Source organism: Odontesthes bonariensis, chromosome 8, assembly GCF_027942865.1.
Source record: "Odontesthes bonariensis isolate fOdoBon6 chromosome 8, fOdoBon6.hap1, whole genome shotgun sequence".
Taxonomy (NCBI): domain Eukaryota; kingdom Metazoa; phylum Chordata; class Actinopteri; order Atheriniformes; family Atherinopsidae; genus Odontesthes; species Odontesthes bonariensis.
This window is the reverse complement of record NC_134513.1, coordinates 31867817-31939905: the sequence shown is the minus strand read 5'-3', so window position 1 is coordinate 31939905 and position 72089 is coordinate 31867817.

The following is a 72089-nucleotide window of genomic DNA, read 5'->3' as shown; positions in this document are numbered from 1 at the left end:
CTCTTTAGATGACCTTGTTTGAGAAAGAAAAACAGGAATAGCCTTCTTTTGCGGAATTAAGACGAAATTCGGATTTTTGCTTATAAACACCAATTCCTTCAGTCAAAACAAGTTCAAACTCCTTTGTCCTTCATATATATCAATTCTAAGTAGGTTCCATGCATAAATCTCTTTAAATGACCTTGTTTGAGAAAGAAAAACAGGAATAGCCTTACTTTTGCGAGTTAAAGCCAAATTGGTATTTTTGCTATAAAATTAATGCCTTCAGTCAAAACAAGTTCAAACTCCTTTGTCCTTACTATATACATCAATTCTAAGTAGGTTCCAGGCATAAACCTCTTTAAATGACCTTGTTTGAGAAAGAAAAACAGGAATAGCCTTCTTTTGCGGAATTAAGACGAAATTCGGATTTATGCTTATTAACACCAATTCCTTCAGTAAAAACGAGTTCAAACTCCTATGTCCTTCATATATATCCATTCTCAGTAGGTTCCATGCATAAACCTCTTTAAATGACCTTGTTTGAGAAAGAAAAACAGGAATAGCCTTACTTTTGCGAGTTAAAGCCAAATTGGTATTTTTGCTATAAAATGAATTCCTTCGGTCAAAACAAGTTCAAACTAATTTGTCCTTCATATATATCAATTCTCAGTAGGTTCCAGGCATAAACCTCTTGAAATGACCTTGTTTGAGAAAGAAAAACAGGAATAGCCTTACTTTTGCGAGTTAAAGCCAAATTGGTATTTTTGCTATAAAATGAATTCCTTCAGTCAAAACAAGTTCAAACTAATTTGTCCTTCATATATATCAATTCTCAGTAGGTTCCAGGCATAAACCTCTTTAAATGACCTTGTTTGAGAAAGAAAAACAGGAATAGCCTTACTTTTGCGAGTTAAAGCCAAATTGGTATTTTTGCTATAAAATTAATTCCTTGAGTCAAAACAAGTTCAAACTAATTTGTCCTTCATATATATCAATTCTCAGTAGGTTCCAGGCATAAACCTCTTGAAATGACCTTGTTTGAGAAAGAAAAACAGGAATAGCCTTACTTTTGCGAGTTAAAGCCAAATTGGTATTTTTGCTATAAAATGAATTCCTTCAGTCAAAACAAGTTCAAACTAATTTGTCCTTCATATATATCAATTCTCAGTAGGTTCCAGGCATAAACCTCTTTAAATGACCTTGTTTGAGAAAGAAAAACAGGAATAGCCTTCTTTTTTGGAATTAAGACGAAATTCGGATTTTTGCTTATAAACACCAATTCCTTCAGTCAAAACGAGTTCAAACTCCTATGTCCTTCATATATATCCATTCTCAGTAGGTTCCATGCATAAACCTCTTTAAATGACCTTGTTTGAGAAAGAAAAACAGGAATAGCCTTACTTTTGCGAGTTAAAGCCAAATTGGTATTTTTGCTATAAAATGAATTCCTTCAGTCAAAACAAGTTCAAACTAATTTGTCCCTCATATATATCAATTCTCAGTAGGTTCCAAGCATAAACCTCTTTAAATGACCTTGTTTGAGAAAGAAAAACTGGAATAGCCTTACTTTTGCGAGTTAAAGCCAAATTGGTATTTTTGCTATAAAATGAATTCCTTCAGTCAAAACAAGTTCAAACTCCTTTGTCCTTAATATATAAATCAATTCTAAGTAGGTTCCATGCATAAACCTCTTGAAATGACCTTGTTTGAGAAAGAAAAACAAGAATAGCCTTACTTTTGCGAGTTAAAGCCAAATTGGTATTTTTGCTATAAAATGAATTCCTTCAGTCAAAACAAGTTCAAACTACTTTGTCCTTCATATATATCAATTCTCAGTAGGTTCCAGGCATAAACCTCTTTAAATGACCTTGTTTGAGAAAGAAAAACAGGAATAGCCTTCTTTTGCGGAATTAAGACGAAATTTGGATTTAAGCTTATTAACACCAATTCCTTCAGTCAAAACGAGTTCAAACTCCTATGTCCTTCATATATATCCATTCTCAGTAGGTTCCATGCATAAACCTCTTTAAATGACCTTGTTTGAGAAAGAAAAACAGGAATAGCCTTACTTTTGCGAGTTAAAGCCAAATTGGTATTTTTGCTATAAAATGAATTCTTTCAGTCAAAACAAGTTCAAACTAATTTGTCCTTCATATATATCCATTCTCAGTAGGTTCCATGCATAAACCTCTTTAAATGACCTTGTTTGAGAAAGAAAAACAGGAATAGCCTTACTTTTGCGAGTTAAAGCCAAATTGGTATTTTTGCTATAAAATGAATTCCTTCAGTCAAAACAAGTTCAAACTCCTTTGTCCTTCATATATAAATCAATTCTAAGTAGGTTCCATGCATAAACCTCTTGAAATGACCTTGTTTGAGAAAGAAAAACAGGAATAGCCTTACTTTTGCGAGTTAAAGCCAAATTGGTATTTTTGCTATAAAATGAATTCCTTCAGTCAAAACAAGTTCAAACTAATTTGTCCTTTATATATATCAATTCTCAGTAGGTTCCAGGCATAAACCTCTTTAAATGACCTTGTGTGAGAAAGAAAAACAGGAATAGCCTTCTTTTGCGGAATTAAGACGAAATTCGGATTTTTGCTTATAAACACCAATTCCTTCAGTCAAAACAAGTTCAAACTCCTTTGTCCTTCATATATATCAATTCTCAGTAGGTTCCAGGCATAAACCTCTTTAAATGACCTTGTTTGAGAAAGAAAAACAGGAATAGCCTTCTTTTGCGGAACTAAGACGAAATTCGGATTTTTGCTTATAAACACCAATTCCTTCAGTCAAAACAAGTTCAAACTCCTTTGTCCTTCATATATATCAATTCTAAGTAGGTTCCATGCATAAACCTCTTTAAATGACCTTGTTTGAGAAAGAAAAACAGGAATAGCCTTACTTTTGCGAGTTAAAGCCAAATTGGCATTTTTGCTATAAAATGAATTCCTTCAGTCAAAACAAGTTCAAACTAATTTGTCCCTCATATATATCAATTCTCAGTAGGTTCCAAGCATAAACCTCTTTAAATGACCTTGTTTGAGAAAGAAAAACTGGAATAGCCTTACTTTTGCGAGTTAAAGCCAAATTGGTATTTTTGCTATAAAATGAATGCCTTCAGTCAAAACAAGTTCAAACTCCTTTGTCCTTTATATATAAATCAATTCTAAGTAGGTTCCATGCATAAACCTCTTGAAATGACCTTGTTTGAGAAAGAAAAACAAGAATAGCCTTACTTTTGCGAGTTAAAGCCAAATTGGTATTTTTGCTATAAAATGAATTCCTTCAGTCAAAACAAGTTCAAACTAATTTGTCCTTCATATATATCAATTCTCAGTAGGTTCCAGGCATAAACCTCTTTAAATGACCTTGTTTGAGAAAGAAAAACAGGAATAGCCTTCTTTTTTGGAATTAAGACGAAATTCGGATTTTTGCTTATGAACACCAATTCCTTCAGTCAAAACAAGTTCAAACTAATTTGTCCTTCATATATATCAATTCTCAGTAGGTTCCAGGCATAAACCTCTTTAAATGACCTTGTTTGAGAAAGAAAAACAGGAATAGCCTTACTTTTGAGAGTTAAAGCCAAATTGGTATTTTTGCTATAAAATGAATTCCTTAAGTCAAAACAAGTTCAAACTAATTTGTCCTTCATATATATCAATTCTAAGTAGGTTCCAGGCATAAACCTCTTTAAATGACCTTGTTTGAGAAAGAAAAACAGGAATAGCCTTACTTTTGCGAGTTAAAGCCAAATTGGTATTTTTGCTATAAAATGTATTCCTTCAGTCAAAACAAGTTCAAACTCCTTTGTCCTTAATATATAAATCAATTCTAAGTAGGTTCCATGCATAAACCTCTTGAAATGACGTTGTTTGAGAAAGAAAAACGGGAATAGCCTTACTTTTGCGAGTTAAAGCCAAATTGGTATTTTTGCTATAAAATGAATTCCTTCAGTCAAAACAAGTTCAAACTAATTTGTCCTTCATATATATCAATTCTCAGTAGGTTCCAGGCATAAACCTCTTTAAATGACCTTGTTTGAGAAAGAAAAACAGGAATAGCCTTCTTTTTTGGAATTAAGACGAAATTCGGATTTTTGCTTATAAACACCAATTCCTTCAGTCAAAACGAGTTCAAACTCCTATGTCCTTCATATATATCCATTCTCAGTAGGTTCCATGCATAAACCTCTTTAAATGACCTTGTTTGAGAAAGAAAAACAGGAATAGCCTTACTTTTGCGACTTAAAGCCAAATTGGTATTTTTGCTATAAAATGAATTCCTTCAGTCAAAACAAGTTCAAACTAATTTGTCCCTCATATATATCAATTCTCAGTAGGTTCCAGGCATAAACCTCTTTAAATGACCTTGTTTGAGAAAGAAAAACAGGAATAGCCTTACTTTTGCGAGTTAAAGCCAAATTGGTATTTTTGCTATAAAATGTATTCCTTCAGTCAAAACAAGTTCAAACTCCTTTGTCCTTCATATATATCAATTCTAAGTAGGTTCCATGCATAAACCTCTTGAAATGACCTTGTTTGAGAAAGAAAAACAGGAATAGCCTTACTTTTGCGAGTTAAAGCCAAATTGGTATTTTTGCTATAAAATGAATTCCTTCAGTCAAAACAAGTTCAAACTAATTTGTCCTTCATATATATCAATTCTCAGTAGGTTCCAGGCATAAACCTCTTTAAATGACCTTGTTTGAGAAAGAAAAACAGGAATAGCCTTCTTTTTTGGAATTAAGACGAAATTCGGATTTTTGCTTATAAACACCAATTCCTTCAGTCAAAACGAGTTCAAACTCCTATGTCCTTCATATATATCCATTCTCAGTAGGTTCCATGCATAAACCTCTTTAAATGACCTTGTTTGAGAAAGAAAAACAGGAATAGCCTTACTTTTGCGAGTTAAAGCCAAATTGGTATTTTTGCTATAAAATGAATTCCTTCAGTCAAAACAAGTTCAAACTAATTTGTCCCTCATATATATCAATTCTCAGTAGGTTCCAAGCATAAACCTCTTTAAATGACCTTGTTTGAGAAAGAAAAACTGGAATAGCCTTACTTTTGCGAGTTAAAGCCAAATTGGTATTTTTGCTATAAAATGAATTCCTTCAGTCAAAACAAGTTCAAACTCCTTTGTCCTTAATATATAAATCAATTCTAAGTAGGTTCCATGCATAAACCTCTTTAAATGACCTTGTTTGAGAAAGAAAAACAGGAATAGCCTTACTTTTGCGAGTTAAAGCCAAATTGGTATTTTTGCTATAAAATGAATTCCTTCAGTCAAAACAAGTTCAAACTAATTTGTCCTTCATATATATCAATTCTCAGTAGGTTCCAGGCATAAACCTCTTTAAATGACCTTGTTTGAGAAAGAAAAACAGGAATAGCCTTCTTATGCGGAATTAAGACGAAATTCGGATTTATGCTTATTAACACCAATTCCTTCAGTCAAAACGAGTTCAAACTCCTATGTCCTTCATATATATCCATTCTCAGTAGTTTCCATGCATAAACCTCTTTAAATGACCTTGTTTGAGAAAGAAAAACAGGAATAGCCTTACTTTTGCGAGTTAAAGCCAAATTGGTATTTTTGCTATAAAATGAATTCCTTCAGTCAAAACAAGTTCAAACTAATTTGTCCCTCATATATATCAATTCTCAGTAGGTTCCATGCATGAACCTCTTTAAATGACCTTGTTTGAGAAAGAAAAACTGGAATAGCCTTACTTTTGCGAGTTAAAGACAAATTGGTATTTTTGCTATAAAATTAATGCCTTCAGTCAAAACAAGTTCAAACTCCTTTGTCCTTACTATATACATCAATTCTAAGTAGGTTCCATGCATAAACCTCTTGAAATGACCTTGTTTGAGAAAGAAAAACAGGAATAGCCTTCTTTTGCGGAATTTAGACGAAATTCGGATTTTTGCTTATAAACACCAATTCCTTCAGTCAAAACAAGTTCAAACTCCTTTGTCCTTAATATATAAATCAATTCTAAGTAGGTTCCATGCATAAACCTCTTGAAATGACCTTGTTTGAGAAAGAAAAACGGGAACAGCCTTACTTTTGCGAGTTAAAGCCAAATTGGTATTTTTGCTATAAAATGAATTCATTCAGTCAAAACAAGTTCAAACTAATTTGTCCTTCATATATATCAATTCTCAGTAGGTTCCATGCATAAACCTCTTGAAATGACCTTGTTTGAGAAAGAAAAACGGGAACAGCCTTACTTTTGCGAGTTAAAGCCAAATTGGTATTTTTGCTATAAAATGAATTCCTTCAGTCAAAACAAGTTCAAACTAATTTGTCCTTCATATATATCAATTCTCAGTAGGTTCCAGGCATAAACCTCTTTTAATGACCTTGTTTGAGAAAGAAAAACAGGAATAGCCTTCTTTTGCGGAATTAAGACGAAATTCGGATTTATGCTTATAAACACCAATTCCTTCAGTCAAAACAAGTTCAAACTCCTTTGTCCTTCATATATATCAATTCTAAGTAGGTTCCATGCATAAACCTCTTTAAATGACCTTGTTTGAGAAAGAAAAACAGGAATAGCCTTACTTTTGCGAGTTAAAGCCAAATTGGTATTTTTGCTATAAAATGAATTCCTTCAGTCAAAACAAGTTCAAACTAATTTGTCCTTCATATATATCAATTCTCAGTAGGTTCCAGGCATAAACCTCTTTAGATGACCTTGTTTGAGAAAGAAAAACAGGAATAGCCTTCTTTTGCGGAATTAAGACGAAATTCGGATTTTTGCTTATAAACACCAATTCCTTCAGTCAAAACAAGTTCAAACTCCTTTGTCCTTCATATATATCAATTCTAAGTAGGTTCCATGCATAAATCTCTTTAAATGACCTTGTTTGAGAAAGAAAAACAGGAATAGCCTTACTTTTGCGAGTTAAAGCCAAATTGGTATTTTTGCTATAAAATTAATGCCTTCAGTCAAAACAAGTTCAAACTCCTTTGTCCTTACTATATACATCAATTCTAAGTAGGTTCCATGCATAAACCTCTTGAAATGACCTTGTTTGAGAAAGAAAAACAGGAATAGCCTTCTTTTGCGGAATTTAGACGAAATTCGGATTTTTGCTTATAAACACCAATTCCTTCAGTCAAAACAAGTTCAAACTCCTTTGTCCTTAATATATAAATCAATTCTAAGTAGGTTCCATGCATAAACCTCTTGAAATGACCTTGTTTGAGAAAGAAAAACGGGAACAGCCTTACTTTTGCGAGTTAAAGCCAAATTGGTATTTTTGCTATAAAATGAATTCATTCAGTCAAAACAAGTTCAAACTAATTTGTCCTTCATATATATCAATTCTCAGTAGGTTCCATGCATAAACCTCTTGAAATGACCTTGTTTGAGAAAGAAAAACGGGAACAGCCTTACTTTTGCGAGTTAAAGCCAAATTGGTATTTTTGCTATAAAATGAATTCCTTCAGTCAAAACAAGTTCAAACTAATTTGTCCTTCATATATATCAATTCTCAGTAGGTTCCAGGCATAAACCTCTTTTAATGACCTTGTTTGAGAAAGAAAAACAGGAATAGCCTTCTTTTGCGGAATTAAGACGAAATTCGGATTTATGCTTATAAACACCAATTCCTTCAGTCAAAACAAGTTCAAACTCCTTTGTCCTTCATATATATCAATTCTAAGTAGGTTCCATGCATAAACCTCTTTAAATGACCTTGTTTGAGAAAGAAAAACAGGAATAGCCTTACTTTTGCGAGTTAAAGCCAAATTGGTATTTTTGCTATAAAATGAATTCCTTCAGTCAAAACAAGTTCAAACTAATTTGTCCTTCATATATATCAATTCTCAGTAGGTTCCAGGCATAAACCTCTTTAGATGACCTTGTTTGAGAAAGAAAAACAGGAATAGCCTTCTTTTGCGGAATTAAGACGAAATTCGGATTTTTGCTTATAAACACCAATTCCTTCAGTCAAAACAAGTTCAAACTCCTTTGTCCTTCATATATATCAATTCTAAGTAGGTTCCATGCATAAATCTCTTTAAATGACCTTGTTTGAGAAAGAAAAACAGGAATAGCCTTACTTTTGCGAGTTAAAGCCAAATTGGTATTTTTGCTATAAAATTAATGCCTTCAGTCAAAACAAGTTCAAACTCCTTTGTCCTTACTATATACATCAATTCTAAGTAGGTTCCAGGCATAAACCTCTTTAAATGACCTTGTTTGAGAAAGAAAAACAGGAATAGCCTTCTTTTGCGGAATTAAGACGAAATTCGGATTTATGCTTATTAACACCAATTCCTTCAGTAAAAACGAGTTCAAACTCCTATGTCCTTCATATATATCCATTCTCAGTAGGTTCCATGCATAAATCTCTTTAAATGACCTTGTTTGAGAAAGAAAAACAGGAATAGCCTTACTTTTGCGAGTTAAAGCCAAATTGGTATTTTTGCTATAAAATGAATTCCTTCAGTCAAAACAAGTTCAAACTAATTTGTCCCTCATATATATCAATTCTCAGTAGGTTCCAAGCATAAACCTCTTTAAATGACCTTGTTTGAGAAAGAAAAACTGGAATAGCCTTACTTTTGCGAGTTAAAGCCAAATTGGTATTTTTGCTATAAAATTAATGCCTTCAGTCAAAACAAGTTCAAACTCCTTTGTCCTTACTATATACATCAATTCTAAGTAGGTTCTAGGCATAAACCTCTTTAAATGACCTTGTTTGAGAAAGAAAAACATGAATAGCCTTCTTATGCGGAATTAAGACGAAATTCGGATTTATGCTTATTAACACCAATTCCTTCAGTCAAAACGAGTTCAAACTCCTATGTCCTTCATATATATCCATTCTCAGTAGGTTCCATGCATAAACCTCTTTAAATGACCTTGTTTGAGAAAGAAAAACAGGAATAGCCTTACTTTTGCGAGTTAAAGCCAAATTGGTATTTTTGCTATAAAATGAATTCCTTCAGTCAAAACAAGTTCAAACTAATTTGTCCTTCATATATATCAATTCTCAGTAGGTTCCAGGCATAAACCTCTTTAAATGACCTTGTTTGAGAAAGAAAAACAGGAATAGCCTTCTTTTGCGGAATTAAGACGAAATTCGGATTTTTGCTTATAAACACCAATTCCTTCAGTCAAAACAAGTTCAAACTCCTTTGTCCTTCATATATATCAATTCTAAGTAGGTTCCATGCATAAACCTCTTTAAATGACCTTGTTTGAGAAAGAAAAACTGGAATAGCCTTACTTTTGCGAGTTAAAGCCAAATTGGTATTTTTGCTATAAAATGAATGCCTTCAGTCAAAACAAGTTCAAACTCCTTTGTCCTTAATATATAAATCAATTCTAAGTAGGTACCATGCATAAACCTCTTGAAATGACCTTGTTTGAGAAAGAAAAACAGGAATAGCCTTACTTTTGCGAGTTAAAGCCAAATTGGTATTTTTGCTATAAAATGAATTCCTTCAGTCAAAACAAGTTCAAACTAATTTGTCCTTCATATATATCAATTCTCAGTAGGTTCCAGGCATAAACCTCTTTAAATGACCTTGTTTGAGAAAGAAAAACAGGAATAGCCTTCTTTTTTGGAATTAAGACGAAATTCGGATTTTTGCTTATAAACACCAATTCCTTCAGTCAAAACGAGTTCAAACTCCTATGTCCTTCATATATATCCATTCTCAGTAGGTTCCATGCATAAACCTCTTTAAATGACCTTGTTTGAGAAAGAAAAACAGGAATAGCCTTACTTTTGCGAGTTAAAGCCAAATTGGTATTTTTGCTATAAAATGAATTCCTTCAGTCAAAACAAGTTCAAACTAATTTGTCCCTCATATATATCAATTCTCAGTAGGTTCCAAGCATAAACCTCTTTAAATGACCTTGTTTGAGAAAGAAAAACTGGAATAGCCTTACTTTTGCGAGTTAAAGCCAAATTGGTATTTTTGCTATAAAATGAATTCCTTCAGTCAAAACAAGTTCAAACTCCTTTGTCCTTAATATATAAATCAATTCTAAGTAGGTTCCATGCATAAACCTCTTGAAATGACCTTGTTTGAGAAAGAAAAACAAGAATAGCCTTACTTTTGCGAGTTAAAGCCAAATTGGTATTTTTGCTATAAAATGAATTCCTTCAGTCAAAACAAGTTCAAACTAATTTGTCCTTCATATATATCAATTCTCAGTAGGTTCCAGGCATAAACCTCTTTAAATGACCTTGTGTGAGAAAGAAAAACAAGAATAGCCTTCTTTTGCGGAATTAAGACGAAATTCGGATTTTTGCTTATAAACACCAATTCCTTCAGTCAAAACGAGTTCAAACTCCTATGTCCTTCATATATATCCATTCTCAGTAGGTTCCATGCATAAACCTCTTTAAATGACCTTGTTTGAGAAAGAAAAACAGGAATAACCTTACTTTTGCGAGTTAAAGCCAAATTGGTATTTTTGCTATAAAATGTATTCCTTCAGTCAAAACAAGTTCAAACTCCTTTGTCCTTAATATATAAATCAATTCTAAGTAGGTTCCATGCATAAACCTCTTGAAATGACCTTGTTTGAGAAAGAAAAACAGGAATAGCCTTCTTTTGCGGAATTAAGACGAAATTCGGATTTATGCTTATAAACACCAATTCCTTCAGTCAAAACAAGTTCAAACTCATTTGTCCTTCATATATATCAATTCTAAGTAGGTTCCATGCATAAACCTCTTTAAATGACCTTGTTTGAGAAAGAAAAACAGGAATAGCCTTACTTTTGCGAGTTAAAGCCAAATTGGTATTTTTGCTATAAAATGAATTCCTTCAGTCAAAACAAGTTCAAACTAATTTGTCCTTCATATATATCAATTCTCAGTAGGTTCCATGCATAAACCTCTTGAAATGACCTTGTTTGAGAAAGAAAAACGGGAACAGCCTTACTTTTGCGAGTTAAAGCCAAATTGGTATTTTTGCTATAAAATGAATTCCTTCAGTCAAAACAAGTTCAAACTAATTTGTCCTTCATATATATCAATTCTCAGTAGGTTCCAGGCATAAACCTCTTTTAATGACCTTGTTTGAGAAAGAAAAACAGGAATAGCCTTCTTTTGCGGAATTAAGACGAAATTCGGATTTATGCTTATAAACACCAATTCCTTCAGTCAAAACAAGTTCAAACTCCTTTGTCCTTCATATATATCAATTCTAAGTAGGTTCCATGCATAAACCTCTTTAAATGACCTTGTTTGAGAAAGAAAAACAGGAATAGCCTTACTTTTGCGAGTTAAAGCCAAATTGGTATTTTTGCTATAAAATGAATTCCTTCGGTCAAAACAAGTTCAAACTAATTTGTCCTTCATATATATCAATTCTCAGTAGGTTCCAGGCATAAACCTCTTTAGATGACCTTGTTTGAGAAAGAAAAACAGGAATAGCCTTACTTTTGCGAGTTAAAGCCAAATTGGTATTTTTGCTATAAAATGAATTCCTTCAGTCAAAACAAGTTCAAACTAATTTGTCCTTCATATATATCAATTCTCAGTAGGTTCCAGGCATAAACCTCTTTAAATGACCTTGTTTGAGAAAGAAAAACAGGAATAGCCTTACTTTTGCGAGTTAAAGCCAAATTGGTATTTTTGCTATAAAATTAATTCCTTGAGTCAAAACAAGTTCAAACTAATTTGTCCTTCATATATATCAATTCTCAGTAGGTTCCATGCATAAACCTCTTGAAATGACCTTGTTTGAGAAAGAAAAACAGGAATAGCCTTACTTTTGCGAGTTAAAGCCAAATTGGTATTTTTGCTATAAAATGAATTCCTTCAGTCAAAACAAGTTCAAACTAATTTGTCCTTCATATATATCAATTCTCAGTAGGTTCCAGGCATAAACCTCTTTAAATGACCTTGTTTGAGAAAGAAAAACAGGAATAGCCTTCTTTTTTGGAATTAAGACGAAATTCGGATTTTTGCTTATAAACACCAATTCCTTCAGTCAAAACAAGTTCAAACTCCTTTGTCCTTCATATATATCAATTCTAAGTAGGTTCCATGCATAAATCTCTTTAAATGACCTTGTTTGAGAAAGAAAAACAGGAATAGCCTTACTTTTGCGAGTTAAAGCCAAATTGGTATTTTTGCTATAAAATGAATTCCTTCAGTCAAAACAAGTTCAAACTAATTTGTCCCTCATATATATCAATTCTCAGTAGGTTCCATGCATGAACCTCTTTAAATGACCTTGTTTGAGAAAGAAAAACTGGAATAGCCTTACTTTTGCGAGTTAAAGACAAATTGGTATTTTTGCTATAAAATTAATGCCTTCAGTCAAAACAAGTTCAAACTCCTTTGTCCTTACTATATACATCAATTCTAAGTAGTTTCCATGCATAAACCTCTTGAAATGACCTTGTTTGAGAAAGAAAAACAGGAATAGCCTTCTTTTGCGGAATTTAGACGAAATTCGGATTTTTGCTTATAAACACCAATTCCTTCAGTCAAAACAAGTTCAAACTCCTTTGTCCTTCATATATATCAATTCTAAGTAGGTTCCATGCATAAACCTCTTTAAATGACCTTGTTTGAGAAAGAAAAACAGGAATAGCCTTACTTTTGCGAGTTAAAGCCAAATTGGTATTTTTGCTATAAAATGAATTCCTTCAGTCAAAACAAGTTCAAACTAATTTGTCCTTCATATATATCAATTCTCAGTAGGTTCCAGGCATAAACCTCTTTAGATGACCTTGTTTGAGAAAGAAAAACAGGAATAGCCTTCTTTTGCGGAATTAAGACGAAATTCGGATTTTTGCTTATAAACACCAATTCCTTCAGTCAAAACAAGTTCAAACTCCTTTGTCCTTCATATATATCAATTCTAAGTAGGTTCCATGCATAAATCTCTTTAAATGACCTTGTTTGAGAAAGAAAAACAGGAATAGCCTTACTTTTGCGAGTTAAAGCCAAATTGGTATTTTTGCTATAAAATTAATGCCTTCAGTCAAAACAAGTTCAAACTCCTTTGTCCTTACTATATACATCAATTCTAAGTAGGTTCCAGGCATAAACCTCTTTAAATGACCTTGTTTGAGAAAGAAAAACAGGAATAGCCTTCTTTTGCGGAATTAAGACGAAATTCGGATTTATGCTTATTAACACCAATTCCTTCAGTAAAAACGAGTTCAAACTCCTATGTCCTTCATATATATCCATTCTCAGTAGGTTCCATGCATAAACCTCTTTAAATGACCTTGTTTGAGAAAGAAAAACAGGAATAGCCTTACTTTTGCGAGTTAAAGCCAAATTGGTATTTTTGCTATAAAATGAATTCCTTCGGTCAAAACAAGTTCAAACTAATTTGTCCTTCATATATATCAATTCTCAGTAGGTTCCAGGCATAAACCTCTTGAAATGACCTTGTTTGAGAAAGAAAAACAGGAATAGCCTTACTTTTGCGAGTTAAAGCCAAATTGGTATTTTTGCTATAAAATGAATTCCTTCAGTCAAAACAAGTTCAAACTAATTTGTCCTTCATATATATCAATTCTCAGTAGGTTCCAGGCATAAACCTCTTTAAATGACCTTGTTTGAGAAAGAAAAACAGGAATAGCCTTACTTTTGCGAGTTAAAGCCAAATTGGTATTTTTGCTATAAAATTAATTCCTTGAGTCAAAACAAGTTCAAACTAATTTGTCCTTCATATATATCAATTCTCAGTAGGTTCCAGGCATAAACCTCTTTAAATGACCTTGTTTGAGAAAGAAAAACAGGAATAGCCTTACTTTTGCGAGTTAAAGCCAAATTGGTATTTTTGCTATAAAATGAATTCCTTGAGTCAAAACAAGTTCAAACTAATTTGGCCTTCATATATATCAATTCTCAGTAGGTTCCAGGCATAAACCTCTTTAAATGACCTTGTTTGAGAAAGAAAAACAGGAATAGCCTTCTTTTGCGGAATTAAGACGAAATTCGGATTTTTGCTTATAAACACCAATTCCTTCAGTCAAAACAAGTTCAAACTCCTTTGTCCTTCATATATATCAATTCTAAGTAGGTTCCATGCATAAACCTCTTTAAATGACCTTGTTTGAGAAAGAAAAACAGGAATAGCCTTACTTTTGCGAGTTAAAGCCAAATTGGCATTTTTGCTATAAAATGAATTCCTTCAGTCAAAACAAGTTCAAACTAATTTGTCCCTCATATATATCAATTCTCAGTAGGTTCCAAGCATAAACCTCTTTAAATGACCTTGTTTGAGAAAGAAAAACTGGAATAGCCTTACTTTTGCGAGTTAAAGCCAAATTGGTATTTTTGCTATAAAATGAATGCCTTCAGTCAAAACAAGTTCAAACTCCTTTGTCCTTAATATATAAATCAATTCTAAGTAGGTTCCATGCATAAACCTCTTGAAATGACCTTGTTTGAGAAAGAAAAACAGGAATAGCCTTACTTTTGCGAGTTAAAGCCAAATTGGTATTTTTGCTATAAAATGAATTCCTTCAGTCAAAACAAGTTCAAACTAATTTTTCCTTCATATATATCAATTCTCAGTAGGTTCCAGGCATAAACCTCTTTAAATGACCTTGTTTGAGAAAGAAAAACAGGAATAGCCTTCTTTTTTGGAATTAAGACAAAATTCGGATTTTTGCTTATAAACACCAATTCCTTCAGTCAAAACGAGTTCAAACTCCTATGTCCTTCATATATATCCATTCTCAGTAGGTTCCATGCATAAACCTCTTTAAATGACCTTGTTTGAGAAAGAAAAACAGGAATAGCCTTACTTTTGCGAGTTAAAGCCAAATTGGTATTTTTGCTATAAAATGAATTCCTTCAGTCAAAACAAGTTCAAACTAATTTGTCCCTCATATATATCAATTCTCAGTAGGTTCCAAGCATAAACCTCTTTAAATGACCTTGTTTGAGAAAGAAAAACTGGAATAGCCTTACTTTTGCGAGTTAAAGCCAAATTGGTATTTTTGCTATAAAATGAATTCCTTCAGTCAAAACAAGTTCAAACTCCTTTGTCCTTAATATATAAATCAATTCTAAGTAGGTTCCATGCATAAACCTCTTGAAATGACCTTGTTTGAGAAAGAAAAACAAGAAAAGCCTTACTTTTGCGAGTTAAAGCCAAATTGGTATTTTTGCTATAAAATGAATTCCTTCAGTCAAAACAAGTTCAAACTACTTTGTCCTTCATATATATCAATTCTCAGTAGGTTCCAGGCATAAACCTCTTTAAATGACCTTGTTTGAGAAAGAAAAACAGGAATAGCCTTCTTTTGCGGAATTAAGACGAAATTTGGATTTAAGCTTATTAACACCAATTCCTTCAGTCAAAACGAGTTCAAACTCCTATGTCCTTCATATATATCCATTCTCAGTAGGTTCCATGCATAAACCTCTTTAAATGACCTTGTTTGAGAAAGAAAAACAGGAATAGCCTTACTTTTGCGAGTTAAAGCCAAATTGGTATTTTTGCTATAAAATGAATTCTTTCAGTCAAAACAAGTTCAAACTAATTTGTCCTTCATATATATCCATTCTCAGTAGGTTCCATGCATAAACCTCTTTAAATGACCTTGTTTGAGAAAGAAAAACAGGAATAGCCTTACTTTTGCGAGTTAAAGCCAAATTGGTATTTTTGCTATAAAATGAATTCCTTCAGTCAAAACAAGTTCAAACTCCTTTGTCCTTCATATATAAATCAATTCTAAGTAGGTTCCATGCATAAACCTCTTGAAATGACCTTGTTTGAGAAAGAAAAACAGGAATAGCCTTACTTTTGCGAGTTAAAGCCAAATTGGTATTTTTGCTATAAAATGAATTCCTTCAGTCAAAACAAGTTCAAACTAATTTGTCCTTTATATATATCAATTCTCAGTAGGTTCCAGGCATAAACCTCTTTAAATGACCTTGTGTGAGAAAGAAAAACAGGAATAGCCTTCTTTTGCGGAATTAAGACGAAATTCGGATTTTTGCTTATAAACACCAATTCCTTCAGTCAAAACAAGTTCAAACTCCTTTGTCCTTCATATATATCAATTCTCAGTAGGTTCCAGGCATAAACCTCTTTAAATGACCTTGTTTGAGAAAGAAAAACAGGAATAGCCTTCTTTTGCGGAACTAAGACGAAATTCGGATTTTTGCTTATAAACACCAATTCCTTCAGTCAAAACAAGTTCAAACTCCTTTGTCCTTCATATATATCAATTCTAAGTAGGTTCCATGCATAAACCTCTTTAAATGACCTTGTTTGAGAAAGAAAAACAGGAATAGCCTTACTTTTGCGAGTTAAAGCCAAATTGGCATTTTTGCTATAAAATGAATTCCTTCAGTCAAAACAAGTTCAAACTAATTTGTCCCTCATATATATCAATTCTCAGTAGGTTCCAAGCATAAACCTCTTTAAATGACCTTGTTTGAGAAAGAAAAACTGGAATAGCCTTACTTTTGCGAGTTAAAGCCAAATTGGTATTTTTGCTATAAAATGAATGCCTTCAGTCAAAACAAGTTCAAACTCCTTTGTCCTTAATATATAAATCAATTCTAAGTAGGTTCCATGCATAAACCTCTTGAAATGACCTTGTTTGAGAAAGAAAAACAAGAATAGCCTTACTTTTGCGAGTTAAAGCCAAATTGGTATTTTTGCTATAAAATGAATTCCTTCAGTCAAAACAAGTTCAAACTAATTTGTCCTTCATATATATCAATTCTCAGTAGGTTCCAGGCATAAACCTCTTTAAATGACCTTGTTTGAGAAAGAAAAACAGGAATAGCCTTACTTTTGCGAGTTATAGCCAAATTGGTATTTTTGCTATAAAATTAATTCCTTGAGTCAAAACAAGTTCAAACTAATTTGTCCTTCATATATATCAATTCTCAGTAGGTTCCAAACATAAACCTCTTTAAATGACCTTGTTTGAGAAAGAAAAACTGGAATAGCCTTACTTTTGCGAGTTAAAGCCAAATTGGTATTTTTGCTATAAAATGAATGCCTTCAGTCAAAACAAGTTCAAACTCCTTTGTCCTTCATATATAAATCAATTCTAAGTAGGTTCCATGCATAAACCTCTTGAAATGACCTTGTTTGAGAAAGAAAAACAGGAATAGCCTTACTTTTGCGAGTTAAAGCCAAATTGGTATTTTTGCTATAAAATGAATTCCTTGAGTCAAAACAAGTTCAAACTAATTTGTCCTTCATATATATCAATTCTCAGTAGGTTCCAGGCATAAACCTCTTTAAATGACCTTGTTTGAGAAAGAAAAACAGGAATAGCCTTCTTTTGCGGAATTAAGACGAAATTCGGATTTTTGCTTATAAACACCAATTCCTTCAGTCAAAACAAGTTCAAACTCCTTTGTCCTTAATATATAAATCAATTCTAAGTAGGTTCCATGCATAAACCTCTTGAAAAAACCTTGTTTGAGAAAGAAAAACAGGAATAGCCTTACTTTTGCGAGTTAAAGCCAAATTGGTATTTTTGATATACAATGAATTCCTTCAGTCAAAACAAGTTCAAACTAATTTGTCCTTCATATATACCAATTCTCAGTAGTTTCCAGGCATAAACCTCTTTAAATGACCTTGTTTGAGAAAGAAAAACAGGAATAGCCTTACTTTTGCGAGTTAAAGCCAAATTGGTATTTTTGCTATAAAATGAATTCCTTCAGTCAAAACAAGTTCAAACTCCTTTGTCCTTCATATATAAATCAATTCTAAGTAGGTTCCATGCACAAACCTCTTGAAATGACCTTGTTTGAGAAAGAAAAACAGGAATAGCCTTACTTTTGCGAGTTAAAGCCAAATTGGTATTTTTGCTATAAAATGAATTCCTTCAGTCAAAACCAGTTCAAACTCCTTTGTCCTTCATATATATCAATCTAAGTAGGTTCCATGCATAAACCTCTTTGAATGACCTTGTTTGAGAAAGAAAAACAGGAATAGCCTTACTTTTGCGAGTTAAAGCCAAATTGGTATTTTTGCTATAAATTGAATTCCTTCAGTCAAAACAAGTTCAAACTAATTTGTCCTTCATATATATCAATTCTAAGTAGATTCCATGCATAAACCTCTTTAAATGACCTTGTATGAGAAAGAAAAACAGGAATAGCCTTCTTTTGCGGAATTAAGACGAAATTCGGATTTTTGCTTATAAACACCAATTCCTTCAGTCAAAACAAGTTCAAACTCCTTTGTCCTTCATATATAAATCAATTCTAAGTAGGTTCCATGCATAAACCTCTTTAAATGACCTTGTTTGAGAAAGAAAAACAGGAATAGCCTTACTTTTGCGAGTTAAAGCCAAATTGGTATTTTTGCTATAAAATGAATTCCTTCAGTCAAAACAAGTTCAAACTAATTTGTCCCTCATATATATCAATTCTCAGTAGGTTCCAAGCATAAACCTCTTTAAATGACCTTGTTTGAGAAAGAAAAACTGGAATAGCCTTACTTTTGCGAGTTAAAGCCAAATTGGTATTTTTGCTATAAAATGAATGCCTTCAGTCAAAACAAGTTCAAACTCCTCTGTCCTTAATATATAAATCAATTCTAAGTAGGTTCCATGCATAAACCTCTTGAAAAAACCTTGTTTGAGAAAGAAAAACAGGAATAGCCTTACTTTTGCGAGTTAAAGCCAAATTGGTATTTTTGATATACAATGAATTCCTTCAGTCAAAACAAGTTCAAACTAATTTGTCCTTCATATATATCAATTCTCAGTAGGTTCCAGGCATAAACCTCTTTAAATGACCTTGTTTGAGAAAGAAAAACAGGAATAGCCTTCTTTTGCAGAATTAAGACGACATTCGGATTTTTGCTTATAAACACCAATTCCTTCAGTCAAAACAAGTTCAAACTCATTTGTCCTTCATATATATCAATTCTAAGTAGGTTCCATGCATAAACCTCTTTGAATGACCTTGTTTGAGAAAGAAAAACAGGAGTAGCCTTACTTTTGCGAGTTAAAGCCAAATTGGTATTTTTGCTATAAATTGAATTCCTTCAGTCAAAACAAGTTCAAACTAATTTGTCCTTCATATATATCAATTCTAAGTAGATTCCATGCATAAACCTCTTTAAATGACCTTGTATGAGAAAGAAAAACAGGAATAGCCTTCTTTTGCGGAATTAAGACGAAATTCGGACTTTTGCTTATAAACACCAATTCCTTCAGTCAAAACGAGTTCAAACTCCTATGTCCTTCACATATATCCATTCTCAGTAAGTTCCATGCATAAACCTCTTTAAATGACCTTGTTTGAGAAAGAAAAACAGGAATAGCCTTAATTTTGCGAGTTAAAGCCAAATTGGTATTTTTGCTATAAAATGAATTCCTTCAGTCAAAACAAGTTCAAACTAATTTGTCCTTCATATATATCAATTCTCAGTAGGTTCCAGGCATAAACCTCTTTAAATGACCTTGTTTGAGAAAGAAAAACAGGAATAGCCTTCTTTTGCGGAATTAAGACGAAATTCGGATTTTTGCTTATAAACACCAATTCCTTCAGTCAAAACAAGTTCAAACTCCTATGTCCTTCATATATATCCATTCTCAGTAGGTTCCATGCATAAACCTCTTTAAATGACCTTGTTTGAGAAAGAAAAACAGGAATAGCCTTACTTTTGCGAGTTAAAGCCAAATTGGTATTTTTGCTATAAAATGAATTCCTTCAGTCAAAACAAGTTCAAACTAATTTGTCCTTCATATATATCAATTCTCAGTAGGTTCCAGGCATAAACCTCTTGAAATGACCTTGTTTGAGAAAGAAAAACAGGAATAGCCTTACTTTTGCGAGTTAAAGCCAAATTGGTATTTTTGCTATAAAATGAATTCCTTCAGTCAAAACAAGTTCAAACTAATTTGTCCTTCATATATATCAATTCTCAGTAGTTTCCAGGCATAAACCTCTTTAAATGACCTTGTTTGAGAAAGAAAAACAGGAATAGCCTTACTTTTGCGAGTTAAAGCCAAATTGGTATTTTTGCTATAAAATGAATTCCTTCAGTCAAAACAAGTTCAAACTAATTTGTCCTTCATATATATCAATTCTCAGTAGGTTCCAGGCATAAACCTCTTTAAATGACCTTGTTTGAGAAAGAAAAACAGGAATAGCCTTACTTTTGCGGAATTAAGACGAAATTCGGATTTTTGCTTATAAACACCAATTCCTTCAGTCAAAACAAGTTCAAACTCCTTTGTCCTTCATATATAAATCAATTCTAAGTAGGTTCCATGCATAAACCTCTTGAAAAAACCTTGTTTGAGAAAGAAAAACAGGAATAGCCTTACTTTTGCGAGTTAAAGCCAAATTGGTATTTTTGATATACAATGAATTCCTTCAGTCAAAACAAGTTCAAACTAATTTGTCCTTCATATATATCAATTCTCAGTAGGTTCCAGGCATAAACCTCTTTAAATGACCTTGTTTGAGAAAGAAAAACAGGAATAGCCTTCTTTTGCAGAATAAAGACGACATTCGGATTTTTGCTTATAAACACCAATTCCTTCAGTCAAAACAAGTTCAAACTCATTTGTCCTTCATATATATCAATTCTAAGTAGGTTCCATGCATAAACCTCTTTGAATGACCTTGTTTGAGAAAGAAAAACAGGAGTAGCCTTACTTTTGCGAGTTAAAGCCAAATTGGTATTTTTGCTATAAAATGAATTCCTTCAGTCAAAACAAGTTCAAACTAATTTGTCCTTCATATATATCAATTCTAAGTAGATTCCATGCATAAACCTCTTTAAATGACCTTGTATGAGAAAGAAAAACAGGAATAGCCTTCTTTTGCGGAATTAAGACGAAATTCGGACTTTTGCTTATAAACACCAATTCCTTCAGTCAAAACGAGTTCAAACTCCTATGTCCTTCATATATATCCATTCTCAGTAAGTTCCATGCATAAACCTCTTTAAATGACCTTGTTTGAGAAAGAAAAACAGGAATAGCCTTACTTTTGCGAGTTAAAGCCAAATTGGTATTTTTGCTATAAAATGAATTCCTTCAGTCAAAACAAGTTCAAACTAATTTGTCCTTCATATATATCAATTCTCAGTAGGTTCCAGGCATAAACCTCTTTAAATGACCTTGTTTGAGAAAGAAAAACAGGAATAGCCTTCTTTTGCGGAATTAAGACGAAATTCGGATTTTTGCTTATAAACACCAATTCCTTCAGTCAAAACAAGTTCAAACTCCTTTGTCCTTCATATATATCAAATCTAAGTAGGTTCCATGCATAAACCTCTTTAAATGACCTTGTTTGAGAAAGAAAAACAGGAATAGCCTTACTTTTGCGAGTTAAAGCCAAATTGGTATTTTTGCTATAAAATGAATTCCTTCAGACAAAACAAGTTCAAACTAATTTGTCCTTCATATATATCAATTCTCAGTAGGTTCCAGGCATAAACCTCTTTAAATGACCTTGTTTGAGAAAGAAAAACAGGAATAGCCTTCTTTTGCGGAATTAAGACGAAATTCGGATTAATGCTTATTAACACCAATTCCTTCAGTCAAAACGAGTTCAAACTCCTATGTCCTTCATATATATCCATTTTCAGTAGGTTCCATGCATAAACCTCTTTAAATGACCTTGTTTGAGAAAGAAAAACAGGAATAGCCTTACTTTTGCGAGTTAAAGCCAAATTGGTATTTTTGCTATAAAATGAATTCCTTCAGTCAAAACAAGTTCAAACTAATTTGTCCTTCATATATATCAATTCTCAGTAGGTTCCAAGCATAAACCTCTTGAAATGACCTTGTTTGAGAAAGAAAAACAGGAATAGCCTTACTTTTGCGAGTTAAAGCCAAATTGGTATTTTTGCTATAAAATGAATTCCTTCAGTCAAAACAAGTTCAAACTAATTTGTCCTTCATATATATCAATTCTCAGTAGGTTCCAGGCATAAACCTCTTTAAATGACCTTGTTTGAGAAAGAAAAACAGGAATAGCCTTACTTTTGCGAGTTAAAGCCAAATTGGTATTTTTGCTATAAAATGAATTCCTTGAGTCAAAACAAGTTCAAACTAATTTGTCCTTCATATATATAAATTCTCAGTAGGTTCCAGGCATAAACCTCGTTAAATGACCTTGTTTGAGAAAGAAAAACAGGAATAGCCTTACTTTTGCGAGTTAAAGCCAAATTGGTATTTTTGCTATAAATGAATTCCTTCAGTCAAAACAAGTTCAAACTCCTTTGTCCTTCATATATATCAATTCTAAGTAGGTTCCATGCATAAACCTCTTTAAATGACCTTGTTTGAGAAAGAAAAACAGGAATAGCCTTACTTTTGCGAGTTAAAGCCAAATTGGTATTTTTGCTATAAAATGAATTCCTTCAGTCAAAACAAGTTCAAACTAATTTGTCCTTCATATATATCAATTCTCAGTAGGTTCCAGGCATAAACCTCTTTAAATGACCTTGTTTGAGAAAGAAAAACAGGAATAGCCTTCTTTTGAGGAATTAAGACGAAATTCGGATTTTTGCTTATAAACACCAATTCCTTCAGTCAAAACAAGATCAAACTCCTTTGTCCTTCATATATAAACCAATTCTAAGTAGCTTCCATGCATAAACCTCTTGAAAAAACCTTGTTTGAGAAAGAAAAACAGGAATAGCCTTACTTTTGCGAGTTAAAGCCAAATTGGTATTTTTGCTATAAAATGAATTCCTTCAGTCAAAACAAGTTCAAACTAATTTGTCCGTCATATATATCAATTCTCAGTAGGTTCCAGGCATAAACCTCTTTAAATGACCTTGTTTGTGAAAGAAAAACAGGAATAGCCTTACTTTTGCGAGTTAAAGCCAAATTGGTATTTTTGCTATAAATTGAATTCCTTCAGTCAAAACAAGTTCAAACTAATTTGTCCTTCATATATATCAATTCTAAGTAGATTCCATGCATAAACCTCTTTAAATGACCTTGTATGAGAAAGAAAAACAGGAATAGCCTTCTTTTGCGGAATTAAGACGAAATTCGGATTTTTGCTTATAAACACCAATTCCTTCAGTCAAAACAAGTTCAAACTAATTTGTCCTTCATATATAAATCAATTCTAAGTAGGTTCCATGCATAAACCTCTTGAAAAAACCTTGTTTGAGAAAGAAAAACAGGAATAGCCTTACTTTTGCGAGTTAAAGCCAAATTGGTATTTTTGCTATAAAATGAATTCCTTCAGTCAAAACAAGTTCAAACTAATTTGTCCTTCATATATATCAATTCTCAGTAGGTTCCAGGCATAAACCTCTTTAAATGACCTTGTTTGAGAAAGAAAAACAGGAATAGCCTTCTTTTGCGGAATTAAGACGAAATTCGGATTTATGCTTATTAACACCAATTCCTTCAGTCAAAACGAGTTCAAACTCCTATGTCCTTCATATATATCCATTCTCAGTAGGTTCCATGCATAAACCTCTTTAAATGACCTTGTTTGAGAAAGAAAAACAGGAATAGCCTTACTTTTGCGAGTTAAAGCCAAATTGGTATTTTTGCTATAAAATGAATTCCTTCAGTCAAAACAAGTTCAAACTAATTTGTCCTTCATATATATCAATTCTCAGTAGGTTCCAGGCATAAACCTCTTGAAATGACCTTGTTTGAGAAAGAAAAACAGGAATAGCCTTACTTTTGCGAGTTAAAGCCAAATTGGTATTTTTGCTATAAAATGAATTCCTTCAGTCAAAACAAGTTCAAACTAATTTGTCCTTCATATATATCAATTCTCAGTAGGTTCCAGGCATAAACCTCTTTAAATGACCTTGTTTGAGAAAGAAAAACAGGAATAGCCTTACTTTTGCGAGTTAAAGCCAAATTGGTATTTTTGCTATAAAATGAATTCCTTCAGTCAAAACAAGTTCAAACTAATTTGTCCTTCATATATATCAATTCTCAGTAGGTTCCAGGCATAAACCTCTTTAAATGACCTTGTTTGAGAAAGAAAAACAGGAATAGCCTTACTTTTGCGGAATTAAGACGAAATTCGGATTTTTGCTTATAAACACCAATTCCTTCAGTCAAAACAAGTTCAAACTCCTTTGTCCTTCATATATAAATCAATTCTAAGTAGGTTCCATGCATAAACCTCTTGAAAAAACCTTGTTTGAGAAAGAAAAACAGGAATAGCCTTACTTTTGCGAGTTAAAGCCAAATTGGTATTTTTGATATACAATGAATTCCTTCAGTCAAAACAAGTTCAAACTAATTTGTCCTTCATATATATCAATTCTCAGTAGGTTCCAGGCATAAACCTCTTTAAATGACCTTGTTTGAGAAAGAAAAACAGGAATAGCCTTCTTTTGCAGAATTAAGACGACATTCGGATTTTTGCTTATAAACACCAATTCCTTCAGTCAAAACAAGTTCAAACTCATTTGTCCTTCATATATATCAATTCTAAGTAGGTTCCATGCATAAACCTCTTTGAATGACCTTGTTTGAGAAAGAAAAACAGGAGTAGCCTTACTTTTGCGAGTTAAAGCCAAATTGGTATTTTTGCTATAAAATGAATTCCTTCAGTCAAAACAAGTTCAAACTAATTTGTCCTTCATATATATCAATTCTAAGTAGATTCCATGCATAAACCTCTTTAAATGACCTTGTATGAGAAAGAAAAACAGGAATAGCCTTCTTTTGCGGAATTAAGACGAAATTCGGACTTTTGCTTATAAACACCAATTCCTTCAGTCAAAACGAGTTCAAACTCCTATGTCCTTCATATATATCCATTCTCAGTAAGTTCCATGCATAAACCTCTTTAAATGACCTTGTTTGAGAAAGAAAAACAGGAATAGCCTTACTTTTGCGAGTTAAAGCCAAATTGGTATTTTTGCTATAAAATGAATTCCTTCAGTCAAAACAAGTTCAAACTAATTTGTCCTTCATATATATCAATTCTCAGTAGGTTCCAGGCATAAACCTCTTTAAATGACCTTGTTTGAGAAAGAAAAACAGGAATAGCCTTCTTTTGCGGAATTAAGACGAAATTCGGATTTTTGCTTATAAACACCAATTCCTTCAGTCAAAACAAGTTCAAACTCCTTTGTCCTTCATATATATCAAATCTAAGTAGGTTCCATGCATAAACCTCTTTAAATGACCTTGTTTGAGAAAGAAAAACAGGAATAGCCTTACTTTTGCGAGTTAAAGCCAAATTGGTATTTTTGCTATAAAATGAATTCCTTCAGACAAAACAAGTTCAAACTAATTTGTCCTTCATATATATCAATTCTCAGTAGGTTCCAGGCATAAACCTCTTGAAATGACCTTGTTTGAGAAAGAAAAACAGGAATAGCCTTACTTTTGCGAGTTAAAGCCAAATTGGTATTTTTGCTATAAAATGAATTCCTTCAGTCAAAACAAGTTCAAACTAATTTGTCCTTCATATATATCAATTCTCAGTAGGTTCCAGGCATAAACCTCGTTAAATGACCTTGTTTGAGAAAGAAAAACAGGAATAGCCTTACTTTTGCGAGTTAAAGCCAAATTGGTATTTTTGCTATAAATGAATTCCTTCAGTCAAAACAAGTTCAAACTCCTTTGTCCTTCATATATATCAATTCTAAGTAGGTTCCATGCATAAACCTCTTTAAATGACCTTGTTTGAGAAAGAAAAACAGGAATAGCCTTCTTTTGCGGAATTAAGACGAAATTCGGATTTATGCTTATTAACACCAATTCCTTCAGTCAAAACGAGTTCAAACTCCTATGTCCTTCATATATATCCATTCTCAGTAGGTTCCATGCATAAACCTCTTTAAATGACCTTGTTTGAGAAAGAATAACAGGAATAGCCTTACTTTTGCGAGTTAAAGCCAAATTGGTATTTTTGCTATAAAATGAATTCCTTCAGTCAAAACAAGTTCAAACTAATTTGTCCTTCATATATATCAATTCTCAGTAGGTTCCAGGCATAAACCTCTTGAAATGACCTTGTTTGAGAAAGAAAAACAGGAATAGCCTTACTTTTGCGAGTTAAAGCCAAATTGGTATTTTTGCTATAAATGAATTCCTTCAGTCAAAACAAGTTCAAACTCCTTTGTCCTTCATATATAAATCAATTCTAAGTAGGTTCTATGCATAAACCTCTTGAAATGACCTTGTTTGAGAAAGAAAAACAGGAATAGCCTTACTTTTGCGAGTTAAAGCCAAATTGGTATTTTTGCTATAAAATGAATTCCTTCAGTCAAAACAAGTTCAAACTCCTTTGTCCTTCATATATAAATCAATTCTAAGTAGGTTCCATGCATAAACCTCTTGAAATGACCTTGTTTGAGAAAGAAAAACAGGAATAGCCTTACTTTTGCGGAATTAAGACGAAATTCGGATTTTTGCTTATAAACACCAATTCCTTCAGTCAAAACAAGTTCAAACTCCTTTGTCCTTCATATATATCAATTCTAAGTAGGTTCCATGCATAAACCTCTTTAAATGACCTTGTTTGAGAAAGAAAAACAGGAATAGCCTTACTTTTGCGAGTTAAAGCCAAATTGGTATTTTGCTATAAAATGAATTCCTTCAGTCAAAACAAGTTCAAACTAATTTGTCCTTCATATATATCAATTCTCAGTAGGTTCCAGGCATAAACCTCTTTAATTGACCTTGTTTGAGAAAGAAAAACAGGAATAGCCTTCTTTTGAGGAATTAAGACGAAATTCGGATTTTTGCTTATAAACACCAATTCCTTCAGTCAAAACAAGATCAAACTCCTTTGTCCTTCATATATATCAATTCTAAGTAGGTTCCATGCATAAACCTCTTTAAATGACCTTGTTTGAGAAAGAAAAACAGGAATAGCCTTACTTTTGCGAGTTAAAGCCAAATTGGTATTTTTGCTATAAAATGAATTCCTTCAGTCAAAACAAGTTCAAACTAATTTGTCCTTCATATATATCAATTCTCAGTAGGTTCCAGGCATAAATCTCTTTAAATGACCTTGTTTGAGAAAGAAAAACAGGAATAGCCTTACTTTTGCGAGTTAAAGCCAAATTGGTATTTTTGCTATAAAATGAATTCCTTCAGTCAAAACAAGTTCAAACTCCTTTGTCCTTCATATATAAATCAATTCTAAGTAGGTTCTATGCATAAACCTCTTGAAATGACCTTGTTTGAGAAAGAAAAACAGGAATACCCTTACTTTTGCGAGTTAAAGCCAAATTGGTATTTTTGCTATAAAATGAATTCCTTCAGTCAAAACAAGTTCAAACTAATTTGTCCTTCATATATATCAATTCTAAGTAGGTTCCAGGCATAAACCTCTTTAAATGACCTTGTTTGAGAAAGAAAAACAGGAATAGCCTTACTTTTGCGAGTTAAAGCCAAATTGGTATTTTTGCTATAAAATGAATTCCTTGAGTCAAAACAAGTTCAAACTAATTTGTCCTTCATATATATCAATTCTCAGTAGGTTCCAGGCATAAACCTCTTTAAATGACCTTGTTTGAGAAAGAAAAACAGGAATAGCCTTCTTTTGAGGAATTAAGACGAAATTCGGATTTTTGCTTATAAACACCAATTCCTTCAGTCAAAACAAGATCAAACTCCTTTGTCCTTCATATATAAACCAATTCTAAGTAGGTTCCATGCATAAACCTCTTGAAAAAACCTTGTTTGAGAAAGAAAAACAGGAATAGCCTTACTTTTGCGAGTTAAAGCCAAATTGGTATTTTTGCTATAAAATGAATTCCTTCAGTCAAAACAAGTTCAAACTAATTTGTCCGTCATATATATCAATTCTCAGTAGGTTCCAGGCATAAACCTCTTTAAATGACCTTGTTTGTGAAAGAAAAACAGGAATAGCCTTACTTTTGCGAGTTAAAGCCAAATTGGTATTTTTGCTATAAATTGAATTCCTTCAGTCAAAACAAGTTCAAACTAATTTGTCCTTCATATATATCAATTCTAAGTAGATTCCATGCATAAACCTCTTTAAATGACCTTGTATGAGAAAGAAAAACAGGAATAGCCTTCTTTTGCGGAATTAAGACGAAATTCGGATTTTTGCTTATAAACACCAATTCCTTCAGTCAAAACAAGTTCAAACTCCTTTGTCCTTCATATATAAATCAATTCTAAGTAGGTTCCATGCATAAACCTCTTTAAATGACCTTGTTTGAGAAAGAAAAACAGGAATAGCCTTACTTTTGCGAGTTAAAGCCAAATTGGTATTTTGCTATAAAATGAATTCCTTCAGTCAAAACAAGTTCAAACTAATTTGTCCTTCATATATATCAATTCTCAGTAGGTTCCAGGCATAAACCTCTTTAAATGACCTTGTTTGAGAAAGAAAAACAGGAATAGCCTTCTTTTGAGGAATTAAGACGAAATTCGGATTTTTGCTTATAAACACCAATTCCTTCAGTCAAAACAAGATCAAACTCCTTTGTCCTTCATATATATCAATTCTAAGTAGGTTCCATGCATAAACCTCTTTAAATGACCTTGTTTGAGAAAGAAAAACAGGAATAGCCTTACTTTTGCGAGTTAAAGCCAAATTGGTATTTTTGCTATAAAATGAATTCCTTCAGTCAAAACAAGTTCAAACTAATTTGTCCTTCATATATATCAATTCTCAGTAGGTTCCAGGCATAAATCTCTTTAAATGACCTTGTTTGAGAAAGAAAAACAGGAATAGCCTTACTTTTGCGAGTTAAAGCCAAATTGGTATTTTTGCTATAAAATGAATTCCTTCAGTCAAAACAAGTTCAAACTCCTTTGTCCTTCATATATAAATCAATTCTAAGTAGGTTCTATGCATAAACCTCTTGAAATGACCTTGTTTGAGAAAAAAAAACAGGAATACCCTTACTTTTGCGAGTTAAAGCCAAATTGGTATTTTTGCTATAAAATGAATTCCTTCAGTCAAAACAAGTTCAAACTAATTTGTCCTTCATATATATCAATTCTAAGTAGGTTCCAGGCATAAACCTCTTTAAATGACCTTGTTTGAGAAAGAAAAACAGGAATAGCCTTACTTTTGCGAGTTAAAGCCAAATTGGTATTTTTGCTATAAAATGAATTCCTTGAGTCAAAACAAGTTCAAACTAATTTGTCCTTCATATATATCAATTCTCAGTAGGTTCCAGGCATAAACCTCTTTAAATGACCTTGTTTGAGAAAGAAAAACAGGAATAGCCTTCTTTTTTGGAATTAAGACGAAATTCGGATTTTTGCTTATAAACACCAATTCCTTCAGTCAAAACGAGTTCAAACTCCTATGTCCTTCATATATAAATCAATTCTAAGTAGGTTCCATGCATAAACCTCTTGAAAAAACCTTGTTTGAGAAAGAAAAACAGGAATAGCCTTACTTTTGCGAGTTAAAGCCAAATTGGTATTTTTGCTATAAAATAAATTCCTTCAGTCAAAAAAAGTTCAAACTAATTTGTCCTTCATATATATCAATTCTCAGTAGGTTCCATGCATAAACCTCTTGAAATGACCTTGTTTGAGAAAGAAAAACAGGAATAGCCTTACTTTTGCGAGTTAAAGCCAAATTGGTATTTTTGCTATAAATGAATTCCTTCAGTCAAAACAAGTTCAAACTCCTTTGTCCTTCATATATAAATCAATTCTAAGTAGGTTCTATGCATAAACCTCTTGAAATGACCTTGTTTGAGAAAGAAAAACAGGAATAGCCTTACTTTTGCGGAATTAAGACGAAATTCGGATTTTTGCTTATAAACACCAATTCCTTCAGTCAAAACAAGTTCAAACTCCTTTGTCCTTCATATATATCAATTCTAAGTAGGTTCCATGCATAAACCTCTTGAAATGACCTTGTTTGAGAAAGAAAAACAGGAATAGCCTTACTTTTGCGAGTTAAAGCCAAATTGGTATTTTTGCTATAAATGAATTCCTTCAGTCAAAACAAGTTCAAACTCCTTTGTCCTTCATATATATCAATTCTAAGTAGGTTCCATGCATAAACCTCTTTAAATGACCTTGTTTGAGAAAGAAAAACAGGAATAGCCTTCTTTTGCGGAATTAAGACGAAATTCGGATTTATGCTTATTAACACCAATTCCTTCAGTCAAAACGAGTTCAAACTCCTATGTCCTTCATATATATCCATTCTCAGTAGGTTCCATGCATAAACCTCTTTAAATGACCTTGTTTGAGAAAGAATAACAGGAATAGCCTTACTTTTGCGAGTTAAAGCCAAATTGGTATTTTTGCTATAAAATGAATTCCTTCAGTCAAAACAAGTTCAAACTAATTTGTCCTTCATATATATCAATTCTCAGTAGGTTCCAGGCATAAACCTCTTGAAATGACCTTGTTTGAGAAAGAAAAACAGGAATAGCCTTACTTTTGCGAGTTAAAGCCAAATTGGTATTTTTGCTATAAATGAATTCCTTCAGTCAAAACAAGTTCAAACTCCTTTGTCCTTCATATATAAATCAATTCTAAGTAGGTTCTATGCATAAACCTCTTGAAATGACCTTGTTTGAGAAAGAAAAACAGGAATAGCCTTACTTTTGCGAGTTAAAGCCAAATTGGTATTTTTGCTATAAAATGAATTCCTTCAGTCAAAACAAGTTCAAACTCCTTTGTCCTTCATATATAAATCAATTCTAAGTAGGTTCCATGCATAAACCTCTTGAAATGACCTTGTTTGAGAAAGAAAAACAGGAATAGCCTTACTTTTGCGGAATTAAGACGAAATTCGGATTTTTGCTTATAAACACCAATTCCTTCAGTCAAAACAAGTTCAAACTCCTTTGTCCTTCATATATATCAATTCTAAGTAGGTTCCATGCATAAACCTCTTTAAATGACCTTGTTTGAGAAAGAAAAACAGGAATAGCCTTACTTTTGCGAGTTAAAGCCAAATTGGTATTTTGCTATAAAATGAATTCCTTCAGTCAAAACAAGTTCAAACTAATTTGTCCTTCATATATATCAATTCTCAGTAGGTTCCAGGCATAAACCTCTTTAATTGACCTTGTTTGAGAAAGAAAAACAGGAATAGCCTTCTTTTGAGGAATTAAGACGAAATTCGGATTTTTGCTTATAAACACCAATTCCTTCAGTCAAAACAAGATCAAACTCCTTTGTCCTTCATATATATCAATTCTAAGTAGGTTCCATGCATAAACCTCTTTAAATGACCTTGTTTGAGAAAGAAAAACAGGAATAGCCTTACTTTTGCGAGTTAAAGCCAAATTGGTATTTTTGCTATAAAATGAATTCCTTCAGTCAAAACAAGTTCAAACTAATTTGTCCTTCATATATATCAATTCTCAGTAGGTTCCAGGCATAAATCTCTTTAAATGACCTTGTTTGAGAAAGAAAAACAGGAATAGCCTTACTTTTGCGAGTTAAAGCCAAATTGGTATTTTTGCTATAAAATGAATTCCTTCAGTCAAAACAAGTTCAAACTCCTTTGTCCTTCATATATAAATCAATTCTAAGTAGGTTCTATGCATAAACCTCTTGAAATGACCTTGTTTGAGAAAGAAAAACAGGAATACCCTTGCTTTTGCGAGTTAAAGCCAAATTGGTATTTTTGCTATAAAATGAATTCCTTCAGTCAAAACAAGTTCAAACTAATTTGTCCTTCATATATATCAATTCTAAGTAGGTTCCAGGCATAAACCTCTTTAAATGACCTTGTTTGAGAAAGAAAAACAGGAATAGCCTTACTTTTGCGAGTTAAAGCCAAATTGGTATTTTTGCTATAAAATGAATTCCTTGAGTCAAAACAAGTTCAAACTAATTTGTCCTTCATATATATCAATTCTCAGTAGGTTCCAGGCATAAACCTCTTTAAATGACCTTGTTTGAGAAAGAAAAACAGGAATAGCCTTCTTTTGAGGAATTAAGACGAAATTCGGATTTTTGCTTATAAACACCAATTCCTTCAGTCAAAACAAGATCAAACTCCTTTGTCCTTCATATATAAACCAATTCTAAGTAGGTTCCATGCATAAACCTCTTGAAAAAACCTTGTTTGAGAAAGAAAAACAGGAATAGCCTTACTTTTGCGAGTTAAAGCCAAATTGGTATTTTTGCTATAAAATGAATTCCTTCAGTCAAAACAAGTTCAAACTAATTTGTCCGTCATATATATCAATTCTCAGTAGGTTCCAGGCATAAACCTCTTTAAATGACCTTGTTTGTGAAAGAAAAACAGGAATAGCCTTACTTTTGCGAGTTAAAGCCAAATTGGTATTTTTGCTATAAATTGAATTCCTTCAGTCAAAACAAGTTCAAACTAATTTGTCCTTCATATATATCAATTCTAAGTAGATTCCATGCATAAACCTCTTTAAATGACCTTGTATGAGAAAGAAAAACAGGAATAGCCTTCTTTTGCGGAATTAAGACGAAATTCGGATTTTTGCTTATAAACACCAATTCCTTCAGTCAAAACAAGTTCAAACTCCTTTGTCCTTCATATATAAATCAATTCTAAGTAGGTTCCATGCATAAACCTCTTTAAATGACCTTGTTTGAGAAAGAAAAACAGGAATAGCCTTACTTTTGCGAGTTAAAGCCAAATTGGTATTTTGCTATAAAATGAATTCCTTCAGTCAAAACAAGTTCAAACTAATTTGTCCTTCATATATATCAATTCTCAGTAGGTTCCAGGCATAAACCTCTTTAAATGACCTTGTTTGAGAAAGAAAAACAGGAATAGCCTTCTTTTGAGGAATTAAGACGAAATTCGGATTTTTGCTTATAAACACCAATTCCTTCAGTCAAAACAAGATCAAACTCCTTTGTCCTTCATATATATCAATTCTAAGTAGGTTCCATGCATAAACCTCTTTAAATGACCTTGTTTGAGAAAGAAAAACAGGAATAGCCTTACTTTTGCGAGTTAAAGCCAAATTGGTATTTTTGCTATAAAATGAATTCCTTCAGTCAAAACAAGTTCAAACTAATTTGTCCTTCATATATATCAATTCTCAGTAGGTTCCAGGCATAAATCTCTTTAAATGACCTTGTTTGAGAAAGAAAAACAGGAATAGCCTTACTTTTGCGAGTTAAAGCCAAATTGGTATTTTTGCTATAAAATGAATTCCTTCAGTCAAAACAAGTTCAAACTCCTTTGTCCTTCATATATAAATCAATTCTAAGTAGGTTCTATGCATAAACCTCTTGAAATGACCTTGTTTGAGAAAAAAAAACAGGAATACCCTTACTTTTGCGAGTTAAAGCCAAATTGGTATTTTTGCTATAAAATGAATTCCTTCAGTCAAAACAAGTTCAAACTAATTTGTCCTTCATATATATCAATTCTAAGTAGGTTCCAGGCATAAACCTCTTTAAATGACCTTGTTTGAGAAAGAAAAACAGGAATAGCCTTACTTTTGCGAGTTAAAGCCAAATTGGTATTTTTGCTATAAAATGAATTCCTTGAGTCAAAACAAGTTCAAACTAATTTGTCCTTCATATATATCAATTCTCAGTAGGTTCCAGGCATAAACCTCTTTAAATGACCTTGTTTGAGAAAGAAAAACAGGAATAGCCTTCTTTTTTGGAATTAAGACGAAATTCGGATTTTTGCTTATAAACACCAATTCCTTCAGTCAAAACGAGTTCAAACTCCTATGTCCTTCATATATAAATCAATTCTAAGTAGGTTCCATGCATAAACCTCTTGAAAAAACCTTGTTTGAGAAAGAAAAACAGGAATAGCCTTACTTTTGCGAGTTAAAGCCAAATTGGTATTTTTGCTATAAAATAAATTCCTTCAGTCAAAAAAAGTTCAAACTAATTTGTCCTTCATATATATCAATTCTCAGTAGGTTCCAGGCATAAACCTCTTGAAATGACCTTGTTTGAGAAAGAAAAACAGGAATAGCCTTACTTTTGCGAGTTAAAGCCAAATTGGTATTTTTGCTATAAATGAATTCCTTCAGTCAAAACAAGTTCAAACTCCTTTGTCCTTCATATATAAATCAATTCTAAGTAGGTTCTATGCATAAACCTCTTGAAATGACCTTGTTTGAGAAAGAAAAACAGGAATAGCCTTACTTTTGCGAGTTAAAGCCAAATTGGTATTTTTGCTATAAAATGAATTCCTTCAGTCAAAACAAGTTCAAACTCCTTTGTCCTTCATATATAAATCAATTCTAAGTAGGTTCCATGCATAAACCTCTTGAAATGACCTTGTTTGAGAAAGAAAAACAGGAATAGCCTTACTTTTGCGGAATTAAGACGAAATTCGGATTTTTGCTTATAAACACCAATTCCTTCAGTCAAAACAAGTTCAAACTCCTTTGTCCTTCATATATATCAATTCTAAGTAGGTTCCATGCATAAACCTCTTGAAATGACCTTGTTTGAGAAAGAAAAACAGGAATAGCCTTACTTTTGCGAGTTAAAGCCAAATTGGTATTTTTGCTATAAAATGAATTCCTTCAGTCAAAACAAGTTCAAACTAATTTGTCCTTCATATATATCAATTCTCAGTAGGTTCCAGGCATAAATCTCTTTAAATGACCTTGTTTGAGAAAGAAAAACAGGAATAGCCTTACTTTTGCGAGTTAAAGCCAAATTGGTATTTTTGCTATAAAATGAATTCCTTCAGTCAAAACAAGTTCAAACTCCTTTGTCCTTCATATATAAATCAATTCTAAGTAGGTTCTATGCATAAACCTCTTGAAATGACCTTGTTTGAGAAAGAAAAACAGGAATACCCTTACTTTTGCGAGTTAAAGCCAAATTGGTATTTTTGCTATAAAATGAATTCCTTCAGTCAAAACAAGTTCAAACTAATTTGTCCTTCATATATATCAATTCTAAGTAGGTTTCAGGCATAAACCTCTTGAAATGACCTTGTTTGAGAAAGAAAAACAGGAATAGCCTTACTTTTGCGAGTTAAAGCCAAATTGGTATTTTTGCTATAAAATGAATTCCTTGAGTCAAAACAAGTTCGAACTAATTTGTCCTTCATATATATCAATTCTCAGTAGGTTCCAGGCATAAACCTCTTTAAATGACCTTGTTTGAGAAAGAAAAACAGGAATAGCCTTCTTTTTTGGAATTAAGACGAAATTCGGATTTTTGCTTATAAACACCAATTCCTTCAGTCAAAACGAGTTCAAACTCCTATGTCCTTCATATATAAATCAATTCTAAGTAGGTTCCATGCATAAACCTCTTGAAAAAACCTTGTTTGAGAAAGAAAAACAGGAATAGCCTTACTTTTGCGAGTTAAAGCCAAATTGGTATTTTTGCTATAAAATAAATTCCTTCAGTCAAAAAAAGTTCAAACTAATTTGTCCTTCATATATATCAATTCTCAGTAGGTTCCAGGCATAAACCTCTTTAAATGACCTTGTTTGAGAAAGAAAAACAGGAATAGCCTTCTTTTTTGGAATTAAGACGAAATTCGGATTTTTGCTTATAAACACCAATTCCTTCAGTCAAAACGAGTTCAAACTCCTATGTCCTTCATATATAAATCAATTCTAAGTAGGTTCCATGCATAAACCTCTTGAAAAAACCTTGTTTGAGAAAGAAAAACAGGAATAGCCTTACTTTTGCGAGTTAAAGCCAAATTGGTATTTTTGCTATAAAATAAATTCCTTCAGTCAAAAAAAGTTCAAACTAATTTGTCCTTCATATATATCAATTCTCAGTAGGTTCCAGGCATAAACCTCTTGAAATGACCTTGTTTGAGAAAGAAAAACAGGAATAGCCTTACTTTTGCGAGTTAAAGCCAAATTGGTATTTTTGCTATAAATGAATTCCTTCAGTCAAAACAAGTTCAAACTCCTTTGTCCTTCATATATAAATCAATTCTAAGTAGGTTCTATGCATAAACCTCTTGAAATGACCTTGTTTGAGAAAGAAAAACAGGAATAGCCTTACTTTTGCGAGTTAAAGCCAAATTGGTATTTTTGCTATAAAATGAATTCCTTCAGTCAAAACAAGTTCAAACTCCTTTGTCCTTCATATATAAATCAATTCTAAGTAGGTTCCATGCATAAACCTCTTGAAATGACCTTGTTTGAGAAAGAAAAACAGGAATAGCCTTACTTTTGCGGAATTAAGACGAAATTCGGATTTTTGCTTATAAACACCAATTCCTTCAGTCAAAACAAGTTCAAACTCCTTTGTCCTTCATATATATCAATTCTAAGTAGGTTCCATGCATAAACCTCTTGAAATGACCTTGTTTGAGAAAGAAAAACAGGAATAGCCTTACTTTTGCGAGTTAAAGCCAAATTGGTATTTTTGCTATAAAATGAATTCCTTCAGTCAAAACAAGTTCAAACTAATTTGTCCTTCATATATATCAATTCTCAGTAGGTTCCAGGCATAAATCTCTTTAAATGACCTTGTTTGAGAAAGAAAAACAGGAATAGCCTTACTTTTGCGAGTTAAAGCCAAATTGGTATTTTTGCTATAAAATGAATTCCTTCAGTCAAAACAAGTTCAAACTCCTTTGTCCTTCATATATAAATCAATTCTAAGTAGGTTCTATGCATAAACCTCTTGAAATGACCTTGTTTGAGAAAGAAAAACAGGAATACCCTTACTTTTGCGAGTTAAAGCCAAATTGGTATTTTTGCTATAAAATGAATTCCTTCAGTCAAAACAAGTTCAAACTAATTTGTCCTTCATATATATCAATTCTAAGTAGGTTTCAGGCATAAACCTCTTGAAATGACCTTGTTTGAGAAAGAAAAACAGGAATAGCCTTACTTTTGCGAGTTAAAGCCAAATTGGTATTTTTGCTATAAAATGAATTCCTTGAGTCAAAACAAGTTCGAACTAATTTGTCCTTCATATATATCAATTCTCAGTAGGTTCCAGGCATAAACCTCTTTAAATGACCTTGTTTGAGAAAGAAAAACAGGAATAGCCTTCTTTTTTGGAATTAAGACGAAATTCGGATTTTTGCTTATAAACACCAATTCCTTCAGTCAAAACGAGTTCAAACTCCTATGTCCTTCATATATAAATCAATTCTAAGTAGGTTCCATGCATCAACCTCTTGAAAAAACCTTGTTTGAGAAAGAAAAACAGGAATAGCCTTACTTTTGCGAGTTAAAGCCAAATTGGTATTTTTGCTATAAAATAAATTCCTTCAGTCAAAAAAAGTTCAAACTAATTTGTCCTTCATATATATCAATTCTCAGTAGGTTCCATGCATAAACCTCTTTAAATGACCTTGTTTGAGAAAGAAAAACAGGAATAGCCTTACTTTTGCGAGTTAAAGCCAAATTGGTATTTTTGCTATAAAATGAATTCCTTCAGTCAAAACAAGTTCAAACTAATTTGTCCTTCATATATATCAATTCTCAGTAGGTTCCAGGCATAAACCTCTTGAAATGACCTTGCTTGAGAAAGAAAAACAGGAATAGCCTTACTTTTGCGAGTTAAAGCCAAATTGGTATTTTTGCTATAAAATGAATTCCTTCAGTCAAAACAAGTTCAAACTAATTTGTCTTTCATATATATCAATTCTCAGTAGGTTCCAGGCATAAACCTCTTTAAATGACCTTGTTTGAGAAAGAAAAACAGGAATAGCCTTACTTTTGCGAGTTAAAGCCAAATTGGTATTTTTGCTATAAAATGAATTCCTTGAGTCAAAACAAGTTCAAACTAATTTGTCCTTCATATATATCAATTCTCAGTAGGTTCCAGGCATAAACCTCTTTAAATGACGTTGTTTGAGAAAGAAAAACAGGAATGGCCTTCTTTTGAGGAATTAAGAAGAAATTCGGATTTTTGCTTATAAACACCAATTCCTTCAGTCAAAACAAGATCAAACTCCTTTGTCCTTCATATATAAACCAATTCTAAGTAGGTTCCATGCATAAACCTCTTTAAATGACCTTGTTTGAGAAAGAAAAACAGGAATAGCCTTACTTTTGCGAGTTAAAGCCAAATTGGTATTTTTGCTATAAAATGAATTCCTTCAGTCAAAACAAGTTCAAACTCCTTTGTCCTTCATATATATCAATTCTAAGTAGGTTCCATGCATAAACCTCTTTAAATGACCTTGTTTGAGAAAGAAAAACAGGAATAGCCTTACTTTTGCGAGTTAAAGCCAAATTGGTATTTTTGCTATAAAATGAATTCCTTCAGTCAAAACAAGTTCAAACTAATTTGTCCTTCATATATATCAATTCTCAGTAGGTTCCAGGCATAAACCTCTTTAAATGACCTTGTTTGAGAAAGAAAAACAGGAATAGCCTTCTTTTGCGGAATTAAGACGAAATTCGGATTTTTGCTTATAAACACCAATTCCTTCAGTCAAAACAAGTTCAAACTCCTTTGTCCTTCATATATATCAATTCTAAGTAGGTTCCATGCATAAACCTCTTTAAATGACCTTGTTTGAGAAAGAAAAACAGGAATAGCCTTACTTTTGCGAGTTAAAGCCAAATTGGTATTTTTGCTATAAAATGAATTCCTTCAGTCAAAACAAGTTCAAACTAATTTGTCCTTCATATATATCAATTCTCAGTAGGTTCCAGGCATAAATCTCTTTAAATGACCTTGTTTGAGAAAGAAAAACAGGAATACCCTTACTTTTGCGAGTTAAAGCCAAATTGGTATTTTTGCTATAAAATGAATTCCTTCAGTCAAAACAAGTTCAAACTAATTTGTCCTTCATATATATCAATTCTCAGTAGGTTCCAGGCATAAACCTCTTTAAATGACCTTGTTTGAGAAAGAAAAACAGGAATAGCCTTCTTTTGCGGAATTAAGACGAAATTCGGATTTTTGCTTATAAACACCAATTCCTTCAGTCAAAACAAGTTCAAACTCCTTTGTCCTTCATATATAAATCAATTCTAAGTAGGTTCCATGCATAAACCTCTTGAAAAAACCTTGTTTGAGAAAGAAAAACAGGAATAGCCTTACTTTTGCGAGTTAAAGCCAAATTGGTATTTTTGCTATAAAATGAATTCCTTCAGTCAAAACAAGTTCAAACTAATTTGTCCTTCATATATATCAATTCTCAGTAGGTTCCAGGCATAAACCTCTTTAAATGACCTTGTTTGAGAAAGAAAAACAGGAATAGCCTTCTTTTGCGGAATTAAGACGAAATTCGGATTTATGCTTATTAACACCAATTCCTTCAGTCAAAACGAGTTCAAACTCCTATGTCCTTCATATATATCCATTCTCAGTAGGTTCCATGCATAAACCTCTTTAAATGACCTTGTTTGAGAAAGAATAACAGGAATAGCCTTACTTTTGCGAGTTAAAGCCAAATTGGTATTTTTGCTATAAAATGAATTCCTTCAGTCAAAACAAGTTCAAACTAATTTGTCCTTCATATATATCAATTCTCAGTAGGTTCCAGGCATAAACCTCTTGAAATGACCTTGTTTGAGAAAGAAAAACAGGAATAGCCTTACTTTTGCGAGTTAAAGCCAAATTGGTATTTTTGCTATAAATGAATTCCTTCAGTCAAAACAAGTTCAAACTCCTTTGTCCTTCATATATAAATCAATTCTAAGTAGGTTCTATGCATAAACCTCTTGAAATGACCTTGTTTGAGAAAGAAAAACAGGAATAGCCTTACTTTTGCGAGTTAAAGCCAAATTGGTATTTTTGCTATAAAATGAATTCCTTCAGTCAAAACAAGTTCAAACTCCTTTGTCCTTCATATATAAATCAATTCTAAGTAGGTTCCATGCATAAACCTCTTGAAATGACCTTGTTTGAGAAAGAAAAACAGGAATAGCCTTACTTTTGCGGAATTAAGACGAAATTCGGATTTTTGCTTATAAACACCAATTCCTTCAGTCAAAACAAGTTCAAACTAATTTGTCCTTCATATATATCAATTCTCAGTAGGTTCCAGGCATAAATCTCTTTAAATGACCTTGTTTGAGAAATAAAAACAGGAATAGCCTTACTTTTGCGAGTTAAAGCCAAATTGGTATTTTTGCTATAAAATGAATTCCTTCAGTCAAAACAAGTTCAAACTCCTTTGTCCTTCATATATAAATCAATTCTAAGTAGGTTCTATGCATAAACCTCTTGAAATGACCTTGTTTGAGAAAGAAAAACAGGAATACCCTTACTTTTGCGAGTTAAAGCCAAATTGGTATTTTTGCTATAAAATGAATTCCTTCAGTCAAAACAAGTTCAAACTAATTTGTCCTTCATATATATCAATTCTAAGTAGGTTCCATGCATAAACCTCTTTAAATGACCTTGTTTGAGAAAGAAAAACAGGAATAGCCTTACTTTTGCGAGTTAAAGCCAAATTGGTATTTTTGCTATAAAATGAATTCCTTGAGTCAAAACAAGTTCAAACTAATTTGTCCTTCATATATATCAATTCTCAGTAGGTTCCAGGCATAAACCTCTTTAAATGACCTTGTTTGAGAAAGAAAAACAGGAATAGCCTTCTTTTTTGGAATTAAGACGAAATTCGGATTTTTGCTTATAAACACCAATTCCTTCAGTCAAAACGAGTTCAAACTCCTATGTCCTTCATATATAAATCAATTCTAAGTAGGTTCCATGCATAAACCTCTTGAAAAAACCTTGTTTGAGAAAGAAAAACAGGAATAGCCTTACTTTTGCGAGTTAAAGCCAAATTGGTATTTTTGCTATAAAATAAATTCCTTCAGTCAAAAAAAGTTCAAACTAATTTGTCCTTCATATATATCAATTCTCAGTAGGTTCCATGCATAAACCTCTTTAAATGACCTTGTTTGAGAAAGAAAAACAGGAATAGCCTTACTTTTGCGAGTTAAAGCCAAATTGGTATTTTTGCTATAAAATGAATTCCTTCAGTCAAAACAAGTTCAAACTAATTTGTCCTTCATATATATCAATTCTCAGTAGGTTCCAGGCATAAACCTCTTGAAATGACCTTGCTTGAGAAAGAAAAACAGGAATAGCCTTACTTTTGCGAGTTAAAGCCAAATTGGTATTTTTGCTATAAAATGAATTCCTTCAGTCAAAACAAGTTCAAACTAATTTGTCCTTCATATATATCAATTCTCAGTAGGTTCCAGGCATAAACCTCTTTAAATGACCTTGTTTGAGAAAGAAAAACAGGAATAGCCTTACTTTTGCGAGTTAAAGCCAAATTGGTATTTTTGCTATAAAATGAATTCCTTGAGTCAAAACAAGTTCAAACTAATTTGTCCTTCATATATATCAATTCTCAGTAGGTTCCAGGCATAAACCTCTTTAAATGACCTTGTTTGAGAAAGAAAAACAGGAATGGCCTTCTTTTGAGGAATTAAGAAGAAATTCGGATTTTTGCTTATAAACACCAATTCCTTCAGTCAAAACAAGATCAAACTCCTTTGTCCTTCATATATAAACCAATTCTAAGTAGGTTCCATGCATAAACCTCTTTAAATGACCTTGTTTGAGAAAGAAAAACAGGAATAGCCTTACTTTTGCGAGTTAAAGCCAAATTGGTATTTTTGCTATAAAATGAATTCCTTCAGTCAAAACAAGTTCAAACTCCTTTGTCCTTCATATATATCAATTCTAAGTAGGTTCCATGCATAAACCTCTTTAAATGACCTTGTTTGAGAAAGAAAAACAGGAATAGCCTTACTTTTGCGAGTTAAAGCCAAATTGGTATTTTTGCTATAAAATGAATTCCTTCAGTCAAAACAAGTTCAAACTAATTTGTCCTTCATATATATCAATTCTCAGTAGGTTCCAGGCATAAACCTCTTTAAATGACCTTGTTTGAGAAAGAAAAACAGGAATAGCCTTCTTTTGCGGAATGAAGACGAAATTCGGATTTTTGCTTATAAACACCAATTCCTTCAGTCAAAACAAGTTCAAACTCCTTTGTCCTTCATATATATCAATTCTAAGTAGGTTCCATGCATAAACCTCTTTAAATGACCTTGTTTGAGAAAGAAAAACAGGAATAGCCTTACTTTTGCGAGTTAAAGCCAAATTGGTATTTTTGCTATAAAATGAATTCCTTCAGTCAAAACAAGTTCAAACTAATTTGTCCGTCATATATATCAATTCTCAGTAGGTTCCAGTCATAAACCTCTTTAAATGACCTTGTTTGAGAAAGAAAAACAGGAATAGCCTTACTTTTGCGAGTTAAAGCCAAATTGGTATTTTTGCTATAAAATGAATTCCTTCAGTCAAAACAAGATCAAACTCCTTTGTCCTTCATATATATCAATTCTCAGTAGGTTCCAGGCATATACCTCTTTAAATGACCTTGTTTGAGAAAGAAAAACAGGAATAGCCTTCTTTTGCGGAATTAAGACGAAATTCGGATTTTTGCTTATAAACACCAATTCCTTCAGTCAAAACAAGTTCAAACTCCTTTGTCCTTCATATATATCAATTCTAAGTAGGTTCCATGCATAAACCTCTTTAAATGACCTTGTTTGAGAAAGAAAAACAGGAATAGCCTTACTTTTGCGAGTTAAAGCCAAATTGGTATTTTTGCTATAAAATGAATTCCTTCAGTCAAAACAAGTTCAAACTCCTTTGTCCTTCATATATATCAATTCTAAGTAGGTTCCATGCATAAACCTCTTTAAATGACCTTGTTTGAGAAAGAAAAACAGGAATAGCCTTACTTTTGCGAGTTAAAGCCAAATTGGTATTTTTGCTATAAAATGAATTCCTTCAGTCAAAACAAGTTCAAACTAATTTGTCCTTCATATATATCAATTCTCAGTAGGTTCCAGGCATAAACCTCTTTAAATGACCTTGTTTGAGAAAGAAAAACAGGAATAGCCTTCTTTTGCGGAATGAAGACGAAATTCGGATTTTTGCTTATAAACACCAATTCCTTCAGTCAAAACAAGTTCAAACTCCTTTGTCCTTCATATATATCAATTCTAAGTAGGTTCCATGCATAAACCTCTTTAAATGACCTTGTTTGAGAAAGAAAAACAGGAATAGCCTTACTTTTGCGAGTTAAAGCCAAATTGGTATTTTTGCTATAAAATGAATTCCTTCAGTCAAAACAAGTTCAAACTAATTTGTCCGTCATATATATCAATTCTCAGTAGGTTCCAGTCATAAACCTCTTTAAATGACCTTGTTTGAGAAAGAAAAACAGGAATAGCCTTACTTTTGCGAGTTAAAGCCAAATTGGTATTTTTGCTATAAAATGAATTCCTTCAGACAAAACAAGTTCAAACTAATTTGTCCTTCATATATATCAATTCTCAGTAGGTTCCAGGCATAAACCTCTTTAAATGACCTTGTTTGAGAAAGAAAAACAGGAATAGCCTTCTTTTGCGGAATTTAGACGAAATTCGGATTTTTGCTTATAAACACCAATTCCTTCAGTCAAAACAAGTTCAAACTCCTTTGTCCTTCATATATAAATCAATTCTAAGTAGGTTCCATGCATAAACCTCTTGAAAAAACCTTGTTTGAGAAAGAAAAACAGGAATAGCCTTACTTTTGCGAGTTAAAGCCAAATTGGTATTTTTGCTATAAAATGAATTCCTTCAGTCAAAACAAGTTCAAACTAATTTGTCCTTCATATATATCAATTCTCAGTAGGTTCCAGGCATAAACCTCTTTAAATGACCTTGTTTGAGAAAGAAAAACAGGAATAGCCTTCTTTTGCGGAATTAAGACGAAATTCGGATTTATGCTTATTAACACCAATTCCTTCAGTCAAAACGAGTTCAAACTCCTATGTCCTTCATATATATCCATTCTCAGTAGGTTCCATGCATAAACCTCTTTAAATGACCTTGTTTGAGAAAGAAAAACAGGAATAGCCTTACTTTTGCGAGTTAAAGCCAAATTGGTATTTTTGCTATAAAATGAATTCCTTCAGTCAAAACAAGTTCAAACTAATTTGTCCTTCATATATATCAATTCTCAGTAGGTTCCAGGCATAAACCTCTTGAAATGACCTTGTTTGAGAAAGAAAAACAGGAATAGCCTTACTTTTGCGAGTTAAAGCCAAATTGGTATTTTTGCTATAAAATGAATTCCTTCAGTCAAAACAAGTTCAAACTAATTTGTCCTTCATATATATCAATTCTCAGTAGGTTCCAGGCATAAACCTCTTTAAATGACCTTGTTTGAGAAAGAAAAACAGGAATAGCCTTCTTTTGCGGAATGAAGACGAAATTCGGATTTTTGCTTATAAACACCAATTCCTTCAGTCAAAACAAGTTCAAACTCCTTTGTCCTTCATATATATCAATTCTAAGTAGGTTCCATGCATAAACCTCTTTAAATGACCTTGTTTGAGAAAGAAAAACAGGAATAGCCTTACTTTTGCGAGTTAAAGCCAAATTGGTATTTTTGCTATAAAATGAATTCCTTCAGTCAAAACAAGTTCAAACTAATTTGTCCGTCATATATATCAATTCTCAGTAGGTTCCAGTCATAAACCTCTTTAAATGACCTTGTTTGAGAAAGAAAAACAGGAATAGCCTTACTTTTGCGAGTTAAAGCCAAATTGGTATTTTTGCTATAAAATGAATTCCTTCAGACAAAACAAGTTCAAACTAATTTGTCCTTCATATATATCAATTCTCAGTAGGTTCCAGGCATAAACCTCTTTAAATGACCTTGTTTGAGAAAGAAAAACAGGAATAGCCTTACTTTTGCGGAATTAAGACGAAATTCGGATTTTTGCTTATAAACACCAATTCCTTCAGTCAAAACAAGTTCAAACTCCTTTGTCCTTCATATATAAATCAATTCTAAGTAGGTTCCATGCATAAACCTCTTGAAAAAACCTTGTTTGAGAAAGAAAAACAGGAATAGCCTTACTTTTGCGAGTTAAAGCCAAATTGGTATTTTTGCTATAAAATGAATTCCTTCAGTCAAAACAAGTTCAAACTAATTTGTCCTTCATATATATCAATTCTCAGTAGGTTCCAGGCATAAACCTCTTTAAATGACCTTGTTTGAGAAAGAAAAACAGGAATAGCCTTCTTTTGCGGAATTAAGACGAAATTCGGATTTATGCTTATTAACACCAATTCCTTCAGTCAAAACGAGTTCAAACTCCTATGTCCTTCATATATATCCATTCTCAGTAGGTTCCATGCATAAACCTCTTTAAATGACCTTGTTTGAGAAAGAAAAACAGGAATAGCCTTACTTTTGCGAGTTAAAGCCAAATTGGTATTTTTGCTATAAAATGAATTCCTTCAGTCAAAACAAGTTCAAACTAATTTGTCCTTCATATATATCAATTCTCAGTAGGTTCCAGGCATAAACCTCTTGAAATGACCTTGTTTGAGAAAGAAAAACAGGAATAGCCTTACTTTTGCGAGTTAAAGCCAAATTGGTATTTTTGCTATAAAATGAATTCCTTCAGTCAAAACAAGTTCAAACTAATTTGTCCTTCATATATATCAATTCTCAGTAGGTTCCAGGCATAAACCTCTTTAAATGACCTTGTTTGAGAAAGAAAAACAGGAATAGCCTTACTTTTGCGAGTTAAAGCCAAATTGGTATTTTTGCTATAAAATGAATTCCTTGAGTCAAAACAAGTTCAAACTAATTTGTCCTTCATATAAATCAATTCTCAGTAGGTTCCAGGCATAAACCTCGTTAAATGATCTTGTTTGAGAAAGAAAAACAGGAATAGCCTTACTTTTGCGAGTTAAAGCCAAATTGGTATTTTTGCTATAAATGAATTCCTTCAGTCAAAACAAGTTCAAACTCCTTTGTCCTTCATATATATCAATTCTAAGTAGGTTCCATGCATAAACCTCTTTAAATGACCTTGTTTGAGAAAGAAAAACAGGAATAGCCTTACTTTTGCGAGTTAAAGCCAAATTGGTATTTTTGCTATAAAATGAATTCCTTCAGTCAAAACAAGTTCAAACTAATTTGTCCTTCATATATATCAATTCTCAGTAGGTTCCAGGCATAAACCTCTTTAAATGACCTTGTTTGAGAAAGAAAAACAGGAATAGCCTTCTTTTGAGGAATTAAGACGAAATTCGGATTTTTGCTTATAAACACCAATTCCTTCAGTCAAAACAAGATCAAACTCCTTTGTCCTTCATATATAAACCAATTCTAAGTAGGTTCCATGCATAAACCTCTTGAAAAAACCTTGTTTGAGAAAGAAAAACAGGAATAGCCTTACTTTTGCGAGTTAAAGCCAAATTGGTATTTTTGCTATAAAATGAATTCCTTCAGTCAAAACAAGTTCAAACTAATTTGTCCGTCATATATATCAATTCTCAGTAGGTTCCAGGCATAAACCTCTTTAAATGACCTTGTTTGTGAAAGAAAAACAGGAATAGCCTTACTTTTGCGAGTTAAAGCCAAATTGGTATTTTTGCTATAAAATGAATTCCTTCAGTCAAAACAAGTTCAAACTCCTTTGTCCTTCATATATAAATCAATTCTAAGTAGGTTCCATGCATAAACCTCTTGAAATGACCTTGTTTGAGAAAGAAAAACAGGAATAGCCTTACTTTTGCGAGTTAAAGCCGAATTGGCATTTTTGCTATAAAATGAATTCCTTGAGTCAAAACAAGTTCAAACTAATTTGTCCTTCATATATATCAATTCTCAGTAGGTTCCAGGCATAAACCTCTTTAAATGACCTTGTTTGAGAAAGAAAAACAGGAATAGCCTTACTTTTGCGAGTTAAAGCCAAATTGGTATTTTTGCTATAAAATGAATTCCTTCAGACAAAACAAGTTCAAACTAATTTGTCCTTCATATATATCAATTCTCAGTAGGTTCCAGGCATAAACCTCTTTAAATGACCTTGTTTGAGAAAGAAAAACAGGAATACCCTTACTTTTGCGGAATTAAGACGAAATTCGGATTTTTGCTTATAAACACCAATTCCTTCAGTCAAAACAAGTTCAAACTCCTTTGTCCTTCATATATAAATCAATTCTAAGTAGGTTCCATGCATAAACCTCTTGAAAAAACCTTGTTTGAGAAAGAAAAACAGGAATAGCCTTACTTTTGCGAGTTAAAGCCAAATTGGTATTTTTGCTATAAAATGAATTCCTTCAGTCAAAACAAGTTCAAACTAATTTGTCCTTCATATATATCAATTCTCAGTAGGTTCCAGGCATAAACCTCTTTAAATGACCTTGTTTGAGAAAGAAAAACAGGAATAGCCTTCTTTTGCGGAATTAAGACGAAATTCGGATTTATGCTTATTAACACCAATTCCTTCAGTCAAAACGAGTTCAAACTCCTATGTCCTTCATATATATCCATTCTCAGTAGGTTCCATGCATAAACCTCTTTAAATGACCTTGTTTGAGAAAGAAAAACAGGAATAGCCTTACTTTTGCGAGTTAAAGCCAAATTGGTATTTTTGCTATAAAATGAATTCCTTCAGTCAAAACAAGTTCAAACTAATTTGTCCTTCATATATATCAATTCTCAGTAGGTTCCAGGCATAAACCTCTTGAAATGACCTTGTTTGAGAAAGAAAAACAGGAATAGCCTTACTTTTGCGAGTTAAAGCCAAATTGGTATTTTTGCTATAAAATGAATTCCTTCAGTCAAAACAAGTTCAAACTAATTTGTCCTTCATATATATCAATTCTCAGTAGGTTCCAGGCATAAACCTCTTTAAATGACCTTGTTTGAGAAAGAAAAACAGGAATAGCCTTACTTTTGCGAGTTAAAGCCAAATTGGTATTTTTGCTATAAAATGAATTCCTTGAGTCAAAACAAGTTCAAACTAATTTGTCCTTCATATAAATCAATTCTCAGTAGGTTCCAGGCATAAACCTCGTTAAATGACCTTGTTTGAGAAAGAAAAACAGGAATAGCCTTACTTTTGCGAGTTAAAGCCAAATTGGTATTTTTGCTATAAATGAATTCCTTCAGTCAAAACAAGTTCAAACTCCTTTGTCCTTCATATATATCAATTCTAAGTAGGTTCCATGCATAAACCTCTTTAAATGACCTTGTTTGAGAAAGAAAAACAGGAATAGCCTTACTTTTGCGAGTTAAAGCCAAATTGGTATTTTTGCTATAAAATGAATTCCTTCAGTCAAAACAAGTTCAAACTAATTTGTCCTTCATATATATCAATTCTCAGTAGGTTCCAGGCATAAACCTCTTTAAATGACCTTGTTTGAGAAAGAAAAACAGGAATAGCCTTCTTTTGAGGAATTAAGACGAAATTCGGATTTTTGCTTATAAACACCAATTCCTTCAGTCAAAACAAGATCAAACTCCTTTGTCCTTCATATATAAACCAATTCTAAGTAGGTTCCATGCATAAACCTCTTGAAAAAACCTTGTTTGAGAAAGAAAAACAGGAATAGCCTTACTTTTGCGAGTTAAAGCCAAATTGGTATTTTTGCTATAAAATGAATTCCTTCAGTCAAAACAAGTCCAAACTAATTTGTCCTTCATATATATCAATTCTCAGTAGGTTCCAGGCATAAACCTCTTTAAATGACCTTGTTTGAGAAAGAAAAACAGGAATAGCCTTACTTTTGCGGAATTAAGACGAAATTCGGATTTTTGCTTATAAACACCAATTCCTTCAGTCAAAACAAGTTCAAACTCCTTTGTCCTTCATATATAAATCAATTCTAAGTAGGTTCCATGCATAAACCTCTTGAAAAAACCTTGTTTGAGAAAGAAAAACAGGAATAGCCTTACTTTTGCGAGTTAAAGCCAAATTGGTATTTTTGATATACAATGAATTCCTTCAGTCAAAACAAGTTCAAAATAATTTGTCCTTCATATATATCAATTCTCAGTAGGTTCCAGGCATAAACCTCTTTAAATGACCTTGTTTGAGAAAGAAAAACAGGAGTAGCCTTACTTTTGCGAGTTAAAGCCAAATTGGTATTTTTGCTATAAAATGAATTCCTTCAGTCAAAACAAGTTCAAACTAATTTGTCCTTCATATATATCAATTCTAAGTAGATTCCATGCATAAACCTCTTTAAATGACCTTGTATGAGAAAGAAAAACAGGAATAGCCTTCTTTTGCGGAATTAAGACGAAATTCGGACTTTTGCTTATAAACACCAATTCCTTCAGTCAAAACGAGTTCAAACTCCTATGTCCTTCATATATATCCATTCTCAGTAAGTTCCATGCATAAACCTCTTTAAATGACCTTGTTTGAGAAAGAAAAACAGGAATAGCCTTACTTTTGCGAGTTAAAGCCAAATTGGTATTTTTGCTATAAAATGAATTCCTTCAGTCAAAACAAGTTCAAACTAATTTGTCCTTCATATATATCAATTCTCAGTAGGTTCCAGGCATAAACCTCTTTAAATGACCTTGTTTGAGAAAGAAAAACAGGAATAGCCTTCTTTTGCGGAATTAAGACGAAATTCGGATTTTTGCTTATAAACACCAATTCCTTCAGTCAAAACAAGTTCAAACTCCTTTGTCCTTCATATATATCAATTCTAAGTAGGTTCCATGCATAAACCTCTTTAAATGACCTTGTTTGAGAAAGAAAAACAGGAATAGCCTTACTTTTGCGAGTTAAAGCCAAATTGGTATTTTTGCTATAAAATGAATTCCTTCAGTCAAAACAAGTTCAAACTAATTTGTCCTTCATATATATCAATTCTCAGTAGGTTCCAGGCATAAACCTCTTGAAATGACCTTGTTTGAGAAAGAAAAACAGGAATAGCCTTCTTTTGAGGAATTAAGACGAAATTCGGATTTTTGCTTATAAACACCAATTCCTTCAGTCAAAACAAGATCAAACTCCTTTGTCCTTCATATATAAATCAATTCTAAGTAGGTTCTATGCATAAACCTCTTGAAATGACCTTGTTTGAGAAAGAAAAACAGGAATACCCTTACTTTTGCGAGTTAAAGCCAAATTGGTATTTTTGCTATAAAATGAATTCCTTCAGTCAAAACAAGTTCAAACTAATTTGTCCTTCATATATATCAATTCTCAGTAGGTTCCAGGCATAAACCTCTTTAAATGACCTTGTTTGAGAAAGAAAAACAGGAATAGCCTTCTTTTGCGGAATTAAGACGAAATTCGGATTTTTGCTTATAAACACCAATTCCTTCAGTCAAAACAAGTTCAAACTCCTTTGTCCTTCATATATAAATCAATTCTAAGTAGGTTCCATGCATAAACCTCTTGAAAAAACCTTGTTTGAGAAAGAAAAACAGGAATAGCCTTACTTTTGCGAGTTAAAGCCAAATTGGTATTTTTGCTATAAAATGAATTCCTTCAGTCAAAACAAGTTCAAACTAATTTGTCCTTCATATATATCAATTCTCAGTAGGTTCCAGGCATAAACCTCTTTAAATGACCTTGTTTGAGAAAGAAAAACAGGAATAGCCTTCTTTTGCGGAATTAAGACGAAATTCGGATTTTTGCTTATAAACACCAATTCCTTCAGTCAAAACGAGTTCAAACTCCTATGTCCTTCATATATATCAATTCTCAGTAGGTTCCAGGCATAAACCTCTTGAAATGACCTTGTTTGAGAAAGAAAACCAGGAATAGCCTTACTTTTGCGAGTTAAAGCCAAATTGGTATTTTTGCTATAAAATGAATTCCTTCAGTCAAAACAAGTTCAAACTAATTTGTCCTTCATATATATCAATTCTCAGTAGGTTCCAGGCATAAACCTCTTTAAATGACCTTGTTTGAGAAAGAAAAACAGGAATAGCCTTACTTTTGCGAGTTAAAGCCAAATTGGTATTTTTGCTATAAAATGAATTCCTTGAGTCAAAACAAGTTCAAACTAATTTGTCCTTCATATATATCAATTCTCAGTAGGTTCCAGGCATAAACCTCGTTAAATGACCTTGTTTGAGAAAGAAAAACAGGAATAGCCTTACTTTTGCGAGTTAAAGCCAAATTGGTATTTTTGCTATAAATGAATTCCTTCAGTCAAAACAAGTTCAAACTCCTTTGTCCTTCATATATATCAATTCTAAGTAGGTTCCATGCATAAACCTCTTTAAATGACCTTGTTTGAGAAAGAAAAACAGGAATAGCCTTACTTTTGCGAGTTAAAGCCAAATTGGTATTTTTGCTATAAAATGAATTCCTTCAGTCAAAACAAGTTCAAACTAATTTGTCCTTCATATATATCAATTCTCAGTAGGTTCCAGGCATAAACCTCTTGAAATGACCTTGTTTGAGAAAGAAAAACAGGAATAGCCTTCTTTTGAGGAATTAAGACGAAATTCGGATTTTTGCTTATAAACACCAATTCCTTCAGTCAAAACAAGATCAAACTCCTTTGTCCTTCATATATAAATCAATTCTAAGTAGGTTCTATGCATAAACCTCTTGAAATGACCTTGTTTGAGAAAGAAAAACAGGAATACCCTTACTTTTGCGAGTTAAAGCCAAATTGGTATTTTTGCTATAAAATGAATTCCTTCAGTCAAAACAAGTTCAAACTAATTTGTCCTTCATATATATCAATTCTCAGTAGGTTCCAGGCATAAACCTCTTTAAATGACCTTGTTTGAGAAAGAAAAACAGGAATAGCCTTCTTTTGCGGAATTAAGACGAAATTCGGATTTTTGCTTATAAACACCAATTCCTTCAGTCAAAACAAGTTCAAACTCCTTTGTCCTTCATATATAAATCAATTCTAAGTAGGTTCCATGCATAAACCTCTTGAAAAAACCTTGTTTGAGAAAGAAAAACAGGAATAGCCTTACTTTTGCGAGTTAAAGCCAAATTGGTATTTTTGCTATAAAATGAATTCCTTCAGTCAAAACAAGTTCAAACTAATTTGTCCTTCATATATATCAATTCTCAGTAGGTTCCAGGCATAAACCTCTTTAAATGACCTTGTTTGAGAAAGAAAAACAGGAATAGCCTTCTTTTGCGGAATTAAGACGAAATTCGGATTTATGCTTATTAACACCAATTCCTTCAGTCAAAACGAGTTCAAACTCCTATGTCCTTCATATATATCCATTCTCAGTAGGTTCCATGCATAAACCTCTTTAAATGACCTTGTTTGAGAAAGAATAACAGGAATAGCCTTACTTTTGCGAGTTAAAGCCAAATTGGTATTTTTGCTATAAAATGAATTCCTTCAGTCAAAACAAGTTCAAACTAATTTGTCCTTCATATATATCAATTCTCAGTAGGTTCCAGGCATAAACCTCTTGAAATGACCTTGTTTGAGAAAGAAAAACAGGAATAGCCTTACTTTTGCGAGTTAAAGCCAAATTGGTATTTTTGCTATAAATGAATTCCTTCAGTCAAAACAATTTCAAACTCCTTTGTCCTTCATATATAAATCAATTCTAAGTAGGTTCTATGCATAAACCTCTTGAAATGACCTTGTTTGAGAAAGAAAAACAGGAATAGCCTTACTTTTGCGAGTTAAAGCCAAATTGGTATTTTTGCTATAAAATGAATTCCTTCAGTCAAAACAAGTTCAAACTCCTTTGTCCTTCATATATAAATCAATTCTAAGTAGGTTCCATGCATAAACCTCTTGAAATGACCTTGTTTGAGAAAGAAAAACAGGAATAGCCTTACTTTTGCGGAATTAAGACGAAATTCGGATTTTTGCTTATAAACACCAATTCCTTCAGTCAAAACAAGTTCAAACTCCTTTGTCCTTCATATATATCAATTCTAAGTAGGTTCCATGCATAAACCTCTTTAAATGACCTTGTTTGAGAAAGAAAAACAGGAATAGCCTTACTTTTGCGAGTTAAAGCCAAATTGGTATTTTGCTATAAAATGAATTCCTTCAGTCAAAACAAGTTCAAACTAATTTGTCCTTCATATATATCAATTCTCAGTAGGTTCCAGGCATAAACCTCTTTAAATGACCTTGTTTGAGAAAGAAAAACAGGAATAGCCTTCTTTTGAGGAATTAAGACGAAATTCGGATTTTTGCTTATAAACACCAATTCCTTCAGTCAAAACAAGATCAAACTCCTTTGTCCTTCATATATAAACCAATTCTAAGTAGGTTCCATGCATAAACCTCTTGAAAAAACCTTGTTTGAGAAAGAAAAACAGGAATAGCCTTACTTTTGCGAGTTAAAGCCAAATTGGTATTTTTGCTATAAAATGAATTCCTTCAGTCAAAACAAGTTCAAACTAATTTGTCCGTCATATATATCAATTCTCAGTAGGTTCCAGTCATAAACCTCTTTAAATGACCTTGTTTGAGAAAGAAAAACAGGAATAGCCTTACTTTTGCGAGTTAAAGCCAAATTGGTATTTTTGCTATAAAATGAATTCCTTCAGTCAAAACAAGTTCAAACTCCTTTGTCCTTCATATATAAATCAATTCTAAGTAGATTCCATGCATAAACCTCTTGAAATGACCTTGTTTGAGAAAGAAAAACAGGAATAGCCTTACTTTTGCGAGTTAAAGCCAAATTGGTATTTTTGCTATAAAATGAATTCCTTCAGTCAAAACAAGTTCAAACTAATTTGTCCTTCATATATATCAATTCTCAGTAGGTTCCAGGCATAAACCTCTTTAAATGACCTTGTTTGAGAAAGAAAAACAGGAATAGCCTTCTTTTGCGGAATTAAGACGAAATTCGGATTTTTGCTTATAAACACATATTCCTTCAGTCAAAACAAGTTCAAACTCCTTTGTCCTTCATATATATCAATTCTAAGTAGGTTCCATGCATAAACCTCTTTAAATGACCTTGTTTGAGAAAGAAAAACAGGAATAGCCTTACTTTTGCGAGTTAAAGCCAAATTGGTATTTTTGCTATAAAATGAATTCCTTCAGTCAAAACAAGTTCAAACTAATTTGTCCTTCATATATATCATTTCTCAGTAGGTTCCATGCATAAACCTCTTTAAATGACCTTGTTTGAGAAAGAAAAACAGGAATAGCCTTACTTTTGCGAGTTAAAGCCAAATTGGTATTTTTGCTATAAAATGAATTCCTTCAGTCAAAACAAGTTCAAACTAATTTGTCCTTCATATATATCAATTCTCAGTAGGTTCCAGGCATAAACCTCTTGAAATGACCTTGCTTGAGAAAGAAAAACAGGAATAGCCTTACTTTTGCGAGTTAAAGCCAAATTGGTATTTTTGCTATAAAATGAATTCCTTCAGTCAAAACAAGTTCAAACTAATTTGTCCTTCATATATATCAATTCTCAGTAGGTTCCAGGCATAAACCTCTTTAAATGACCTTGTTTGAGAAAGAAAAACAGGAATAGCCTTACTTTTGCGAGTTAAAGCCAAATTGGTATTTTTGCTATAAAATGAATTCCTTGAGTCAAAACAAGTTCAAACTAATTTGTCCTTCATATATATCAATTCTCAGTAGGTTCCAGGCATAAACCTCTTTAAATGACCTTGTTTGAGAAAGAAAAACAGGAATGGCCTTCTTTTGAGGAATTAAGACGAAATTCGGATTTTTGCTTATAAACACCAATTCCTTCAGTCAAAACAAGTTCAAACTCCTTTGTCCTTCATATATATCAATTCTAAGTAGGTTCCATGCATAAACCTCTTTAAATGACCTTGTTTGAGAAAGAAAAACAGGAATGGCCTTACTTTTGCGAGTTAAAGCCAAATTGGTATTTTTGCTATAAAATGAATTCCTTTAGTCAAAACAAGATCAAACTCCTTTGTCCTTCATATATAAACCAATTCTAAGTAGGTTCCATGCATAAACCTCTTTAAAAAACCTTGTTTGAGAAAGAAAAACAGGAATAGCCTTACTTTTGCGAGTTAAAGCCAAATTGGTATTTTTGCTATAAAATGAATTCCTTCAGTCAAAACAAGTTCAAACTAATTTGTCCGTCATATATATCAATTCTCAGTAGGTTCCAGTCATAAACCTCTTTAAATGACCTTGTTTGAGAAAGAAAAACAGGAATAGCCTTACTTTTGCGAGTTAAAGCCAAATTGGTATTTTTGCTATAAAATGAATTCCTTCAGTCAAAACAAGTTCAAACTAATTTGTCCTTCATATATATCAATTCTCAGTAGGTTCCAGGCATAAACCTCTTTAAATGACCTTGTTTGAGAAAGAAAAACAGGAATAGCCTTCTTTTGCGGAATTAAGACGAAATTCGGATTTTTGCTTATAAACACATATTCCTTCAGTCAAAACAAGTTCAAACTCCTTTGTCCTTCATATATATCAATTCTAAGTAGGTTCCATGCATAAACCTCTTTAAATGACCTTGTTTGAGAAAGAAAAACAGGAATAGCCTTACTTTTGCGAGTTAAAGCCAAATTGGTATTTTTGCTATAAAATGAATTCCTTCAGTCAAAACAAGTTCAAACTAATTTGTCCTTCATATATATCATTTCTCAGTAGGTTCCATGCATAAACCTCTTTAAATGACCTTGTTTGAGAAAGAAAAACAGGAATAGCCTTACTTTTGCGAGTTAAAGCCAAATTGGTATTTTTGCTATAAAATGAATTCCTTCAGTCAAAACAAGTTCAAACTAATTTGTCCTTCATATATATCAATTCTCAGTAGGTTCCAGGCATAAACCTCTTTAAATGACCTTGTTTGAGAAAGAAAAACAGGAATAGCCTTACTTTTGCGAGTTAAAGCCAAATTGGTATTTTTGCTATAAAATGAATTCCCTGAGTCAAAACAAGTTCAAACTAATTTGTCCTTCATATATATCAATTCTCAGTAGGTTCCAGGCATAAACCTCTTTAAATGACCTTGTTTGAGAAAGAAAAACAGGAATGGCCTTCTTTTGAGGAATTAAGACGAAATTCGGATTTTTGCTTATAAACACCAATTCCTTCAGTCAAAACAAGTTCAAACTCCTTTGTCCTTCATATATATCAATTCTAAGTAGGTTCCATGCATAAACCTCTTTAAATGACCTTGTTTGAGAAAGAAAAACAGGAATGGCCTTACTTTTGCGAGTTAAAGCCAAATTGGTATTTTTGCTATAAAATGAATTCCTTTAGTCAAAACAAGATCAAACTCCTTTGTCCTTCATATATAAACCAATTCTAAGTAGGTTCCATGCATAAACCTCTTTAAAAAACCTTGTTTGAGAAAGAAAAACAGGAATAGCCTTACTTTTGCGAGTTAAAGCCAAATTGGTATTTTTGCTATAAAATGAATTCCTTCAGTCAAAACAAGTTCAAACTAATTTGTCCGTCATATATATCAATTCTCAGTAGGTTCCAGTCATAAACCTCTTTAAATGACCTTGTTTGAGAAAGAAAAACAGGAATAGCCTTACTTTTGCGAGTTAAAGCCAAATTGGTATTTTTGCTATAAAATGAATTCCTTCAGTCAAAACAAGTTCAAACTAATTTGTCCTTCATATATATCAATTCTCAGTAGGTTCCAGGCATAAACCTCTTTAAATGACCTTGTTTGAGAAAGAAAAACAGGAATAGCCTTCTTTTGCGGAATTAAGACGAAATTCGGATTTTTGCTTATAAACACCAATTCCTTCAGTCAAAACAAGTTCAAACTCCTTTGTCCTTCATATATATCAATTCTAAGTAGGTTTCATGCATAAACCTCTTTAAATGACCTTGTTTGAGAAAGAAAAACAGGAATAGCCTTACTTTTGCGAGTTAAAGCCAAATTGGTATTTTTGCTATAAAATGAATTCCTTCAGTCAAAACAAGTTCAAACTAATTTGTCCTTCATATATATCAATTCTCAGTAGGTTCCAGGCATAAATCTCTTTAAATGACCTTGTTTGAGAAAGAAAAACAGGAATAGCCTTACTTTTGCGAGTTAAAGCCAAATTGGTATTTTTGCTATAAAATGAATTCCTTCAGTCAAAACAAGTTCAAACTCCTTTGTCCTTCATATATAAATCAATTCTAAGTAGGTTCTATAAATAAACCTCTTGAAATGACCTTGTTTGAGAAAGAAAAACAGGAATACCCTTACTTTTGCGAGTTAAAGCCAAATTGGTATTTTTGCTATAAAATGAATTCCTTCAGTCAAAACAAGTTCAAACTAATTTGTCCTTCATATATATCAATTCTCAGTAGGTTCCAGGCATAAACCTCTTTAAATGACCTTGTTTGAGAAAGAAAAACAGGAATAGCCTTCTTTTGCGGAATTAAGACGAAATTCGGATTTATGCTTATTAACACCAATTCCTTCAGTCAAAACGAGTTCAAACTCCTATGTCCTTCATATATATCCATTCTCAGTAGGTTCCATGCATAAACCTCTTTAAATGACCTTGTTTGAGAAAGAAAAACAGGAATAGCCTTACTTTTGCGAGTTAAAGCCAAATTGGTATTTTTGCTATAAAATGAATTCCTTCAGTCAAAACAAGTTCAAACTAATTTGTCCTTCATATATATCAATTCTCAGTAGGTTCCAGGCATAAACCTCTTGAAATGACCTTGTTTGAGAAAGAAAAACAGGAATAGCCTTACTTTTGCGAGTTAAAGCCAAATTGGTATTTTTGCTATAAAATGAATTCCTTCAGTCAAAACAAGTTCAAACTAATTTGTCCTTCATATATATCAATACTCAGTAGGTTCCAGGCATAAACCTCTTTAAATGACCTTGTTTGAGAAAGAAAAACAGGAATAGCCTTACTTTTGCGAGTTAAAGCCAAATTGGTATTTTTGCTATAAAATGAATTCCTTGAGTCAAAACAAGTTCAAACTAATTTGTCCTTCATATAAATCAATTCTCAGTAGGTTCCAGGCATAAACCTCGTTAAATGACCTTGTTTGAGAAAGAAAAACAGGAATAGCCTTACTTTTGCGAGTTAAAGCCAAATTGGTATTTTTGCTATAAATGAATTCCTTCAGTCAAAACAAGTTCAAACTCCTTTGTCCTTCATATATATCAATTCTAAGTAGGTTCCATGCATAAACCTCTTTAAATGACCTTGTTTGAGAAAGAAAAACAGGAATAGCCTTACTTTTGCGAGTTAAAGCCAAATTGGTATTTTTGCTATAAAATGAATTCCTTCAGTCAAAACAAGTTCAAACTAATTTGTCCTTCATATATATCAATTCTCAGTAGGTTCCAGGCATAAACCTCTTTAAATGACCTTGTTTGAGAAAGAAAAACAGGAATAGCCTTCTTTTGAGGAATTAAGACGAAATTCGGATTTTTGCTTATAAACACCAATTCCTTCAGTCAAAACAAGATCAAACTCCTTTGTCCTTCATATATAAACCAATTCTAAGTAGGTTCCATGCATAAACCTCTTGAAAAAACCTTGTTTGAGAAAGAAAAACAGGAATAGCCTTACTTTTGCGAGTTAAAGCCAAATTGGTATTTTTGCTATAAAATGAATTCCTTCAGTCAAAACAAGTCCAAACTAATTTGTCCTTCATATATATCAATTCTCAGTAGGTTCCAGGCATAAACCTCTTTAAATGACCTTGTTTGAGAAAGAAAAACAGGAATAGCCTTACTTTTGCGGAATTAAGACGAAATTCGGATTTTTGCTTATAAACACCAATTCCTTCAGTCAAAACAAGTTCAAACTCCTTTGTCCTTCATATATAAATCAATTCTAAGTAGGTTCCATGCATAAACCTCTTGAAAAAACCTTGTTTGAGAAAGAAAAACAGGAATAGCCTTACTTTTGCGAGTTAAAGCCAAATTGGTATTTTTGATATACAATGAATTCCTTCAGTCAAAACAAGTTCAAAATAATTTGTCCTTCATATATATCAATTCTCAGTAGGTTCCAGGCATAAACCTCTTTAAATGACCTTGTTTGAGAAAGAAAAACAGGAGTAGCCTTACTTTTGCGAGTTAAAGCCAAATTGGTATTTTTGCTATAAAATGAATTCCTTCAGTCAAAACAAGTTCAAACTAATTTGTCCTTCATATATATCAATTCTAAGTAGATTCCATGCATAAACCTCTTTAAATGACCTTGTATGAGAAAGAAAAACAGGAATAGCCTTCTTTTGCGGAATTAAGACGAAATTCGGACTTTTGCTTATAAACACCAATTCCTTCAGTCAAAACGAGTTCAAACTCCTATGTCCTTCATATATATCCATTCTCAGTAAGTTCCATGCATAAACCTCTTTAAATGACCTTGTTTGAGAAAGAAAAACAGGAATAGCCTTACTTTTGCGAGTTAAAGCCAAATTGGTATTTTTGCTATAAAATGAATTCCTTCAGTCAAAACAAGTTCAAACTAATTTGTCCTTCATATATATCAATTCTCAGTAGGTTCCAGGCATAAACCTCTTTAAATGACCTTGTTTGAGAAAGAAAAACAGGAATAGCCTTCTTTTGCGGAATTAAGACGAAATTCGGATTTTTGCTTATAAACACCAATTCCTTCAGTCAAAACAAGTTCAAACTCCTTTGTCCTTCATATATATCAATTCTAAGTAGGTTCCATGCATAAACCTCTTTAAATGACCTTGTTTGAGAAAGAAAAACAGGAATAGCCTTACTTTTGCGAGTTAAAGCCAAATTGGTATTTTTGCTATAAAATGAATTCCTTCAGTCAAAACAAGTTCAAACTAATTTGTCCTTCATATATATCAATTCTCAGTAGGTTCCAGGCATAAACCTCTTGAAATGACCTTGTTTGAGAAAGAAAAACAGGAATAGCCTTCTTTTGAGGAATTAAGACGAAATTCGGATTTTTGCTTATAAACACCAATTCCTTCAGTCAAAACAAGATCAAACTCCTTTGTCCTTCATATATAAATCAATTCTAAGTAGGTTCTATGCATAAACCTCTTGAAATGACCTTGTTTGAGAAAGAAAAACAGGAATACCCTTACTTTTGCGAGTTAAAGCCAAATTGGTATTTTTGCTATAAAATGAATTCCTTCAGTCAAAACAAGTTCAAACTAATTTGTCCTTCATATATATCAATTCTCAGTAGGTTCCAGGCATAAACCTCTTTAAATGACCTTGTTTGAGAAAGAAAAACAGGAATAGCCTTCTTTTGCGGAATTAAGACGAAATTCGGATTTTTGCTTATAAACACCAATTCCTTCAGTCAAAACAAGTTCAAACTCCTTTGTCCTTCATATATAAATCAATTCTAAGTAGGTTCCATGCATAAACCTCTTGAAAAAACCTTGTTTGAGAAAGAAAAACAGGAATAGCCTTACTTTTGCGAGTTAAAGCCAAATTGGTATTTTTGCTATAAAATGAATTCCTTCAGTCAAAACAAGTTCAAACTAATTTGTCCTTCATATATATCAATTCTCAGTAGGTTCCAGGCATAAACCTCTTTAAATGACCTTGTTTGAGAAAGAAAAACAGGAATAGCCTTCTTTTGCGGAATTAAGACGAAATTCGGATTTTTGCTTATAAACACCAATTCCTTCAGTCAAAACGAGTTCAAACTCCTATGTCCTTCATATATATCCATTCTCAGTAGGTTCCATGCATAAACCTCTTTAAATGACCTTGTTTGAGAAAGAAAAACAGGAATAGCCTTACTTTTGCGAGTTAAAGCCAAATTGGTATTTTTGCTATAAAATGAATTCCTTCAGTCAAAACAAGTTCAAACTAATTTGTCCTTCATATATATCAATTCTCAGTAGGTTCCAGGCATAAACCTCTTGAAATGACCTTGTTTGAGAAAGAAAACCAGGAATAGCCTTACTTTTGCGAGTTAAAGCCAAATTGGTATTTTTGCTATAAAATGAATTCCTTCAGTCAAAACAAGTTCAAACTAATTTGTCCTTCATATATATCAATTCTCAGTAGGTTCCAGGCATAAACCTCTTTAAATGACCTTGTTTGAGAAAGAAAAACAGGAATAGCCTTACTTTTGCGAGTTAAAGCCAAATTGGTATTTTTGCTATAAAATGAATTCCTTGAGTCAAAACAAGTTCAAACTAATTTGTCCTTCATATATATCAATTCTCAGTAGGTTCCAGGCATAAACCTCGTTAAATGACCTTGTTTGAGAAAGAAAAACAGGAATAGCCTTACTTTTGCGAGTTAAAGCCAAATTGGTATTTTTGCTATAAATGAATTCCTTCAGTCAAAACAAGTTCAAACTCCTTTGTCCTTCATATATATCAATTCTAAGTAGGTTCCATGCATAAACCTCTTTAAATGACCTTGTTTGAGAAAGAAAAACAGGAATAGCCTTACTTTTGCGAGTTAAAGCCAAATTGGTATTTTTGCTATAAAATGAATTCCTTCAGTCAAAACAAGTTCAAACTAATTTGTCCTTCATATATATCAATTCTCAGTAGGTTCCAGGCATAAACCTCTTGAAATGACCTTGTTTGAGAAAGAAAAACAGGAATAGCCTTCTTTTGAGGAATTAAGACGAAATTCGGATTTTTGCTTATAAACACCAATTCCTTCAGTCAAAACAAGATCAAACTCCTTTGTCCTTCATATATAAATCAATTCTAAGTAGGTTCTATGCATAAACCTCTTGAAATGACCTTGTTTGAGAAAGAAAAACAGGAATACCCTTACTTTTGCGAGTTAAAGCCAAATTGGTATTTTTGCTATAAAATGAATTCCTTCAGTCAAAACAAGTTCAAACTAATTTGTCCTTCATATATATCAATTCTCAGTAGGTTCCAGGCATAAACCTCTTTAAATGACCTTGTTTGAGAAAGAAAAACAGGAATAGCCTTCTTTTGCGGAATTAAGACGAAATTCGGATTTTTGCTTATAAACACCAATTCCTTCAGTCAAAACAAGTTCAAACTCCTTTGTCCTTCATATATAAATCAATTCTAAGTAGGTTCCATGCATAAACCTCTTGAAAAAACCTTGTTTGAGAAAGAAAAACAGGAATAGCCTTACTTTTGCGAGTTAAAGCCAAATTGGTATTTTTGCTATAAAATGAATTCCTTCAGTCAAAACAAGTTCAAACTAATTTGTCCTTCATATATATCAATTCTCAGTAGGTTCCAGGCATAAACCTCTTTAAATGACCTTGTTTGAGAAAGAAAAACAGGAATAGCCTTCTTTTGCGGAATTAAGACGAAATTCGGATTTATGCTTATTAACACCAATTCCTTCAGTCAAAACGAGTTCAAACTCCTATGTCCTTCATATATATCCATTCTCAGTAGGTTCCATGCATAAACCTCTTTAAATGACCTTGTTTGAGAAAGAATAACAGGAATAGCCTTACTTTTGCGAGTTAAAGCCAAATTGGTATTTTTGCTATAAAATGAATTCCTTCAGTCAAAACAAGTTCAAACTAATTTGTCCTTCATATATATCAATTCTCAGTAGGTTCCAGGCATAAACCTCTTGAAATGACCTTGTTTGAGAAAGAAAAACAGGAATAGCCTTACTTTTGCGAGTTAAAGCCAAATTGGTATTTTTGCTATAAATGAATTCCTTCAGTCAAAACAATTTCAAACTCCTTTGTCCTTCATATATAAATCAATTCTAAGTAGGTTCTATGCATAAACCTCTTGAAATGACCTTGTTTGAGAAAGAAAAACAGGAATAGCCTTACTTTTGCGAGTTAAAGCCAAATTGGTATTTTTGCTATAAAATGAATTCCTTCAGTCAAAACAAGTTCAAACTCCTTTGTCCTTCATATATAAATCAATTCTAAGTAGGTTCCATGCATAAACCTCTTGAAATGACCTTGTTTGAGAAAGAAAAACAGGAATAGCCTTACTTTTGCGGAATTAAGACGAAATTCGGATTTTTGCTTATAAACACCAATTCCTTCAGTCAAAACAAGTTCAAACTCCTTTGTCCTTCATATATATCAATTCTAAGTAGGTTCCATGCATAAACCTCTTTAAATGACCTTGTTTGAGAAAGAAAAACAGGAATAGCCTTACTTTTGCGAGTTAAAGCCAAATTGGTATTTTGCTATAAAATGAATTCCTTCAGTCAAAACAAGTTCAAACTAATTTGTCCTTCATATATATCAATTCTCAGTAGGTTCCAGGCATAAACCTCTTTAAATGACCTTGTTTGAGAAAGAAAAACAGGAATAGCCTTCTTTTGAGGAATTAAGACGAAATTCGGATTTTTGCTTATAAACACCAATTCCTTCAGTCAAAACAAGATCAAACTCCTTTGTCCTTCATATATAAACCAATTCTAAGTAGGTTCCATGCATAAACCTCTTGAAAAAACCTTGTTTGAGAAAGAAAAACAGGAATAGCCTTACTTTTGCGAGTTAAAGCCAAATTGGTATTTTTGCTATAAAATGAATTCCTTCAGTCAAAACAAGTTCAAACTAATTTGTCCGTCATATATATCAATTCTCAGTAGGTTCCAGTCATAAACCTCTTTAAATGACCTTGTTTGAGAAAGAAAAACAGGAATAGCCTTACTTTTGCGAGTTAAAGCCAAATTGGTATTTTTGCTATAAAATGAATTCCTTCAGTCAAAACAAGTTCAAACTCCTTTGTCCTTCATATATAAATCAATTCTAAGTAGATTCCATGCATAAACCTCTTGAAATGACCTTGTTTGAGAAAGAAAAACAGGAATAGCCTTACTTTTGCGAGTTAAAGCCAAATTGGTATTTTTGCTATAAAATGAATTCCTTCAGTCAAAACAAGTTCAAACTAATTTGTCCTTCATATATATCAATTCTCAGTAGGTTCCAGGCATAAACCTCTTTAAATGACCTTGTTTGAGAAAGAAAAACAGGAATAGCCTTCTTTTGCGGAATTAAGACGAAATTCGGATTTTTGCTTATAAACACATATTCCTTCAGTCAAAACAAGTTCAAACTCCTTTGTCCTTCATATATATCAATTCTAAGTAGGTTCCATGCATAAACCTCTTTAAATGACCTTGTTTGAGAAAGAAAAACAGGAATAGCCTTACTTTTGCGAGTTAAAGCCAAATTGGTATTTTTGCTATAAAATGAATTCCTTCAGTCAAAACAAGTTCAAACTAATTTGTCCTTCATATATATCATTTCTCAGTAGGTTCCATGCATAAACCTCTTTAAATGACCTTGTTTGAGAAAGAAAAACAGGAATAGCCTTACTTTTGCGAGTTAAAGCCAAATTGGTATTTTTGCTATAAAATGAATTCCTTCAGTCAAAACAAGTTCAAACTAATTTGTCCTTCATATATATCAATTCTCAGTAGGTTCCAGGCATAAACCTCTTGAAATGACCTTGCTTGAGAAAGAAAAACAGGAATAGCCTTACTTTTGCGAGTTAAAGCCAAATTGGTATTTTTGCTATAAAATGAATTCCTTCAGTCAAAACAAGTTCAAACTAATTTGTCCTTCATATATATCAATTCTCAGTAGGTTCCAGGCATAAACCTCTTTAAATGACCTTGTTTGAGAAAGAAAAACAGGAATAGCCTTACTTTTGCGAGTTAAAGCCAAATTGGTATTTTTGCTATAAAATGAATTCCTTGAGTCAAAACAAGTTCAAACTAATTTGTCCTTCATATATATCAATTCTCAGTAGGTTCCAGGCATAAACCTCTTTAAATGACCTTGTTTGAGAAAGAAAAACAGGAATGGCCTTCTTTTGAGGAATTAAGACGAAATTCGGATTTTTGCTTATAAACACCAATTCCTTCAGTCAAAACAAGTTCAAACTCCTTTGTCCTTCATATATATCAATTCTAAGTAGGTTCCATGCATAAACCTCTTTAAATGACCTTGTTTGAGAAAGAAAAACAGGAATGGCCTTACTTTTGCGAGTTAAAGCCAAATTGGTATTTTTGCTATAAAATGAATTCCTTTAGTCAAAACAAGATCAAACTCCTTTGTCCTTCATATATAAACCAATTCTAAGTAGGTTCCATGCATAAACCTCTTTAAAAAACCTTGTTTGAGAAAGAAAAACAGGAATAGCCTTACTTTTGCGAGTTAAAGCCAAATTGGTATTTTTGCTATAAAATGAATTCCTTCAGTCAAAACAAGTTCAAACTAATTTGTCCGTCATATATATCAATTCTCAGTAGGTTCCAGTCATAAACCTCTTTAAATGACCTTGTTTGAGAAAGAAAAACAGGAATAGCCTTACTTTTGCGAGTTAAAGCCAAATTGGTATTTTTGCTATAAAATGAATTCCTTCAGTCAAAACAAGTTCAAACTAATTTGTCCTTCATATATATCAATTCTCAGTAGGTTCCAGGCATAAACCTCTTTAAATGACCTTGTTTGAGAAAGAAAAACAGGAATAGCCTTCTTTTGCGGAATTAAGACGAAATTCGGATTTTTGCTTATAAACACCAATTCCTTCAGTCAAAACAAGTTCAAACTCCTTTGTCCTTCATATATATCAATTCTAAGTAGGTTTCATGCATAAACCTCTTTAAATGACCTTGTTTGAGAAAGAAAAACAGGAATAGCCTTACTTTTGCGAGTTAAAGCCAAATTGGTATTTTTGCTATAAAATGAATTCCTTCAGTCAAAACAAGTTCAAACTAATTTGTCCTTCATATATATCAATTCTCAGTAGGTTCCAGGCATAAATCTCTTTAAATGACCTTGTTTGAGAAAGAAAAACAGGAATAGCCTTACTTTTGCGAGTTAAAGCCAAATTGGTATTTTTGCTATAAAATGAATTCCTTCAGTCAAAACAAGTTCAAACTCCTTTGTCCTTCATATATAAATCAATTCTAAGTAGGTTCTATAAATAAACCTCTTGAAATGACCTTGTTTGAGAAAGAAAAACAGGAATACCCTTACTTTTGCGAGTTAAAGCCAAATTGGTATTTTTGCTATAAAATGAATTCCTTCAGTCAAAACAAGTTAAAACTAATTTGTCCTTCATATATATCATTTCTAAGTAGGTTCCAGGCATAAACCTCTTTAAATGACCTTGTTTGAGAAAGAAAAACAGGAATAGCCTTACTTTTGCGAGTTAAAGCCAAATTGGTATTTTTGCTATAAAATGAATTCCTTCAGTCAAAACAAGTTCAAACTAATTTGTCCTTCATATATATCAATTCTCAGTAGGTTCCAGGCATAAACCTCTTTAAATGACCTTGTTTGAGAAAGAAAAACAGGAATAGCCTTCTTTTTTGGAATTAAGACGAAATTCGGATTTTTGCTTATAAACACCAATTCCTTCAGTCAAAACGAGTTCAAACTCCTATGTCCTTCATATATAAATCAATTCTAAGTAGGTTCCATGCATAAACCTCTTGAAAAAACCTTGTTTGAGAAAGAAAAACAGGAATAGCCTTACTTTTGCGAGTTAAAGCCAAATAGGTATTTTAGCTATAAAATAAATTCCTTCAGTCAAAACAAGTTCAAACTAATTTGTCCTTCATATATATCAATTCTCAGTAGGTTCCAGGCATAAACCTCTTTAAATGACCTTGTTTGAGAAAGAAAAACAGGAATAGCCTTCTTTTGAAGAATTAAGACGAAATTCGGATTTTGCATTCCTTCAGTCAAAACAAGATCAAACTCCTTTGTCCTTCATATATAAACCAATTCTAAGTAGGTTCCATGCATAAACCTCTTGAAAAAACCTTGTTTGAGAAAGAAAAACAGGAATAGCCTTACTTTTGCGAGTTAAAGCCAAATTGGTATTTTTGCTATAAAATGAATTCCTTCAGTCAAAACAAATTCAAACTAATTTGTCCGTCATATATATCAATTCTCAGTAGGTTCCAGTCATAAACCTCTTTAAATGACCTTGTTTGAGAAAGAAAAACAGGAATAGCCTTACTTTTGCGAGTTAAAGCCAAATTGGTATTTTTGCTATAAAATGAATTCCTTCAGTCAAAACAAGTTCAAACTCCTTTGTCCTTCATATATAAATCAATTCTAAGTAGATTCCATGCATAAACCTCTTGAAATGACCTTGTTTGAGAAAGAAAAACAGGAATAGCCTTACTTTTGCGAGTTAAAGCCAAATTGGTATTTTTGCTATAAAATGAATTCCTTGAGTCAAAACAAGTTCAAACTAATTTGTCCTTCATATATATCAATTCTCAGTAGGTTCCAGGCATAAACCTCTTTAAATGACCTTGTTTGAGAAAGAAAAACAGGAATAGCCTTCTTTTGCGGAATTAAGACGAAATTCGGATTTTTGCTTATAAACACCAATTCCTTCAGTCAAAACAAGTTCAAACTCCTTTGTCCTTCATATATATCAATTCTAAGTAGGTTCCATGCATAAACCTCTTTAAATGACCTTGTTTGAGAAAGAAAAACAGGAATAGCCTTACTTTTGCGAGTTAAAGCCAAATTGGTATTTTTGCTATAAAATGAATTCCTTCAGTCAAAACAAGTTCAAACTAATTTGTCCTTCATATATATCAATTCTCAGTAGGTTCCAGGCATAAATCTCTTTAAATGACCTTGTTTGAGAAAGAAAAACAGGAATAGCCTTACTTTTGCGAGTTAAAGCCAAATTGGTATTTTTGCTATAAAATGAATTCCTTCAGTCAAAACAAGTTCAAACTCCTTTGTCCTTCATATATAAATCAATTCTAAGTAGGTTCTATAAATAAACCTCTTGAAATGACCTTGTTTGAGAAAGAAAAACAGGAATACCCTTACTTTTGCGAGTTAAAGCCAAATTGGTATTTTTGCTATAAAATGAATTCCTTCAGTCAAAACAAGTTCAAACTAATTTGTCCTTCATATATATCATTTCTAAGTAGGTTCCAGGCATAAACCTCTTTAAATGACCTTGTTTGAGAAAGAAAAACAGGAATAGCCTTACTTTTGCGAGTTAAAGCCAAATTGGTATTTTTGCTATAAAATGAATTTCTTCAGTCAAAACAAGTTCAAACTCCTTTGAACTTCATATATATCAATTCTCAGTAGGTTCCAGGCATAAACCTCTTTAAATGACCTTGTTTGAGAAAGAAAAACAGGAATAGCCTTACTTTTGCGAGTTAAAGCCAAATTGGTATTTTTGCTATAAAATGAATTCCTTCAGTCAAAACAAGTTCAAACTAATTTGTCCTTCATATATATCAATTCTCAGTAGGTTCCAGGCATAAACCTCTTTAAATGACCTTGTTTGAGAAAGAAAAACAGGAATAGCCTTCTTTTTTGGAATTAAGACGAAATTCGGATTTTTGCTTATAAACACCAATTCCTTCAGTCAAAACGAGTTCAAACTCCTATGTCCTTCATATATAAATCAATTCTAAGTAGGTTCCATGCATAAACCTCTTGAAAAAACCTTGTTTGAGAAAGAAAAACAGGAATAGCCTTACTTTTGCGAGTTAAAGCCAAATTGGTATTTTAGCTATAAAATAAATTCCTTCAGTCAAAACAAGTTCAAACTAATTTGTCCTTCATATATATCAATTCTCAGTAGGTTCCAGGCATAAACCTCTTTAAATGACCTTGTTTGAGAAAGAAAAACAGGAATAGCCTTCTTTTGAAGAATTAAGACGAAATTCGGATTTTGCATTCCTTCAGTCAAAACAAGATCAAACTCCTTTGTCCTTCATATATAAACCAATTCTAAGTAGGTTCCATGCATAAACCTCTTGAAAAAACCTTGTTTGAGAAAGAAAAACAGGAATAGCCTTACTTTTGCGAGTTAAAGCCAAATTGGTATTTTTGCTATAAAATGAATTCCTTCAGTCAAAACAAGTTCAAACTAATTTGTCCGTCATATATATCAATTCTCAGTAGGTTCCAGTCATAAACCTCTTTAAATGACCTTGTTTGAGAAAGAAAAACAGGAATAGCCTTACTTTTGCGAGTTAAAGCCAAATTGGTATTTTTGCTATAAAATGAATTCCTTCAGTCAAAACAAGTTCAAACTCCTTTGTCCTTCATATATAAATCAATTCTAAGTAGATTCCATGCATAAACCTCTTGAAATGACCTTGTTTGAGAAAGAAAAACAGGAATAGCCTTACTTTTGCGAGTTAAAGCCAAATTGGTATTTTTGCTATAAAATGAATTCCTTGAGTCAAAACAAGTTCAAACTAATTTGTCCTTCATATATATCAATTCTCAGTAGGTTCCAGGCATAAACCTCTTTAAATGACCTTGTTTGAGAAAGAAAAACAGGAATAGCCTTCTTTTGCGGAATTAAGACGAAATTCGGATTTTTGCTTATAAACACCAATTCCTTCAGTCAAAACAAGTTCAAACTCCTTTGTCCTTCATATATATCAATTCTAAGTAGGTTCCATGCATAAACCTCTTTAAATGACCTTGTTTGAGAAAGAAAAACAGGAATAGCCTTACTTTTGCGAGTTAAAGCCAAATTGGTATTTTTGCTATAAAATGAATTCCTTCAGTCAAAACAAGTTCAAACTAATTTGTCCTTCATATATATCAATTCTCAGTAGGTTCCAGGCATAAATCTCTTTAAATGACCTTGTTTGAGAAAGAAAAACAGGAATAGCCTTACTTTTGCGAGTTAAAGCCAAATTGGTATTTTTGCTATAAAATGAATTCCTTCAGTCAAAACAAGTTCAAACTCCTTTGTCCTTCATATATAAATCAATTCTAAGTAGGTTCTATAAATAAACCTCTTGAAATGACCTTGTTTGAGAAAGAAAAACAGGAATACCCTTACTTTTGCGAGTTAAAGCCAAATTGGTATTTTTGCTATAAAATGAATTCCTTCAGTCAAAACAAGTTCAAACTAATTTGTCCTTCATATATATCATTTCTAAGTAGGTTCCAGGCATAAACCTCTTTAAATGACCTTGTTTGAGAAAGAAAAACAGGAATAGCCTTACTTTTGCGAGTTAAAGCCAAATTGGTATTTTTGCTATAAAATGAATTCCTTCAGTCAAAACAAGTTCAAACTAATTTGTCCTTCATATATATCAATTCTCAGTAGGTTCCAGGCATAAACCTCTTTAAATGACCTTGTTTGAGAAAGAAAAACAGGAATAGCCTTACTTTTGCGAGTTAAAGCCAAATTGGTATTTTTGCTATAAAATGAATTCCTTCAGTCAAAACAAGTTCAAACTAATTTGTCCTTCATATATATCAATTCTCAGTAGGTTCCAGGCATAAACCTCTTTAAATGACCTTGTTTGAGAAAGAAAAACAGGAATAGCCTTCTTTTTTGGAATTAAGACGAAATTCTGATTTTTGCTTATAAACACCAATTCCTTCAGTCAAAACGAGTTCAAACTCCTATGTCCTTCATATATAAATCAATTCTAAGTAGGTTCCATGCATAAACCTCTTGAAAAAACCTTGTTTGAGAAAGAAAAACAGGAATAGCCTTACTTTTGCGAGTTAAAGCCAAATTGGTATTTTAGCTATAAAATAAATTCCTTCAGTCAAAACAAGTTCAAACTAATTTGTCCTTCATATATATCAATTCTCAGTAGGTTCCAGGCATAAACCTCTTTAAATGACCTTGTTTGAGAAAGAAAAACAGGAATAGCCTTCTTTTGAAGAATTAAGACGAAATTCGGATTTTGCATTCCTTCAGTCAAAACAAGATCAAACTCCTTTGTCCTTCATATATAAACCAATTCTAAGTAGGTTCCATGCATAAACCTCTTGAAAAAACCTTGTTTGAGAAAGAAAAACAGGAATAGCCTTACTTTTGCGAGTTAAAGCCAAATTGGTATTTTTGCTATAAAATGAATTCCTTCAGTCAAAACAAGTTCAAACTAATTTGTCCTTCATATATAAATCAATTCTAAGTAGATTCCATGCATAAACCTCTTGAAATGACCTTGTTTGAGAAAGAAAAACAGGAATAGCCTTACTTTTGCGAGTTAAAGCCAAATTGGTATTTTTGCTACAAAATGAATTCCTTGAGTCAAAACAAGTTCAAACTAATTTGTCCTTCATATATATCAATTCTCAGTAGGTTCCAGGCATAAACCTCTTTAAATGACCTTGTTTGAGAAAGAAAAACAGGAATAGCCTTCTTTTGCGGAATTAAGACGAAATTCGGATTTTTGCTTATAAACACCAATTCCTTCAGTCAAAACAAGTTCAAACTCCTTTGTCCTTCATATATATCAATTCTAAGTAGGTTCCATGCATAAACCTCTTTAAATGACCTTGTTTGAGAAAGAAAAACAGGAATAGCCTTACTTTTGCGAGTTAAAGCCAAATTGGTATTTTTGCTATAAAATGAATTCCTTCAGTCAAAACAAGTTCAAACTAATTTGTCCTTCATATATATCAATTCTCAGTAGGTTCCAGGCATAAATCTCTTTAAATGACCTTGTTTGAGAAAGAAAAACAGGAATAGCCTTACTTTTGCGAGTTAAAGCCAAATTGGTATTTTTGCTATAAAATGAATTCCTTCAGTCAAAACAAGTTCAAACTCCTTTGTCCTTCATATATAAATCAATTCTAAGTAGGTTCTATAAATAAACCTCTTGAAATGACCTTGTTTGAGAAAGAAAAACAGGAATACCCTTACTTTTGCGAGTTAAAGCCAAATTGGTATTTTTGCTATAAAATGAATTCCTTCATCAAAACAAGTTCAAACTAATTTGTCCTTCATATATATCATTTCTAAGTAGGTTCCAGGCATAAACCTCTTTAAATGACCTTGTTTGAGAAAGAAAAACAGGAATAGCCTTACTTTTGCGAGTTAAAGCCAAATTGGTATTTTTGCTATAAAATGAATTCCTTCAGTCAAAACAAGTTCAAACTAATTTGTCCTTCATATATATCAATTCTCAGTAAGTTCCAGGCATAAACCTCTTTAAATGACCTTGTTTGAGAAAGAAAAACAGGAATAGCCTTCTTTTTTGGAATTAAGACGAAATTCGGATTTTTGCTTATAAACACCAATTCCTTCAGTCAAAACGAGTTCAAACTCCTATGTCCTTCATATATAAATCAATTCTAAGTAGGTTCCAGGCATAAACCTCTTTAAATGACCTTGTTTGAGAAAGAAAAACAGGAATAGCCTTACTTTTGCGAGTTAAATCCAAATTGGTATTTTTGCTATAAAATGAATTCCTTCAGTCAAAACAAGTTCAAACTAATTTGTCCTTCATATATATCAATTCTCAGTAGGTTCCAGGCATAAACCTCTTTAAATGACCTTGTTTGAGAAAGAAAAACAGGAATAGCCTTCTTTTTTGGAATTAAGACAAAATTCGGATTTTTGCTTATAAACACCAATTCCTTCAGTCAAAACGAGTTCAAACTCCTATGTCCTTCATATATAAATCAATTCTAAGTAGGTTCCATGCATAAACCTCTTGAAAAAACCTTGTTTGAGAAAGAAAAACAGGAATAGCCTTACTTTTGCGAGTTAAAGCCAAATTGGTATTTTTGCTATAAAATAAATTCCTTCAGTCAAAACAAGTTCAAACTAATTTGTCCTTCATATATATCAATTCTCAGTAGGTTCCAGGCATAAACCTCTTTAAATGACCTTGTTTGAGAAAGAAAAATAGGAATAGCCTTCTTTTGAGGAATTAAGACGAAATTCGGATTTTGCATTCCTTCAGTCAAAACAAGATCAAACTCCTTTGTCCTTCA